General features: G+C 50.2%; 3 protein-coding genes across 4 annotated transcripts; all 3 read left to right on the top strand.

The window, feature by feature from the left end:
• Positions 1–34,060: 34,060 nt before the first annotated feature.
• On the top strand, positions 34,061–35,769 carry HMX3 (H6 family homeobox 3). Its single transcript, XM_039237889.1, has 2 exons — positions 34,061–34,460; positions 35,096–35,769. The coding sequence occupies exons 1-2, from the start codon at positions 34,061–34,063 to the stop codon at positions 35,767–35,769; spliced, it is 1,074 nt and encodes a 357-aa protein (XP_039093820.1).
• A 10,363-nt stretch (positions 35,770–46,132) lies between these two features.
• Positions 46,133–47,922, top strand: HMX2 (H6 family homeobox 2). The gene is made up of 2 exons (XM_039237891.1): positions 46,133–46,400; positions 47,333–47,922. Exons 1-2 carry the CDS (start codon positions 46,133–46,135, stop codon positions 47,884–47,886), a joined length of 822 nt encoding a protein of 273 aa, XP_039093822.1. The 3' UTR covers positions 47,887–47,922.
• Positions 47,923–52,139: 4,217 nt separating this feature from the next.
• Positions 52,140–63,733, top strand: BUB3 (BUB3 mitotic checkpoint protein). Of its 2 annotated transcripts, none has more exons than XM_039237943.1 (8): positions 52,140–52,247; positions 52,711–52,905; positions 53,565–53,634; positions 55,472–55,623; positions 58,749–58,907; positions 60,504–60,681; positions 60,944–61,160; positions 62,147–63,733. In XM_039237943.1, exons 2-8 carry the CDS (start codon positions 52,711–52,713, stop codon positions 62,160–62,162), a joined length of 987 nt encoding a protein of 328 aa, XP_039093874.1. In that variant the 5' UTR covers positions 52,140–52,247; the 3' UTR covers positions 62,163–63,733. The 2 variants fall into 2 exon arrangements, with proteins under 2 accessions (XP_039093874.1, XP_039093875.1); XM_039237944.1 differs by having other exon boundaries at positions 52,141–52,247; positions 63,378–63,733.
• The last annotated feature ends 6,215 nt before the right edge of the window (positions 63,734–69,948 follow it).

Here is a 69,948-nt window from a genome sequence, read left to right as displayed (position 1 = left end):
AATGCGCCAGTGTATGGTACGTCGTTCTGGCAGCCCCTAGGAGGCTTGTACCGCAGGGAGAAGGGCCGAGGGCCTCCCGAGGGTGATGGCATTTGAGATGACCATCGAGGAAATGGTAGTTTTGTGCTAGTGCACGACTTGATAACATTGGCTCTTCATGCTCTGGTGGGGACGGCTGTTCTGGAGTAGGTGGCACTGACATGCAAACGAGTAAGCTTGCCTGTCATGATTAGCTTCCCTCACTCTCGTGACAGAAGGGAACGTGTCTGCTGGCACCCACTTCCTGCCGGGCCGCGTGGCAGGTGCTTGTACATTTCACCTTCCACTTACTTGTCACAACTGTCCCGAGAGAAATTATTACACCCACTTTACTGCTCAGGAAACCGAGGCTCGGAGAATGTGACCAACTGACTGATTAGAATTAGGGTTCTAATTCCAAACCTTCTCCTATGCACAAGCCATTTCCAACAAGTCATTCTGTCCTTAAGGCAAATCATTCATTTTAAATCAGGGAGGAGGTGGCACATTCAGAGTGTGCCCCGGAGTCCCAGGTGCAGAACTTGAAATAGGCCGTGTGCCTTGGAGATGCTCATGACCCCATGCAGTAGCGCTCCCAGCAGCTGGCCAAGGCTGCCTGGGTGATCTGACTGGCTGTCAAATGTCACCGGGTCCTGGGAGGTGGTGATGGTAGCCTTCCTCAGGGAGGCAATACAGGCCCTGGAGGGGGGTGGGGGTGCCTGGGAATGACACCATTTCTCCCTCGTACATCTCTTCTCTGCATGCCATGTCTTCCACACATTTGACTAATTTGATCCTTATAACTTCCCCAGGTGATGTGATTAGCCCCACTGGGGGAAAAAAAAAATCAGTGAGGAAATAGAGAGGTTGAGAGCTTTCTCCAAGGTTGCACAGCTAAGATGTGATACTTCATGCCACTGATACTTACTTCATGCCAAATGATCCCTGTTTGTAGACCACCTTCTCTACCTCAACAAAACTCTGGGTGAGAATAAATCAGGGAACAAGAGAAAACACTGCCGTGTGGCGGCCATTGCTCTTGGCTGTTCCCATTGTGTCCTCCTGGGACCCCTCCAGTGTCTGCATGGCCAGAGGTACGTTCGTGGCTGGCCAATCAGAGGACCCTATCTCCTTGGCCGCCATGACTGGGTCAGCAATGGCCACGTGACAAAGCTGGGCCAATCACAGGTCTTTAATTTTTGGTAGTAGCTGGGGGTAGGTGGGGTTGGCTCTTGTCAACCTAGACAGAAAAGCAGATCCTGGCACAAGAACTGCGGGAAGAATTGGGGGTGGGGGTGCGGTGGAAACCGATCCCTAAGTGCCAGAGGCCCACACTGTCCAAAAACCCCCTTTTCTCGAGAGCTGGCTTGAGTTGAGTTTCTGAAAGAATTGCAGCTAGTGCAGATATTCTCCGCTGGACTGGACCACATACTCCTGGATATTAGTTGAAATAGACTAACAGACCCCACAGTGAATAATGGCCCCAACAAAGGAGTTTGTTTCACATTTGTAACTAGTTCAAGGCAGTTCAAGGCAGGTTGGTGGTGGGGTAACAGTCACAGCTGTGTTTCCTTGCCATCATGGAGGACACAGGGCAGGGTCCAGCCCCACTTTAGTGTTTGGATTCTGAAGTCACCCTGGCTGTGAGCATTAGCCTATGGAAAGAGGATCGCATGTGGGAGACCTTCACGGGCCAGGCCTGGGATTCACAGATATCAAGGGGTGACATGGCCCCAGATGACTGCAAAGGAGTCTGGGAAATGTAGTTTGGCTGGTGCCCAGAAAAAGAAGAGTCCAGGCTTGGTCACCACCTCTCCGCTTCTGCCATACTTGGTAAATATCTTCCAATCTTGTTACCAACCCCCCTCCAGCACCCCCTCACACACACACCCCTGCCCAGACACTCCACTCTTAATTAGTCCTGTTCTTTGCAGCCGGTCTCAGGGTCCCTAGAGAAGAGAGGGCCCACTGGTGGTGGGACCCAAGCAGAGGCACCCTGTTGGGAGCCCCATGAGGGGCAGTAGGAGCGAGGACGCAACCCACAGAGGCTGTGCTGTAGAGACGTGCCAGCTGAGGGACATCGTGTAGGCCTTCCACCGCCAGCCCCATGTCCCCTGAGAGTGGAACCCCCAGGGGAGGTGAGGCCTCTCCACTCCTTGCTGCAGGTGCTCCAAGCAGTCTCTCCCCAGCGCCCTCCCACTCCAGAGCCTTGGCTGAGACAACAGCAGGCTTTGGGGGTCCCCAGGCCACCGGCAGAGAGTCGGGCTTTCCTTGCTCTTTCTGGCTCAGCATACAAAGTGCTAAGGTTGAGCCTCTGGGCCCTCACATGCCCCATCACCTACACCAGCTTCCGGAGCCCCTGGGAGAGTGTCCAGTGCTGGCCCTCCTCCCTCGGGGGACTTTGGGGGCCTCTGACTTTGCAGACACTCAACCTTATGTGCAGAGTCTGCTGTTCCTTCTCTGCCTCGGGGACTCCTTCTCTCCCCACCGTGCCCTTTCTAGCCAAAAGGGGAGACCGCTGCTCACCTTGGCACATGCCCCAGAACCCCACCATCACTGCCACACAAAGCAGATGGTTACAATCCAGACTTGAGCCTGGTGGGAAGCTCACCAGCAGGAAGCTGGCTGGTGGAGTTCTGGCTCAGGTCCACGCCTGGACGCATTCTGTTTTCAGCATCCTCCTGCTTGGTTAAATATCTGCAATATTAATTATTACAATTTATTAAACCTGGAGAAATAAAATCTTACTGAGCTCCCCTGGCCNGTTAAATATCTGCAATATTAATTATTACAATTTATTAAACCTGGAGAAATAAAATCTTACTGAGCTCCCCTGGCCACCGACCACCCCCCCCCCCCACTCCACCAAAATGGACTATCTTATTTTGCTAACTGCTCAAACATAGAACTCCAACTGAAAAAAATTGTCCCCACGGCTCATATTTTTCATCATTTGGTCATTAAATAGTGATGGATATAAACCTATAAAGAACCTAAACTGAACCTTTTAACAATCCATGAGCAATACTATCATTTCTTTAATAGAACCTGCTGACCGTGCCTCGCGCAGACACCATTTGTCATTTTCAGCACGCAATAATCAATAAGTTGGCTTGAAAATAAATAATATAACAGTCACAATATATTATCTTTCAGACTGGCCTTATACTAACCATAAATTGGACCAAAATAGGAGGGAAACTTTTACATAAATGTTAAAAAGTTAGGAACATCACGATTGGGTCCAGTACGTGTATTAGGCCATTGTCCGTCCTAATTCGCTTTCAGTTCTGTTGAGCTGGGCCATTGCTGCTGCCTCCCGCTGAGGCCAGGCAGGGGGGGTTGTGATCAGAATGGTATGTGGGGGCCAGATGTGACAGAGTTCTGTCCTCGAGTTCATGCCAGGGACCCCAGCTCACCTAACTTCAAGGAGAAAATGCTGGATTGGTCACATACCCAATGCCAGGGCTGGAAGGCAGTTTGCTCAGATCTAAAAGGGGGCCAGGGCCCAGATTCAGCCTCAAGGACTTTTGTTCTGTGGGACAGAAATGCCACAAAAAGTCCAGGCCACCAGGTGGCATGGACGGACAGTGGGTTCTAGAAGCAGCAAAGTAGCGGTCCCAATCACGGCGGTCTTCCTGGATTGGGCGACCCTTAGCTGCCCGTCCACAGTTCAGCTTGAGTGTGCTGGCCATCTGGAGCTGTTCTTCAATAGTAATAGAGAACCCATCAGCCCAGGTCCCCGGTTCATTCGTTCATTTAACAAAAAGTCACTCGGAGTCTGTTTTATATGTCCAGGCTGTGCAGCAGTGCAGCACAGACTAAAAACCCCTACTTCCTGGAGCTTATATGCCAGCCATGACTGTTCAACAGATGTGATAGGGGAATCTATGATCAGCCAGGAGGGAGGAGGTCATGGCCAGGAGCCCAGAGCTCAGAGGCGGCGTGTTGCTGTGAGGAGGGTGACGGACTGCCTCCCGGTGACCTGGGACTTTCAGAGCTAAAACCAGGGTGGCCACAGGCAAGGGTTGGAGCCGGAGCTCAAACTCACTTGGATCTAAGGCTTTCTACTCCCCCGCCCCCCAAGGGGTATCTTCTCACCAAAACTGGCTGAGTTACTCCTGGGGCGCTCATGCAGCCATTTGAGACAGCAGCTGTCACTCAAAGTTCCAGTATGACTGGGTTGGCAAAGACAGACTTAGATTATTTTGGCTTTTTTTTTGTTTTGTTCTGTTATTTTTGAAATAGAGACAGATTTTGAGCAGGGAAGGGGCAGAGAGAGAGGATCCCAAGCACTGTCAGTGTGGAGCCCAACCTGGGGCTCCATCTCACCAACCATGAGATCATGACCTGAGCTGAAATTAAGAGTCAGACGCTTAACCGACTGAGCCACCCAGGCGCCCCTGTTTTGGCTTATTTGCACAGAATTTGGACTCCAACAGACTGAGGATCCAGTCCCAGCCCAGTCACTTGACAGCTGGGTGCCCTCAGTCAAACGACTCAACCTTCCCTAAGCTTCAGTTTCCTCGCCTAAAAACGGAGACAAATGTGCGTTTCTCAGCAAGGTCTCGGCGAAGATCATCACGCACATGACATAGTCCATGGTAGGTAACCCATAAGTGGTGGTGTTATTAATACATGAAGTATTTTATCCCAGGAGCTAATGGGAAGAACTGCTCCTAGAGGCGGCGTGGAGGTAAGAGCCAGCGCCGGCACATTTATTATGAATCAGCTGGCTATGTAGAGCCAAAAATACTCTCCGCGGGTAGCGTCCCTGTGACTGATATTAAAAATGACTGATTTAAGAGAAAGTGCTTCACCCCTGTTGCAAACTAAGAAGGTAGGGCTGGAGTATTCTCAGCCTTAAATGCTGCCAGTATTTCATCTTTGGGTAGTCATAAAGTTAAAGGTTAATAGGCTGTGCAAATGACAGAGTTTAAAGGGGAAAATGGAGAGGGGCTGAGGCGCTCTGGGGCGGCCGCGGGCATGTGGGAGACAGGTGGCCGCTCACCTGCAGGGACGAAATATGGAGGTGGGGGCTGGCTGGGCCCTTTCTGGCCCTTCTTGTTCCTGCTCCCACGTGGGGATTCTTACCGCAAGAGCTCTTTCTCCACAGAGGGATTTCTTTCCTGGGTGGACTTGAGGACATGTGGTCTTGGAGAGATGGTGGCTGTGCGGGGGTATGAAAGTCAATGCTTCATTCAGAGCCCTGAGGAAGCGGCTCTCGGTGGCCCAGGGAGAAGACTGAAGGCTTCTGCTGGAAATGCATCGAGGCCCATTTTCACGCAGTTGACCCTGTGCTCAGAGCTCTGGTTCTCAAATTTGGGAGCACAGCACAATCACTGGTGAGCTTGGTGTTCGAATCCAGATTCCCAGGCACCAGCCCCCCACCAGAGGGGGGAGGGGCGGGAATCTGTATGTTAACAAATTCACACCCAGGGGCAGGGCATGGGTTCGCTTCTCTGGTCACCACCGTGGAGCCTTGATATCACCTCTTTCTACACGTGATTTGGGCCAGCTCTGTCCTGGGCTCCCTCTGGGGACTGACAAGAAAGGGTAAATGTGTGGAACTGTTCTGGCTGTAGGTACACACATAGGCCTCCCCACCGTTCAAAGTCTGCCCGCGACCCGAAGTGTTAGATAAAGCAGGAGCCGAGCTACCCGCAGACACAACTGACCTAGGGAGGAAACAAACGTTAAATCCGATTAAGCAGAACCCAGCTGTGGATGTCCCCTCTGGGAGAAGACTTTTTAACGGAGTTTCTTCCCACGCACCAAAAAATGTCTTCTCTCTGTAAGGAATTTAAGTGATTCCAACACACGCTTATTGTTGTATTTCCTTAGATCCTCACAAAAGCACCGTAGGGTACTGGGCACGGGATCCACTTTAGGACAAAGAAACTGAGGCCCAGAAAGGCCAAGTGACTTGTCTAAGGTCCTTGGGTGGGCAGAAGAATGGCCCCGAAGGATGTCCACACCTTTTCCACCAAACCTGGACATACATTACCTTCAGGGCAAATGAGACTTGGCAGTTGTGATGAAGTTAAGGGTTTTGAGGTGGAGAGGGGGCGCCGGCTGATGGGGGTGTGACTCGGGTCCTCACAGGGGAAAGAGGGAGGCAAGAGAGTCAGAGTGGCTCCAGGTGAGGACTCGCCCCTTCATTGCTGGCTTTGAAGAAGGAGGCAGGGACCGAGAGCCTAAGAATATGGCCAGCCTCCAGTAGCTGGAAAATGCAAGGAAACAGATTCTCTCCTAGAGCTTCTGGAAGAAATTCAGCCCCGAAGACACCTTGATTTTATCCTGGTGAAACCCGTCTTGGACTTCTGACCCGCAAAAGTATAAGATAATGAACTTGTGTTGTTTTAAGCCACTAAATTTGTGAGACCTTATAAGAGCAGCCCTGAGAAATGAATACAGTCACATAGAAAGAAAAGAGGGGAATTGAACCCCAAGTCGCTGGCCCTGGGCAGGCTCCCTACACTGCTGAGGTCAGGGGGGCGGTATGCACCTGTAAGGGGAAATACTATGATTCCGGCTACTTTCTTTTTTTCTTTTAATTTTTTCTTAATGTTTATGTTTGAGAGAGAGAGACAGAGACAGAGAGAGAGAGAGAGAGAGAGAGACAGAGCAGGAGTGGGGGAGGGGCAGAGAGAGATGGAGACACAGAATCCCAAGCCGGCTCCAGGCTCTGAGCTGTCAGCGCAGAGCCTGATGCGGGGCTCAAACCCATGAACTGTGAGATCATGACCTGAGCCAAAGTTGGACACTTAGCCAACTGAGCCACCCAGGCTCACCCCTGTGATTGCTGCTATTTTCTTTCTGAGAGGCAGTCTTAATAGCCACTGGATGGTAAACTATCGAACCTCCATTAACATCATCTCCCTTCCTGTCCTCAGCCTGGCCTGAGTTCCCTGCTCGGCAGCCCAGCCTCCTCCCAGCCCCTGCCTAAGGGACTAGACTTGGGACACTCAGCCTTGCCCAAACCCCAGAGACGTGGGCTCTTCCCTCCTCTCCCAAGGTGAGTCTGATGGGGAGCCTCATGGTGCAAGAGTCCAGAGAAGTCTGCTGCTTGTCCAGCTCCTGACCCTGTCCAGGCCGAGGCAGTGAAGGCCCTCTGGCCCTGATAGGGGCCGGGGCCGGGGCAGAGCCTTCCAGGACAGTCCTGGGAAGGAGCTGCTTGTGATCAATCTTGCCCGTCTCCATGAATTTTAAATAATAACGGCTTTGCTCTTTCTCGCTCGCTCTCTGGGTGCGTCAGACTGCAGCTTTTACAAGATCATATTTCTTCACATTTTCATACAATTATTTTAAATGGACAAGATAATGTTGAAATTCTTATTTAAAATGTATGCAGGTAGAGAATGAGCCTTCCTGCTTTTTATATTTAACACCAGACGGAGCAATAGAAGGGAATTTTAACAACAGAATTGAAGTGAAAGTGTCTTATGCATTCGTGATGGACTATGGTTTTAAGCAGCTGGGTTTTTTTGATGAATAAATAATTGCACCCAAAATAGATAGTTTGGCCATTATTAATCTCATTTTAGACTGTGCACAGTGTATTGATTCTTAAGTACAAGAATTTTTGTGAGTTTCACCAAAGGGCGATTTTCTTAATTAAAATGTAAGTTAAAGGGAAAAAAAGTCTCAGGAGTTTTGTCAGAGACAGAGGGGCAGGAGGCCTGATTACTTCTAGAATGAACCCTTTCCAGACTAATGCCCCCAGAGATATTTCATGCTGCCAGCTCACCTCCAGAGCAGCCAGTGAGATTAGCAGAGGCCCAGCCAGAACAGAGCAACGAGAGAGCACGGGGGGGGGGGGGGGGGGGGGGGGGGGGGGGGGGGGGGGGGGGGGGGGGGGGGAAGAGGGTCTGGGTGGCCAGCACCCTCCTGCTTGGTCTCCATCTGCATGACCCCAGAAAGCAGAGGTGTTTGCCCTCCCCCCCCCACTCTCATGAGTACCTCTTGCACAAACGTTGAGGCAATTACCTTTTATTCTCTTCAATGCTTACTAGGATTTTATAAATCGAGAACATTATAAAGAAGAAAATTTAATAATCCTATTGCGTAGATAATACATATTGACCTTTATAAAATCAAGGGGGTAGGAATACTCGTAAAGTGCAAGTAGAAGAGAAAAGTAGCTAATATTTATAGAGCACTCATGTGGTTTTCAATGTACAAAAACTGTGTAGGACAGACGCGGCATTATCCCTGCTTACGGATGAGGACATAGATGCTCAGGGACTGGGAGTGACATGGTCAACGTTGCCCAGGTAAGAAGGGGCAGTACTGGGTTTCAAACCCAGCAACCCGTCTCTCGTGCCGATTAGTATAACCATTTTGTGCCACCGTAGTGTAAGTGAAAGGTTATAAAGAAAAAGCAAAAGCCACTTGTTTTCTGCAGTCTCTCCCACTAAGGAAATCACCGTCAACAGTTTCTGATAATTTCTTCCAGAAAAAAGTAAACGTTTGCAACAGCACCATGTTCTGCTTACAGATGTCAGAAATGTGAAGCTGTGGGCACATTTTCTCATTGGTAAAATGGTAGGTGTGTTTGAAGCCCCGCATCGACCCCCAGCTTCCCTGGGGCTGCTCTTCTCCTGCTTTATCTGCTGCGATTCTGGGTCTACCTTTATGCAGGGGAGACCCATTGCTGTGGGGAGCAGCACAGTGAGACATAGGGGCTCTTCAAGCACCAAAGCACATCACCCCAACACAGAGAAGTCCCTTAGCCTGCAGGGAGGGGCAGGGGTGAGGGTGTCCTGCAGTCACTGGGAAGGCTCCAGAAAAAGACTGGATTTGGACTCTGCCTGGGAATTAATCCTTCTAGACAGAGTAGCAAAAGCATGGGTCAGAAATAAACGTGGTGCTGAGGGACAAAATCATTCTGGAAGGTTCTTTACATCAGCCTTGAGTGTAGTATCCATGCCACATTTACCTGCCACCTGGGAGACTGACGCTGTCACCTCCCAGCAAGCCCAGCTCAGGTGCCAGGGTTTTCCATCATCATGAATTGGTTGGTGGTCATTTAGGGGCTAGCGGTATGACAAAGACAGAGTTTGAAATCCTGGGGTTGGGGTTTCTGGCTGGCTCAGTTGGTAGAGCATGTGACTCTCCATCTTGGGGTCATGAGTTTGAGTCCCACGTTGGGTGTAGAGATTACTTAAAAAGAAAATGAAATCCTGGGGTATCACTCAACCACACTCAGAGAAGGGCACAGAAACGTGGCTTTGGAGGGCAGAGAAGGGTCCATCCTGGATCCGGCATCCCCTGCCCCCTCCTCCCCAGTGAACACACTCAGGTGGGACCCATCACTGGCCGCTAGGGAGAGGGTTGCACATGCATGTGGTACAATTCCTCTGTGACGACAAATGACCACAGGTCCTTTGGGAGGCCAGCCAGGCCTCATTGGGGCCATCTACTCATCACTATCCAACCACTAAAAACTCCATTTACCCTTATGGTAAACCATGACACTCCTTTGGTTATCCTTTCGAATGCCAAGGCGATTTCACCTAACTTATTTGCTATCATGAAAGCCCTTGAAGAAACGGGGCACGTGCTCTGAATCCTACCTGATGTGTCACCTACCTCGAAGGGGTTGGGAGGGTTCCTTAGTACTGTAGCCATTTCTACTAGAGGTGCTGTCTCCAGGATCTGCAATTCTGATAAAAATTTCGGGTGAATTGGAATAGTTACGGCTGTTTTTCTTTGATGGAGAATCAAACACGTGACTTGAGTGAATACTTGCCTTTTATGACCCATCCCTGTCCATAAAGTATCTGGTTTATGTGCCAAGAAAAGTATAAACATATGGCACAGTATTGGTTTTTCAGTAACTTGGCTTAAGCCAAAGGGGGGGGAAAAATCCCATCCTGACACTATTTATGAAACAATTAATGTTGTCAACGGCCTTCCCACCTGCTGACTTACACACGGCCATCCAGACTATGATGACTCCGAAAAGTGTCAACAATTCCAATATGAACTGTTGAAGCAAATCCATTTGAAAGGACTTATTTCTACAACTTATAAAACGTGATGACAGATTGCTTTCCAGAGTTGCTTTACAGAATACAAAAGATGCCTTATTCTCCAGTAAAATTCCCTCACCATAAAGCTCATATCAAGAGAAAGAGCAACCATGAGGTACCAAGCATTTCCACAAATAATATCTCACTGAATCCTAACAACAACCAGATGGGGCGGATATTATTATTGTTATTGGCCAGACTGTAGCTGAAGAAGGTAATTCTCACTGAGGTTAAATAACTTGTTCAAGGTCACGCTGAGAGGCTGCACATGGATTTTTGGCTGAGTCAGCCCAGGCTGCTGAAAGAGAATACCATTAACTGGGTAGGTCAGATAATAGAAACTTATTTCTTAGAGTTCCGGAGACTGGAAATTCCAGATCAAGGTGCCAGTGTGGTTGGGTTCTGGTGAGAGTCCTCTTCCTGGCTCAGCTGTGTTGTCACGTGGCAGAGATCCAGCTCTGGTCTCTTCCTCTCTATACAAGGTGCTAATCCCATCATGGGGGCTTCACCTTCATGACCTCACCAAACCTAATCCCCTCCCAAAGGCCCCATGTTCTAATACCATCATACTGGGGGGTTATAGCTCTGACATGGATTGGGGGGGGGGACACAAACATTCAGTCTATAGCAAATTCAAAATGACCTTCGGGATCTAAAGGACTGTGTGTCCCATAGTGGGTCACTTACAGGGGACTACATTGAACATCACCCCAATAAATTAGATTTTCTTTTTTTTAAATGTTTATTTATTTTTGAGAGAGAGGGAGAGAGAGAGAGACTGAGGTGAGCAGGTGCAAGGGCAGAGAAAGAGGAAGGCACAGAATCCGAAGCAGGCTCCGGGCTCTGAGCTGTCAGCCCAGAGCTCGACACAGGGATCAAACCCATGAACTGTGAGATCATGACCTGAGCTGAAGTTAGACACTTAACTGAGCCACCCAGACTCCATTTTTCAAAAGGCAAAATACCATGGAATGCTTTTGAAATCTGTTTGGCAGTTTCACATAAACATAATATATTAAACAGATTTTAAACATAGCCCTATCGTGTGACCAAGCAATTCCATTCCGATGCATTTACATAACAAAAATGAACACATATGCCCACAAAGACTTGCACAAAAATGTGCATAGCATCCCTAACTGGGAACCACACAAATATGCTTCAACAGGTGAACAGGTAATCAGAGAGTGGTGCATCTATACACCAGTATACTAGTTAGCAACAAAAAGGGACGGATACTGATGCCAGCAACAATTGGGATCAAGCCCCAAAACATTCAGCTGAGCTAAAGAAGCCAGACACAAGAGAGGAAATATTACAGGAGTCCATTTACGTATATGAAATCCTAGTATGGACAAAACTAATCTATACTGACAGAAAGCAGGTCAGTGGTTGCCTGAGGCTCCGGGAGGGAGGGTGATTGCAAAGAAGTGGCTAGGAACTTTCTGGGGAAATGGAAATGCTCTCTCTCTTGATGTGGTGTATGCATACACATGGGTGTATGCATTTGACAAAGTTAATTGAACCATGCACTTTCAATTGCTACATTTTTATGGCATGCAAATTATACTTCAATAATGCCTTTTTTTTTTAAGTTTATGTATTTATTTTGAGAGAGAGCAAGCATGAGTGGGGAAGAGGCAGAGTGAGGGAGACAGAGAATCCCAAAGGTGGAACCTGACGTAGGGCTTGATCTCACAAAACTCGAGATCATGATCTGAGCCAAAATCAAGAGTTGGACGTCTAACTAACTGAGCCACCCAGGCACCCCTCAATAATGTTTTTATTTATTTACTTACTTATTTATTTATATTTATTTATTTTGGGGGAGAGAGAGAGAGACAGAGTGTGAGCAGGGGACAGGCAGAGAGAGAGGGAGACACAGAATCCAAAGCAGGCTCCAGGCTGTCAGCATAAAGCCCGACGCGGGTCTCCAACTCAAGAACCATAAGATCATGACCTGAACTCAAGTCGGACGCTTAACCGACTGAGCCACCCAGGTGCCCCTCACAATGTTTTTAACAAGGCGAGATGGTATGGCATATTGAAGAGATCACGCTCTCGAGGTGAGTGGACTTGACCCCACAATTCTCTGGACTCACCACATGACATAGGAACATGTTGTTTAACCCCTCAGAGCCCGGCTTCTGCATCCCTTAACACAGGTGCTAAGGCTGTGCTGGCGAGGGTTAGTTTAGGCTGCACCAAACAGAAACCTTAAGCAGATTCCCCAGAGAGGTTTACACACTTCTGTCTAGACCTGGCTGGCTAAAATCTCCTAGCATGGTCCTCCTCGCTGCAAGGAAGCCGTTCACTCCAGGCAGCCAAGTGCCCTCCTAAAACCCGGGTCTCTTCCCAGGAGGAGGAGAGGGAATGCTGGAGGAGGCACCCAGCAGCCTCTGCCCCAAGTAACTCTTCTTCCCGAATGTCCTGAGGATCCAAAGACACCCACATACCCGCTCTGTGGAGCTCAGAGCACACGACTACTGATATTAGTTATTATTTAGATATTATTGATTATTCCTTTTCTGAATGGAATGTGTTCTGCGCAAAAGCTGCCATTTTAGAATTTCATTAGATAGCACCCTCGCCGACTGCCTTTGCACAAGAACTTCAGGAGTCAGAGTTCCTGACAGGGTCATCCACTTGTCCAAGTCTAGGCCTCACGTGCCATAATTATTAAAATAATAATAAATAGAATAATGATAACAACAGACATTAATGAACTCATATTGTGTTCCAGGTGCTGTGTGCTAAGTGCTTTCTATTCATTTTCTTACTTGATTCTCTGCACACCACCTTGAACTTGGGCAGCAGACACATGCTGTGTTGGGGGCGCCCAGCGTGGGAACCCATACAGGGAGTCCCGTCACTGCATGGATCTTGGAAGTAGAGGAAGAAGCTCCCTTCTGCTATGGAAGCTGCTGAGAAACTTCCCTGTCATGTGACCTGGGCTTAACCAATCAGATGCTCCTGCTGGGACTTCCATCTTGGGAGGGAGAGGGGACAGTTGGTGGTTGTTCCCAGCAGAGGCGGGTGGCGGCGCTGGGGGAGACCCGTGCAGGCAGCCTCGAGAGCAGCAAAGCTCCCACTAGAAAGTGCTTCTGGCCACACTGTGTGCTCGCAGCGGTCTAGACTCCTTTGTTTCCTGCTTTTTTCTGAGCCAGGTCCCGAGCCTTCCCCTCTCTTCTCAAATTGCCCCATCCCTTCCAAAGAATTTCTCTCTGCCAAATCCACTGCTACCTCCCCTGGAGCCTGCCGTGGGCTGTACCTGATGGCGGTGGATGTCACCTCTGTAAGCAAGTACAAGACAGGCCTCTGACTCCATACCTGAGCCCAGACTCTCAAAGTCGGCGTGGAAAAGGCTCCTTCACTTTCTATTCCCAGTCTCTCTCCCTTTCAGGGCTCCAAACCAGTTCACCTGGCTGGGAAGAAGGGGACAGACACCATGTTATTCCTTGCCTCTTTTCTCATTGCTCTTGCCAGTTAAATAAGATGGAAATAAAACCAAATTCTTGCTCTTCCCCCTGCCCAAAATGGAACACAACCACAACCAAAAAGCCCCAACTTCATCCACGTTAACTTACCAAAAAAAAAAGACCATAAGGTCACCAGGTTTAAAAATGAACCAAATCCTGGGCACCCGGGTGGCTCAGACGGTGAAGCATTCAACTCTTGGTTTTGGCTCAGGTCATGATCTCATGGTTCGTGGGTTCAAGCCCCACGCTGGGCTCTGTGCTGACAGGCTCTCTCTCTCTCTCTCTCTCTCTCTCTCTCTCTCCCTTTCTCTCTGCCCCTCCACCCCGTGTCTCTCTCATTCTCAAAATAGCTAAATTTTTTTTAAAACTTTAAAAAAAAGTATACTTTAAAAATGAGCCAAATCCCAAATACAGTTGGGCGTTTACCGGGAACCACTATGCCTACCAAAATAAAAATAAATATTCTGCACACACGTAACCACTGCTAATATTCGGATAGACCCTGCAGGGGAAGACACACCCCCATTTGAGTGAGCTGGCTGGTTTTGTCCGGGCACGGCCAGCTTAATTTATTCTTTACCATCAGCTCTGCCGCTAGGTGCATTCCCTATGTGCTATTATTTGTTCAGATAAACTTATTTGAATTTCTTTGACAATCGTTTTGTCCTTAGATTTCAAAACAAATAGGAATCCACACCAACTCTATATTTTTTTTTTCTGGAAAACTCACACTGATGCAAATTCCCAATAGAGACACAGAAGTATTTCTCTTCATCCTTGCCAGCATTATCTTTCCCCTTAGGTTTGCTAATTTAACAGGTATTTAAAAGGCATTTCACTGATGTTTTCATTTGCGTTTATTTGACTGATAGAGAATATTATCTTTTTGCTGTGTCTGTGACTTACCGATTACATTGTTGGCCTCTATTTCTGTATCAGTTAAATATTTTTGTGACGATGCATAAATGCTTTTTAAACATTAAGGATATTAACTCTTTATCCTATTAAGGCCAGGAATTTTTCAGGGCTCCTGGGTGGTTCAGTCGGTTAAGTGTCTGACTTCGGCTCAGGTCATGATCTCACTGTTTGTGGGTTTGAGCCCCGCATTGGGCTCTGTGCTGGCAGCTCAGAGCCTGGAGCCTGCTTCAAATTCTGTGTCTCCCTCTCTCTCTGGCCCTCCCCTGCTCACGCTCTGTCTCTCTCTGTCTCAAAAATAAATAAACACTATTAAAAATTTTTATTAAAAAAAAAAAGGCCAGAAAGTTTTCTGATCCTTTTTCTATAGTCATAAGCATGTTGTGGTTGTATATTGACATCATATCTTTTCAGAAGGACTCAACTTCCAATTTGATAATCAAAATAAATGCAAAATTTCTGGGTTTGATATACAGACACTCGGTTTACAGAATCTCTTTCTTTCCTGAAGTAGGTACAGCCTTAATGGACCATGGTTTCTTCTTCATAAACTTAACTTCTGAACTAAAGGCGTTATTTATGAAAGGCACATAACTCAGATATATGTCCACACTGGTTCTCCTTTTTTTCAGAACTTTGTGCTTCTTTGTGGTTCCCATTTCCTCCCTCTCCCCTCCAATGGTCTTTGATCTCACCTAAACTCCTTGCTCCCTCACCTTTGTCTCTGCATTCACAGAATGTTCTCCTCAGGTGTCTGTTAAAAATCTGCTGGCACCAAGGACAGAGGTGACCCTTGGAGGCAGACTGACCTGGGTTCAAATCCTGAATTTGCTGCATATTTGCTGTCTGACCTCAGTCAAGGTGTCTGAGCCTCAGCTTCCTTGTCTGTAAAGAAAATTACTCCGAGCTTTAGGATCAAGGTCAAGTTCAGCACAGGGCCTGGCACACAGGAACTCAGTAGGCAGCTCTCATTATGATTGTGGCTTCCCAAGTTCATGTCCATCTCATTTTCTTTTCTTTATTTAAAAAATTTTTTTTGTTAATTTATTTTTGAAAGAGAGAGAGAGCGCGCATGCGCGAGGGAGTGAAGGGCAGAGAGAGAGGGAGACACAGAATCCGAAGCAGGCTCCAAGCTCTGAGCTGTCAGCACAGAGCCTGATGTGGGGCTCAAACTCGTGAACAGCGAGATCATGACCTGAGCCAAGGGTGGACGCTCAATGGACTGAACCACCCAGGCACCCAACCATCTCATTTTCAAGATCACCTATCCCATTGCTCTGCCCCAGACCTGTTACTCATTAGCTGGGTAACTCAGCAGGGCACCTGCTGGCACAATTCTTATACTATGCTATTAAAAGTGAAATTTTCTTGTATTATTTAATAATGATATTTTTTTTGCTATTTTTAAATAATGGAAAATGTGTGAACTGTGCCTTTCCTTATTGCCAGGTGCTCCATTACTGTAAATTGTAAAATAACATTTTAGTGAGTAATATTCCTTCTTCAGATCATACATCAAATATATGTCATCTTCATTGTTTAATTGATGCTTTATTCCCCCCATTAAGATACAAGCAGAAATAAATTTCACTTCCCCTCCTGTAGATGCAAGTTCATTTCGATCACACGTGTCAGTGGGAGCAATAAAACATCAATTAAGCAATGAAATCGTGACAAATACATGGCATTTGATGTATAATTGCGCCCTCCAAGCTCGTTTTCCCCAAGGCCAAGGCTTCCTGGACCATTTATGCTCCGTGTTTCACCCTCTGAAATCAAGCCTGAGCTTCCTACCCCTCTTCCCCCCAGGATGGGGATCTTGAATACATTCCACCCCAAGGGAGCTGAGCTAGTGGGGATCTTATAGTCACAAAGTCATGGGCTTGTTATTCAGATCAGGAAACTGAGTCTCAGGGAGATGAAAGCCTTGCAAGTCCTGTGTGGGGGTCCCCTCTACCCCCACCTCCCTGGATCAGAGCTGGGGTTGGAATTCAAGCCAGCTCGCTTTCTGCTGCACTGATTCATGACTGCGGGCAGGGTCAGCCCCCTTGGCAGCGGGAGGGAAACGGGATTAGAGAAAGCCCAGAAGCGTGGGCTTGTATCTCAGAGAAGGGAGGCTCCCTGGTAGATAGATGTAGGGGTGATGGGCACTCAGCTGAGTAGGCCCTGTCTCCACCCCAAGCCCCCCTGAGGCCAGCTGACATTCTGCAGCTGCGTGCACGGGTCCCCTAGGTGCTGGGATCCATGCAGGCCCTGAACACCAAAGGTCCCGGTGGGGGGCGGGAGGGGGGGCTGGCTCTCAGGCATCTCCAGGACTGCCGTAAGGCTGTGTGCGGTGGAGAACATGGGGATAGGGGGGATCCTCTCTTGTTTGGGGGAGTAGAGGAGGGGAGGGACACATAATACAAAGTGAGTGCTCAGTAAAGACCGTTCAATGTATTAAAAATATTTGACACGGGATTGCTCCACCCCGAGGAGCCCAGAGCCCACCTAAGGCCTTGGCAGGAAGCAGCATCAAAGTGAATTTGTTCCCTGGCCCGTGGGCTGGGCGTGCAGAGCAGGTCAGCTCTGATGACCCCAAGAACGTTCAGTGTTTGGGCGCAGGGGGCTCTGCCACCTCCTGGACCCGCCCCCTCCCCACGGTGGCCCCTGTGTTCACGAAAGGCGTCCACAATTGGACGGATGGTGGGGACCGGCAGAGGGAACGGAGGGGTGTGAAAAGGGCCGCGCCTGAAGTGCCGTTGAAGGAGATGTTTAACTTCCACTCCCTGTTTCTGAAGAGTAATTTTCTGCAGAGACATGAAGAATAATAGGAGGAACTTGGCTCATTTTGGCAAATAGCTCCAATTTTCCCACATCCTCGGCCCCCTGTATCACCTGCCCCCATCTGTCTATTTGGGCCGCTTAATGCTCTGGATTGGGACCTGATAGAGGCTGTTTGTTTGGCCCTGGCCCGAAGGCTAGACTTGTTTTCAGGACAGAAGTGGGGAGCAAAAAACAATCCGGACATCTAAATCACGGCCAGGACTCATTACATAAATGATATATTTACACAATTGATCCCTTTTCTACTGGGTAATTAATTCGGCATCGGAACTCTTAACGATTTAATTGTCATATGCTTACACGGAAACGGCTGCCACAAATTTGCCGAGGCAAGGCCCGGCACTGAGGAGGTGGCCTTCTTTGGTCATCAGAGTGAGGGGGGTGGTTCCCCACTGTTTCACTACTGCTGCGAAGATGGGGGCGAGCCAGCGGAGACCCCCAAAGGGCAAACACGGGGGGATCGCGTCTGTCTCGGAGTGAGTCCTGCTGGACTGGGGTGTCTACGGGAAGGAGGGGCCCGGCGCAGAGGAAACTTAAATCCAGAAGCCACAGACGGGTCCTGCTTCCACGACAGTACAGGCCGGCGCTGGTGCGCAGCGGATCCCCAGGCGGCCTTAGCTGCTTCCGCTTTCCTCTGCAGCACCCGCGGCCGTTCTGGAGGCCCGCCCTGGGGCTCCCGGAGCCGCTCTGCCCAAGGATAAGGCTGCTGCAAGTGAAGGCCGGCGACTTGTGTCCCCCCCAGCGTGGCCTTACCGAGGCTGCCTCCGGGGAGGCAGGAACGTGACAGACGCAGCATCTCTGACTCTGACACGGGCACTGGGGGGCGTACCTGACCCCCCCGGGCTCCCCCACGGGGTCACAACGAGCCACCCAGGGCAGAACCTGGCCTGAAGCTGCACCTGACTCGGCTGCCTTGTCTTCCCTGCCCTGCCCTCCCCACCCCTACCCAGTCCCCCTTGGGAACGGCCAGAATCAAGCAAAGCCTTACCTCAGGGTCCGCTCTGGGGGACCTCGATCTGGGGCGGTGGCTGTCCAGCTGGGTGACCTCGGCAGGCTTCTTGCCTCTCTGTGCCTCAGAGCCGTCGCCTGTGAAGGAGGCAACACAGTGCCCCGGAGCCTGCCTGCTGGCGCCAGCTGGAGTTTTCGGGGTGCGCCAGGAACCTTCCTCGAGGCACTTTCCACACGTCTCACCCGGCCGGACGCTCACCGGCCGTTCTCTCCACAGGCCCCAGGAAGAGAGGGGAGCCTGTCCAGGTCAGGGCACGGCCGCGTCACTACTGCCTCTGCGCACACCTCACGGTCTTACAGGGAGGGGCGGAAGCGTGCTTTCCCCCTCTCGCCCCCCCCACCCCCCCACTGCCAAATCCGGAAGCTTCTCCTGCCTCAGGAGGCTCCTGCATAGCTCAAAGACCCCCCCAATACACACACACACACACACACACCGCACACACACATAACACATACAACACATGCACAACACACAACACAACATGCGCGCACATAACACGCATGCACAATGCACACACAATATGCACATGCATAACACAACACACACCACGCACATACATAACACAAATATAACACACACAGTGAACACACAACACGCACGCACACATGCATGCACGCACAACACACACACCAGACACGTGCACGTGCACACACACCACACACCACACACATACATAACACACAACGCACATGCACAATGCACACACGCACACACACGACACATACCATGCACACCCACAACTCACACACACCACACACACCACATACACCACACACACACACACACACACACACACACACCACTTCCTGGAGCAGGCATGTGGTCTTGTACCCTTTGTGAAAGGTAAAGCACATGTGCAACTGGGGCGCCTGCTGGGCTCAGTCAGTAGAAGACGTGACCCTTGATCTTGGGGTCGTGAGTTTGAGCCCCACGTTGGGTGTGGAGCCTACTTAAAAAAATAAAAAATAAAAAATTTAAAAACACACACCGGTGCATCATAAGGGAGTAGCAGCTATGTCCTAATGTCACAACCAAGATTTGCTGGCAGAAAACACTCATGAGATGTCTGCAGCACCTGAGACCTCTCGGCTGGGCCAGCCAAGGAGCCTTTGCTGGTTGCATCTGCTGAGACTGTCCCCGACCGTCCAAACCCAGGCTGACTGCTCAGCTCTGACATCCTAAGCTTACAGCTCCATACTTAGTCTCTACCTGCCAGGGTCACAGTGCAGCATAAATTTAAGAGTGTGGGCTCCAAGTCAGATAAGGTACATGAAGCACTTAGCATCACAACTGACTCCTCATCTATAAACACATGCTACAAATATCTGAGGGAGTTTTTTTTTAAGTCATGCACACTTTAGTAAGAATCAGCCAAACTCTTTTTCAAATTGACAGATGAGAATAAATTCTCAAGCTAGCCTAAGCAGAAAAGGGAAATTTAGTGTAAGGATCCACGGAGCCCAAAGATGGAAGTGCAGCCAGGTCTCAGGAAGTGAGTACAACCAGAGACAAGGAAGTCATCAGGGATAAGGCCGGCTTATCTCTGCCGGGCAACTTCTTGCTTCTCTTTCTCCATCCCTACTTCACTTCATCATGCATGTGGCTAGAAAAACGTGTCCAAACACTTCCAATCAGTGGGCATGGCCATGTGTCACCAACATGGCTACTGGGAATGCAGGGCAGGGAGGGATAGGAAGGGGCGCTCTCCAGGCAAGGAGGTATCTCAATAACCTGACATCCATTTCATGCCGGGAGTGAGGGTATAAGGCCGCGGGCACAGGGGAAGGCAGCAGGGCTCTGGGGGGAAAAAAATGCTGTGCTTGGAATTCGTGTGTCATTCCCACCCCTCCCAGCTTTGGGTTCTTGGTCAGGTTGATCAGCTCCTGTTTCCTCAGGTGTAATCTTGCAGATGGAAGAGGATTGAACGTGATAACATTCATTCAGCGTGTGCCTACCCAGCGCCTGCCCCGGAATGGATACCCAGGACATTTTGATGAGAGGGTGACGGAGAAAAATGTCACTCTTGCTAAAGGGTTGAACCCTGATCGCTGGGCTTAATCTCTAGGTTTGACAATCTGGAAATCAAATCTGCAGTTAAAGTCAAATTACGTGGGAGGCTATACACTAGAATTATCAAACAAGAGAATTGTTCTGTACTGGTATTTTTACTGTCGGCCATTAAGAAGAACCGTATCGTTACCCTGCTTATTTTTGTCAAAGTTTCAAATCTTGTTTATTTCGTTGACTAGTTTGTCTCACCCACCAGCACGTGAACCCTGGGTGATCAGATCCCTTTGTCCTATTCATCTCTGATGCCACAGAGCACAGGCTGGCACCTGGCACTGAGAAAGTACTGAAGAAATAGTAGTCTTTTTAAAAATTCTTTTATTTATTTTAATGGATTTTTTCTGTTTTTTGTTTTTTTGAGAGAGTGAGCGAGCAAGCTGGGGAGGGGCAGAGAGAGAGGGAGACACAGAATTTGAAGCAGGTTCCAGGCTCTGAGCTGTCAGCACAGAGCCTGACAAGGGGCTTGAACTCACGGACCATGACATCATGACCTGAGCCGAAGTCAGATGCTTAACCACTGAGCCACCCAGGCACCCCTCAAGAAATAGTAATCTTCCTGGAGTGTGTGCCCCCGACCCTGTGTAACTCCTGGTGGCTTCGGAATATCAGGTATTGATGTCGTAGTGACCCGGTCGGCAAAATAGAAACCAGGTGCAACCGAACACAGGAATATCCCAAATTACTACAGTTTTAGGACATTTACACATTTACATAATATAAAGACATATTATATTTATATAACACAGAACACAGCTGTAGTCAAGTTTTGAAGTTATAATTTATATGCACGTATATAGGAACGTACTATCAGGGCACTTCTGCTCAGCATTGTGTTTGAGACTCCAGAACTATTTTGTTCGTCTGGAATAAGTCAGGCCCAGAGAATTGTGGGTAGACCACTGATCACTCGATCTTGTTTTCTATCATTCTGATTGTGCTTCTCTACTCAACATATCTAAACCTAGATTCATTATCATCATTCTGTATCAATCACTATTTGCTTTTTAAAATTTTTTTAATGTTTATTTTTGAGAGAGAGAGAGACAGACAGTGTGAGTGGGGTAGGGGCAGAGAGAGAGGAAGACACAGAATCCGAAGCAGGCTCCAGTCTCCCAGTGGTCAGCACAGAGCCCGACGCGGGGCTCAAACTCACGAACCGCAAGATCATGATCTGAGCTGAAGTTGGACGCTTAAACTACTGAGCCGGGCGCCCCAATCAATCACTATTTATTATGTAGTTGGCTGATGGAGCTTTGGTTTGGCTGAGAAACTACTTCAAGCTTAGTGTCCAATCGGACTTGGCCCCTCACCAGAGGTTTGGCTCTGGTCTGTTTAGTCTGGGGCCCCCGCTAAAAGAATGGCAGCGGCCCCTGGGGAAATTCTCTTCACCTCTATGGCATAAGATGGGAAGACTCACCGTACAAGTACAAGTACATTTCAAGCCCCTGCTTGCAACATGCCTGAAGCAAGCCAGAATGCCAAGCCTGAACTCAAGGGACCGGCAAGTACTCACATCAGCATGAGGCCAGAATAAATCCGGGGCCCCAGCTTGATCTCAGTGGAGGTGGAAGTGCCATGCTCCCATAGACAGGCCATTTTGAACAGCAATCTCATCTGCCCCCACCTCGAACCAGGTTTTCTTCTATGTTCCCTAGATGATGGCATTTCCTTGATTCTGAAGTAGATATGCTTTTGTATTTAATATTTCTGAAATTGAAATAATGAGCGACAATTACTGTGTATATTTGTTGTAATGATATCATGCTTTTTCTTTTACCTAAAAACCTTGTTACTAAATTGCTGACATACTTTAAGATTGATAGTGTCTAAGAATCCTGGAAATTCAGTAATTTGTGACTGTCCTGCTGGACACTGCAATCTTAAGTGCGTTCAGCTCTTTCTTCTCCCTGACTTTGACTTGTAATTAGTTACCAGGTTCTAGGTCTCTGCCTTCTTGATGAATCTCAAATCGAGCCCTTCCTTCCATCCCCATGGCCATCGCCCTGTTTGGACCCTCAGAATCTCTCTCCTGAACTGTAGGCACAACACTTGCCTGGTCTCCCAGCCACCAAACTCTGTTCCCACCCAGCCTCACTCTGATGAAAGGTTAATCTTCATGAGATACAGCTCTAACCCTGCCATGCTCTTGCTCCAACACCTTCTCTGGCTCCCCACTGCCACAAGAGTATCTCAGCTCCCTAGCTGAGTGGAAGGATTCTCATAACTTGGACCCAGTCTGCCTTTACAGCTAACTCTCACGTCCACAGCTGCCCTGCTCACATGCACCGTGGATGGCTCCACACATCCTCTATCTGCAGGTCTCTGGGTCTGTGTGCATGCTGTCCCCTCTCCCTGGAATGCCCTCTACCCCCTCCCACCCCTGCTTGTTGAAATCCCCACCACCTTTAAAGACCTGGTTTCCATACCACCTTCCTCTTCTTCCTTTAGCCACAAGAATTTCTAAGACAGCTGCCCCCCCAAACCATCGCATTAGAATTCACCTCCAGTTTCTGAGATGTCACCTGCTGATTTCTCTCTGTCTCATGCTGGCCCTCACCCTGTTCTGACTTGACTTTATTGCCAGTTGTGGCTCCTGTATGGTTCCTGCCCTAGATAGTAAGTTCCCAGAGGGCAGAGGGCAGAGACCCCATCCTGATCAACCTTGTGCCCCTTTAAGGGGGTTGGACACACAACAGGGGCTTAATACACGTTTGCCGAGTTGAATTCAAATTTTTCAGCATCCTAGACACCCCATGTGACAGAGAAACAACATACACCCCGGGGAGCGTCAGCGTGCAAATCACACACATCACAGTTTCTTGCATACTTCAGGGGAAACAGTTTATCTTCTCAATCATTACGACCCTCTTGGAGTTTTAGAAAATGCTGACACCATTCAGAGGGGAGTAGCTCCAGGGATAGACTTGCTTTGGGACCTCCGATTTATGGAGAAAATTGAGGCAACTCACGTCCAGGGATGACTTTCTCCTGGCTGGCATTTCGGAGAGAATCAGCTTCGTCAAAGGTCAGTCGCGAACAGTGAGTGTGGGAATGGTCTTATTTTTCAATTGTGTCTAATCTGCAGGAGTTTCTCAGGGAAGTGAGGAAAGTACCCAGCAAAATCATGGCACTTTTGAGCCGGACCTGTGTAGTGCAGCCCTCCACTGTGAGGATGAAGAAACAGGGACACTTGCACATCGGAGAGATGACTCTGCCACACCCCCCAGGTGGTCAGTGACAACCAGGACCGACTAGGTCCAGGCTCTGCAGCTTCCCCCTGTAATGCACTTCCGATTTGTGTCCCCCCACCCCCGCCCAAATCCATCTGTCAAAGCCCTGACCCCCAAGGTGATGGTCTCTGGAGGCAGGGTCTCGGGGAGATGACAAGGTCATCAGGGACCAGAACCAGTGCCCTTAAAAGAGGCACAAAATGAGAGAGAAGATTTCTCTTTCTGCCACGGGGAGATATGACAAGGAAACAGCTGTCTGTAAGCCAGGAAGGGGGTCTCACTAGGACCCGGCCATGCTGACGCGGTGATCTCAAACTTCCAGGCTCCAGGACCATGAGAGATAAATGTTTAAGCCCCGCCCCAGCTGATGGTATTTTGGTTCTAGAAGCCTGCATGGATTCACACACCCTGTCACTTCCCTCCTGCCCTCCGCCCACACTCCCCACATTTGTCAGCTTTCGTGTGCTGAGCAGGGATAGCCAGATGCCATGCGGATACTCCTCACTCACGACCTCATGGCAGCCTCACAGCTGCCCAAGAAGCAGGCACTGCGGTGCCGTCACCCAGATGAGGAGCCCAAAGTGTGGGGGCAGGACACGGTTTGCCCAAATCCATACAGCTCAGAAGTAGCCAGGTTGGGATCAAAAGTAAGGCCTGCCTCGCTCTAGATTCTAAAGCACTCTACTTCCCAAATGAATTCCCAATTCCTGTCAGGCCCGTTAGAACTGCGACAAGAAGACAGAAGTTTTGGGGGTGCCTGGGTGGCTCAGTCGGTGAAGCGTCCAACTTCGGCTCAGGTCATGATCTCGTGGTTTGTGGGTTCGAGCCCCACGTCGGGCTCTGTGCTGACAGCTCAGAGCCTGGAGCCTGCTTCAGATTCTGTGTCTCCCTCTCTCTCTGACTCTCCCCTGCTCACGCTGCCTCTCTCTCTCTCTTTCTCTCTCTCAGAAATAAATAGAACATTAAAAAAAATTTTTTTTAAAGACAGAAGTTTCTTTTGTGACATCAGGGGGAAACTCTGAGCCCTGGGTGAAGACCTTTCGTTCAATCTCAGCAGCTGAGGGCCTGGTGCTGACATCTAATGAATGGTCAGGGAGGGTAAAGGATCAGCAAATTGCATGAGGAAGAGGAAGGCAAGTTGTCAACTTGTCCAAGACTTCATATTTTTGTTTTGTGTCCTGGGAGGGAGTAACAAATACCTCTGGCCACAGAGTCATGAGGAAGATGTGGAAGGTTGGGTGAGAAAGTGCTTTGCTGCTATTTTTTTCCACTTTTTTGAGAGAGAGAGAAAAAGTGGGGGAGAGGGAAAGAGGGAGAGATGATAGAGAGAGAGAAAGAGAGAGAGAGAGAGAGAGAGAGAGAGAATTTTAAGCATGCTCCATGCTCAGAGCACAGCCTGATTCAGGGTTTGCAGGCCCATGACCTTGGGGCCATGACCTGAGGTGAAATCAGGAGTCAGATGCTCAACCGACTGAGCCACCCAGGTGCCCCCAGAAGGGCTTTTTAAAATGCAGCACCCATGAGGCCTGGCCGGGGTGCTCTGGAGAGCTCTGGGTGCACCAGGATCTCTGTGGTACCTCAACTCTGACCCTACCCGGGTCCTTACCTCCTGATTACTGTGGGCTGAACGGTGCCCCCCTCCCCCACCCCAAATTCATATGTTGAAGCCCTAACCCTCAGTGTGATTGTATTTAGAGATGAGGCCTTTGGGAGGTGATTAAAATGGAGCCCTCATAACGGACGTGAGACCTCTCTCTGCCATGTGAGGACACAGCAAGAAGGCAGCCTTCTGCCAACCAGGAAGAGGGCTCTTGACCTTGGCACTTTGACCTTGGCCTTCCCAGCTCTGTCCCTCCCTCCTCTGACAAATCCTTCAACTTATTCCAGCGACCTTTCCGGAACAGAAACTTGGGCACATCCTCTTGCGTCCATTTGAAAAATCATTCCATCGCCCCCCGTGGCCTCCAGCTTCAAGAGGCTGCCCTCGGTTCCCGAAAGCAGGCAAGCAGAGGAGGTGGTAGAGTTAAATCATGAATAAGACAGATGTCCTTGTCTTCTGTAACCTAGCTGTCACCGTTGCTCTATTCTATCGGTTAGAATCAAGTTACTAGGCCCTGCCCACGCTCAGGGGGCGGAGGATCACTGGGGGCTGTGAGTTGAGCTGCGTCCCTAAAAAGATATGTTGGAGTCCTAACTCCACGTACTTGTGAACGTGACCTTATTTGGAAATAAGGTCTTTGCAGATGTTAGATAGAAGTCAAGTTAAACTAGATTATTATGTTGGGTTAGGGTGGGGCCTCAATCCCACGACTGGGGTCCTAATAAGAATGCCCTGGAAAGACCCAGGGACATGCGTAGAGGGAAGAATCGTCATGTAGAGACAGGCAGAAAGGGGAGTGAGAAAGCTACAGGCCAAGTACTCTGGGACTGCCAGATGCCACCGGACGCCAGGAGAGAGGCGTCCTTTCCTGGAACACATTCTTCTCTAGAACCTCACAGCAAGGTCCTGCCCACTCCCTGACTTCAGATGATAGCCTCCGGAACTATGAAAGACTAGATTGCTGTTATTTTAAGATCCTAACTCTGTTGCACTTTGTTCCAGCAAACTAGCTGACGAATACACCGCTAGAAGTCTGCTGATCCCAGCTGACAGAAACGGCCGATTCCGGAGCCCGTGTCTCACCTCCCTCCTCCCTCACCATGTGATTCGGTGGGTTTGGTGGAATCTTGTTGATTTTGATGCAGGAAGTCAAGGGCCACGCAAGGGAAACAGCTTGTCCGACCAGGTCCCAGCTTGCCCCTCGAGCCTTCTGTGCGCCCTCCCCGCCATGCGAAGCCCTTCTCCAACCTTTGTGGCCACATCCTGGCTGTTTCCTCTGCCTCTTTGTCCTTCTGTCTGCTCTACCCGATCACATCTTCATCAAGACTCATCAAGACACCTCCTCCAGGAAGCCTCCACTGACCAGACTGAATTACTTTGTCAAAGCCCATCTAACCATACTCTCAGAATGTGTGCATTTCTTTTGGGCAGTACACCGTCCTCAAAAAAGCTGATCTTTTTTTTTTTCTTAACTTACGGTTCTGTGGAGGTCCTCCATTTTGCTCAGAATAAAGACAAAATTCCTACCAAGGCCTCCAGAGTCCCATGGGCTCCACCCCGGCCTCTCCCACCTCTTCTGCAACGTTCCCTCCTGGCAGCTCCTTGAACACACCGGACACCCTCTGCCTTGAGCCCTAAAGCACTTCCTTCTGCCCAGAACACTCAGCCTAGCACACCTCCTCAGAGCTTTTGCTTAAACCTCCCCTTCTTCTCATGCAGCCTCATCCTGATTGGATGCTACAATCCAAACTCAAACTCAGTGCCCTGTTTCCCTTTAAGTTTTGCCCGTAATATTTATCACCCCCTCACGTACTTTATCATTTACTCGCTCCCTCTGCTGGAATGTAAGCTTCCCAAGGGCAGGGAACTTTGTGTCGTTCACTGAGGCATCTCAAGTGCCCAGACCAGAGTCTGGCACATATGAGGTGGTCAACATTTATTGGATACATTACGGTGATATTCTTGATATCTAGCAAGCCTTACTTCGGAAATCCCAGCCTGTCTCAGCAGGATATGAGAAACCAGACCAGAGTGTCTGGGTCCACAGTAGGGCTTAATGCCCTTCAGGGATAGCGGCCTCCCCCTGAGCAGGGGTACGGAGAGCACAACAGTTCTCGAAGGGCGGGACCCGGGAGTGCCAAAGACCCAGGGGTGGAGTCTAGTAGCTTGTGAAGCCTTTTCTGCAATGAGTATCTCTTTTTATTTTTAATTTTTAAAAATGTTGGGGCGCCTGGGTGGCTTAGTCGGTTGGGCGACTGACTTCGGCGCAGGTCATGATCTCACAGTTTGTGAGTTCGAGCCCCTCATCGGGATCTGTGCTGACAGCTCGGAGCCTGGATCCTGCTTCAGATTCTGTGTTTATCTGCCCCTCCTCAACTCACACTCTGTCTCTCCCTGTCTCTCAAAAATAAATAAACATTTAAAAATATTTTTAAAGAAAAAATGTTTGTTTATTTTTGAGAGAGAGAGTGCAAGCAGGAAAGGGGCAGAGAGAGAAGGAGACACAGAATCTGATATGGGGCTTGAACTCACAAACCACGAGATCATGACCTGAGCTAAAGTCAGACGCTTAACCGACTGAGCCACCCAGGTGCCCACCCCCCCGCCCCAATGAGTAACTTCTTTCAAGACATGATGGTTGCCTTACTTGACTAATAGAGTCCTTTGGGTGCATCCCATTGTATTTCAGATGGAGAGCATGGGACACAGAGAAGTTCAGAGTCTCATCAAAGATCAGAATACATCGGGACACCTGGATGGCTCAGTTGGTTAAATGTCAGACTCCAGATTTTGACTCAGGTGGTAATCTCAGGGTTCATGAATTCGAGCCCTGCATCAGGCTCTGTGCTGACAGTGTGGAGCCTGCTTGGGATTCTCTCTCCCTTTCAATATAAATAATTTTTTTTAAAAAAGCATTTGTTTTTCCCTAATGAGAACATGTGAGAGATTCTTGTTTGAGGAGAAAGGGTTTTTTAAGGAGACAAGGGAACCGGGAAGAAAACAGGGGCCAGGGATGGGAGAGCTGGCTGCTCCTTGAGAGTAGAGTAAGAACTTCTTGGGGCAAAGCAACAATCCCTGCGGCATCTTTCCTTTGGAAGACTGTTAACTTTCTTGGAGAAACCCTGTAAGAACGGATTTCTGGCCCATTCTGGGCTTGTCCTAAAAACTGAATAAAGAATAAGAATAATAAAGGGGCACCTGGGTGACTCAGTCGGTTAAGCATCCGACTTCTGCTTGGGTTATGATCTCACGCTTCGTGGGTTCGAGCCCCGCATCGGGCTCTGTGCTGACAGCTCAGAGCCTGGAGCCTGCTTCGGATTCTGTGTCTCCCTCTCTCTCTGTCCCTGTCCTGCTCGCACTCTATCTCTCTGTCTCTAAATAATAAATAAATGTTAAAATTTTTTAAAAAAGAGAATAAGTACAATAAGAACCACTGCTTACATAGCACTTCTTGTACACCTGTGTGGTCCTTATAACAACGCTCTGAGACCACCTTCTCTTTGTCGCACCCTCTGTGCCTCAGTTTCCTCATCTGTCAATCAGGAATAATAACTGCACCTTTGTCACCAAGCTATAGTGCCTGGCAAGCACCTAGTGGGGACCCAAGGACTGTTAGCAGACATCACCTCCATGTACTTATCACCCTAACTCTCAGGAAAGCGCTAGACCTTCGGCCACTGTGAGGAAATTCTACTTGACTCAGCATGCATCTCAGAGTCCCAATCAGGAGCCAAGGGAGGGGTCTTGGACAGCATTTCTGGCAGGGTTGGAACAGATAAGGGAACTTTCCAGTAAGGAGGGCCAAAGCACATGCCGGCTGGGGCACAGTTCACCCAGTACCATAACTCTAGGCTATTATCCATTCTGCCTACAAATCAAGAATCTGCCGGTCAGAAGAGTTACGTGCTAGTGTGGTCAGCGGGACCCGTGCCCACACCGTGGGGTGAGTCCATGCCTGGGAGCTGTGCAGCCTTGGCTGAAGTTCTGAGCAGTCCCTCCCCACTCCATGGCTAAGCAGGTGGGCCGTCTCAGGAAACTGTTCCAAGGAGGACCCTTGGAGGAAAACAGGTGAAGTTTTGAGGATTAAGGAAATGCTCTCCTTGGGAGCTCACTACTTACTGACTTCTTTGTTTTTTTTCTTTAAAGTTTATTTACGGAATACTATATGGCAATGAGAAAGAATGAAATCTGGCCACGTGTAGCAACATGGATGGACCTTGAGGGTGTTATGCTGAGCGAAATAAGTCAGGCAGAGAAGGACAAATATCATATGTTTGCACGTATAGGAGGATTAGGAGGAACTTGACGGAGGAACAAGGGGGAGAAGAAGGGGGGAAATGGGGGGGAGAGGGAGAGAGGCAAACCATGAGAGACTCTTGAATGCTGAGAACAAACTGAGGACTGATGGATGTGGTGGGGAGGGGGGAGATGGGCGTGGAGGAGGGCACTTGTGGGGATGAGCACTGGGTGTTTTATGGAAACCAACTTGACAATAAACTATTTGTAAAAAAAAAAAAATAAAGTTTATTTACTTATTTATTTTGAGGGAAAGCACGAGCAAGGGAGGGGCAGAGAGAGAGGGAGAGAGAAGACCCCAAAGAGCTTCTGTGCTGTCAGTGCAGACCCCGAGCCCAATGCTCACGAACCATGAGATCACGGTTCAAACTAAGAGTTGGACCTTTAACGGACTGAGCCACCCAGGCACCCCTGCTTACTGACTGCTAAGTGTGCATATGTATAGCTGTGTTTTGTATGGTTGGAGGATGGGGGAGGCAGGTGAGAACACCATCCTAAACACTCCTTTGCCAGGCCTCATTCTTTTTTGTAAAAGTGAGGTGCTAATCACTAGCATTCTCCAGGCCCCCTCTGCCCCTGTCCCACAAAGCTGCAGAGACCTGTTCTAAACAGCCCATCCACCTTTGCTCAGTCTGTGAAAGTCGCCTCTGGTAGTCCCATTGCTGGGGCTCCTTTAGGGGCTGTAAAACGTGTCATCAAGGGGCCCGAGGTTCTCATGAAACTTTTTGAAAAATGTTATTGGATATGATCAGACTACCGGAAGAACTATAATCAACTGGACATATCCTCTGAAATCGGAACTGTGAATTCATTCATTCACTCAGGCATTCAGGTCCTAACACAAGCGCTTACCGGCTCCCAGGAGGTCACATCATGCCTGCAGTCAGGATGGGCACCTCAGCGATCAGTTACTAGTAGGAACAGAAAATGGGCCCTAAAACAGGGGCAGGAAAGGAGGGGAGGAGGGTGGGTGGAAGGTGAGACCTCTGCTTAAGCTGGCCAGGTAAAGATCAGGAGAGATCTGAAGGCGATTACACTGCTTCTTCAGGAATGGGGGGGGGGGGGGGTGTTCTCCAGCCTTGGCCCCGAAGGGTTAGACAGCAATGGCTTTTAAAACGCTTTTCCGGGGCGCCTGGGTGGCTTAGTCGGTTGAGCGTCCGACTTTCGCTTAGGTCATGATCTCGCGGTTCGTGGGTTCGAGCCCCGCGTCGGGCNTTTTATAAAATCCTAATACATATAGCTTTTGAAGTCCTGAAGTAAAAGAAAGTATGACCTATTCTAGTTGAGCAAAATCACACTCAAGAATAAATTTGACTTAAATAATTGTAGGGAAAAAGTTTGTTTTAGAAGATAATTTTGGGGGCGCCTGGGTGGCTTAGTCGGTTGAGCGTCCGACTTTCGCTTAGGTCATGATCTCGCGGTTCGTGGGTTCGAGCCCCGCGTCGGGCTCTGTGCTGACTGCCAGCTCAGGGCCTGGAGCCTATTTCAGAGTCTGTGTCTCCCTCTCTCTCTGACCCTCCCCTGCTCACGCTGTCTCTCTCTCTCTCTCCTAGAAATAAATAAAAATATTAAAACAACAACAACAACAACAACCGCTTTTGCTTTTCGCAGAGGCTGAGGTTTCTCCCGCCCAGCCTGCAGGCTTGGCTCAGAGGATGTCCCATAGAGGGCGCTCTTCGCCTGCCATTGGATGGAGTCCGGGCGCGAACAAGCAGAGGCCACACCCCTCGCCGGAGAGCGAGAGAAGAAGGGCTGCGTCCGCGCCAGCGGCCCCACATCCAAGAGTTTTCTGGAAGCAGAAGGGAAAGAAAGATTTACTCTCTGCAACCGGTTATTCAAGCCCAGCATCCCTGAAATTCAGAGTATGGGCCGAAGGTGCTGATGCCCAAGAAATGTCTCTTTCTGGTGAACACACACACACACACACACACACACACACACACACACACAGCAGCGCACCTGCGCGCCCCCTGGGAGGGAGACACCGGGAGAACTTGGTGTGCTTGGTGGCAAGAGGGAGTGAGGCTCCGGAAGCGGCGCCAGTGGGTGCGGGCCGGCTGTCCAGACTCTTCCTCTGCCAGCCTGGACCCCTTCCCATCCGGGTCTACTCTGCAAGTCGCGATGAGCCGGGAGCCCACTCCCCAGCCAGAACTTTTCAGCGACCGCTTCTTCGGTCCCCCGGGGTGATGAGCAGCTTTTCTTCTCGTCTCGGCTTCCACGCGTCAGAACTTTAGCCAACTTTGCACGCGTTCGCGTCTGATGAGGGAGCTCCCACAACACTCGCGAAGACACCCAGGGGCCCCTCTGTCCCAGCCCCCGCCGCGGGGCGGGGCGGCCCCCGCCCAGTCGTGGCGCGCGAACAGCTTTTTCTGCAGCCGGCGAGAAAAGGTCTTCTGGGCGTCCAGCACCGACTGGGTGACCTTGACCCAGCCTCCTTTCTGGGAGCCCCATTCCATCTGCAAAACCCAAGTGTGAGACCCACCCCGCTTGAGTCTCAGAGCGGGGGGCGGAGGGGGGACTGATTTCAAACTCAGATTTTGGAAGGCACGGCGTTTTGCATTCCATTAACGCTCTGTACAAACTCAAGGGAGTAATAATAATGAGAATAATGATTGTTTATGGAAGTACCATTTACAATGCTTCCAGGTTCCCAAAGCAAAAACTGGGTTCACCGCAGCAGATGAACGTTTGCTGAAAGAAGCATTAAAATGTGCCCATCGAGATTCGGTGGGGGAGGGTCCGAAGCCCCGGATCAGAAAATAATACTACAAACCCAGTTCTCAACGGGTGACCAGAGGGGTTGCATCTGCCAATGCAGGACGGCCTTGACTTAGGCGGGGGATGGATCTAACGAAAAATAAGGCAATGGGGGAGGGAAGGGGCCATGAAAAGGCCTTGGGTGTATGGAAGCTCACAATGGATGGAGGGGAGGGATGCCCACTTTGCCGCCTTTTTCTGACCGGAGAGCTGTCTCTCGGGAAGGGACCGCGCCAGCAATTCTACTTTATTTGATGCTTAAATCTAGAGTCTTAAATGCCTGCCTTACGGGTTTCTTGTGCAACCTGGGGAGTTGCTTTTTAAAGCCGACGCAGTAGAGTGACCTTCCGCCCAGCTGTCCCTCAGAGGCCCGGCAGGGTCTCCAGGGGCTTGGCGGCCCTGGGGACACGCTGCGCTGCCGCGGCCACGGCCAGGGCTGGACACGGTCCGCCGCGGTGCCTTCGGTTCGCATCGCCGCTCTTAAACGCCGGCGGGAGAGACTTCCCGGGAGGAAGTGCTGTCTTCCGGGCCGCGGGCCGGAGAAGGAAAGCGCCCTTCGGAGCGTGGCCGTCGGTGCCCGAGGCTGCTGCCCCAGGAGCCCCAGCGAGTGACGCACGCTGTGCCAGCCCGTTTTGCGCGCACCCGCGGGTGCACAGCGACTCACACCCACTCCTGCTCCAGAGGAAAGGCTCACTCTTCGGTTTCCTAGGGCCAAAGGCCAAGGCCACGCCGGTTCTTGAGCCCGCTGACGCCGTCCGAGGACTTACACCCCGATTCCTTCCCTAACGATTAGACGGGAACCCAAATCCCCCTCTTCGTGGCCGCGCCCTTAGCAGGCTTTGGAGAGTATGCTGAGGCCGTCGGGCCCCAAAGGGTAGGAAAGTCCGGACTTCGCCGCGGGCGGGAGGTCGTGTCCTGCCTCCCGGGTCGGGGCCGCGTGGCTCTTCAGCTGCGCCGGGGCGGTGGGACCCTGTCACAAGCCCCTGGGGCAGGGGGATCCGCAGCTGCGAGCGCGGATAACCCCGAGGTGACCCGGGCGGGCCGGGCCCGCCCCTTCCCCCTCCCGCAGGCCCGGCGGCGGGAAGCGGGTCCCCGAGCTGCAGGGGGTGGAGGCAGGCTCGGGCTCCCGGCGCCTCGGCTGTCAGTGCGCTCGGGCCGGGGGGCGCCGCCGGCTCTGCGTCCCTCGCTCGCCTCCTGCGCTCGCCGGAGCGCTCCGAGTGCCTCTTTAGCGGGAGCCAATATCCTTTTGTGCTAATAGGCTTGTCCTCATTTGCTGCCTAATTGGACTATATAAAGCCAATAACAGGCGGGCTCTTATAGCCCGAAGCCAAAGCGCCAAAATCCGAGCGGAGGCGAGGAGGGGGCGGCGGCGGAGGCGGCTGCGGGGCCCGGGCTCGGCTGCGCCTTCGCCTGCCTAATCCCATTTGCCATTGTACGCGCCCAATCGCCGTATACTCCCCGCATTTAACTTGGATGACATTTTGATTTCATCATTAGCATCCGGCGCCGGATTGACGCAGCCCCGAGCCGGGGACTGCTCCTGCCGCCTCCCCCCGGGCAGCTGCAGCCGCCGCCGAGCCGCCTCGCTCCCTCCGTGCCGCGGCTGGGCCGCTCCCCGCCCCTCAGCACCCCTCCCACATGCGAGCCCGCCCCGGCCGGGTCCTCACCCCGCCCTCCCGCCGCTGGATTTGCGCCCGGGGCGGCCCCCGACTTTGCGCCCCGTAGTTGAGTTCCGTTTATGGTCTGATTTCCGGCCGCCCGCCCGCTCGCCCGGCCGCCCGCCCGTCCCGATCCCTCCCTCCCCGGGACCCGGAGGAGAGGGGACCATGCCGGAGCCCGGGCCGGACGCCCCTGGCACCGCTAGCGCGCAGCCCCCGCCGCCGCCGCCCCCGCCTCCCGCGCCCAAGGAGTCCCCGTTCTCCATCAAGAACCTGCTCAACGGAGACCACCACCGGCCACCCCCTAAGCCGCAGCCGCCCCCACGGACGCTCTTCGCGCCGGCCTCGGCCGCCGCCGCCGCGGCAGCAGCCGCCGCCGCCGCGGCCAAGGGGGCTCTGGAGGGCGCCGCGGGCTTCGCGCTCTCGCAGGTGGGCGACCTGGCTTTCCCCCGCTTTGAGATCCCGGCGCAGAGGTTTGCCCTGCCCGCGCACTACCTGGAGCGCTCCCCGGCCTGGTGGTACCCCTACACCCTGACCCCCGCCGGCGGCCACCTCTCGAGACCTGAAGGTACCGACCTCTCTTTGAACTTTGGTTGTCCTCCCTGTGCGCCCGGACCATCCACCCCCCACCCCCCACCCCGCGGAGCTGCCTCCCGCCTCAGCCCTGGGACCCCTGCACCCTCCACCCCGCTGTTTGGCCAACTTCCTCCGGCCCCTGGCTTGCAGCTACTGCCCGCGCGCTCCGTTGCGCTTCCCGGGAATCCAATCCCACTTGGTGAGAAGGGAGGTGGAACTGGCGCCGGGGGCGCGGCGCCTCCCGGGAAAAGCGGCCTGGGGTGTGAGTGCGGAGGCTTCAGCCGGCTGGGGCTGGGGTCGGGGCCTGGCTGGGGGGAGCGAGCCGGTGGGCCCAAGCCCGAGGAGACTCTCTCCGTGGGCCCCTGGCGGGGGAGCCGAGGGAAAGATAGGAGGTGGCTGCGCTGCCACCGCCCGGGTCTGTCGCCTGCCCTCGGGAGGAAGGGGACCTCAGGACGCGGAGCCCCTGCCCTGGCCCGGCCAGGAAGGAGGCGCACGGGATCGGGGAGGCCTCGAGGCCTGGGGCCCAGAGGCCAGCGCGGACTGAGCCTGCGGCCCCCGGGCGCCAGGCCTCGCTGAACGCCGTTTCGGTGTGCGTGTGCGCGCGTCCGTCTGTCTGTCTCTCCGCAGCTTCGGAGAAGGCCCTCCTGCGAGACTCCTCCCCCGCCTCGGGAACCGACCGCGACTCTCCTGAGCCACTGCTCAAGGCCGATCCCGACCACAAGGAGCTAGACTCCAAGAGCCCGGACGAGATCATTTTGGAGGAGAGCGACTCGGAGGAAGGCAAGAAGGAAGGCGAGGCGGCTGCGGGAGCGGCCGGGGCGAGCGCGGGGGCCGCGGCAGCGACGCCGGGCGCCGAGGACTGGAAGAAGGGCGCCGAGAGCCCCGAGAAGAAGCCCGCGTGCCGCAAAAAGAAGACGCGCACGGTCTTCTCGCGCAGCCAGGTCTTCCAGCTCGAGTCCACCTTCGACATGAAGCGCTACCTGAGCAGCTCGGAGCGCGCCGGCCTGGCCGCGTCGCTGCACCTCACCGAGACGCAGGTCAAGATCTGGTTCCAGAACCGCCGCAACAAGTGGAAGCGGCAGCTGGCGGCCGAGCTGGAGGCGGCCAACCTGAGCCACGCGGCGGCGCAGCGCATCGTGCGGGTGCCCATCCTCTACCACGAGAACTCGGCGGCCGAGGGCGCGGCGGCCGCGGCCGCGGGGGCCCCGGTGCCCGTCAGCCAGCCGCTGCTCACCTTCCCGCACCCCGTATACTACTCGCACCCGGTGGTCTCGTCCGTGCCGCTGCTAAGGCCAGTCTGAGGCCCGACAGGGGAGGGGGAGGGAGCGCCCGGCCGCCTTCCCAGATCCCGGAGGAGACTGGGCCGGGCCGAGGGCGCCGAGACGCCCAGCGGCCTTCGGGAACCGGGGCCCGGGCGCGCTGTCCCGGCCTCCCCTCCCCCAATCGGTAGCGTTTTGTAAGTATTTGCAATGCATTTTCGTGCAATTCACCCCTAATGGATTTGAGGCGCTTCCCCTCTTACTTTTGGTTTTGGTTATATTAAGAGAGAGCAGGAAAAAGACAAAATTCCCGGGTCAAAGATTTCGGCTGAAAGGTTTTGCAAAAGGTGCAACACTTCTCCCCAAGTTTGCATTGCAACTGTGGTGTTTTGGTTTTATTTTTATAGAAGAGAAATAAGCCGCAGAAACCTAACCCCCTCCGTTAATTCATTTTTTTTTTTGAAATAGAACTATTTTCAGAAGTCCAGAGAGGAGAGAGAATGAGGAAGAGAATTCACCTTGCCGTAGTTTTATTCCTGGATTTCTGGGTGCGGTTCTTCCTCTCCATCTCCAGTTAGCCTCCCTAATTTTCAGAATGTGAGCAGCCCCTGTGAGGAACCCCGGCTCAGGCCGCTTTTCCCGCAGGGGTGTGTCACAACTGACCTCTTCTGTCCCGCTTTGTGACTGAACGATTCTCTAAGGGTTTAAAGGGAAAAGATAAGAGAGCCCCAGATCAGACTTCTGATTATTGAAACAGCTCCACATCTGGCCTGGTGTGAGTGGTCCTATTTATTAGTAGCGTTTATTTGGGGGATTTCATTTGTTGGTAAATTATTATTATTACTATTATTGCTTTGTTCCCTGTTTTGAGACAGTCATTTCAATATTAAAAAAAAAATCTGTCTTTTAGCCTCTCCCCCCTACCTTTTTCTTCTGGAGTAACTGTTGTACTTTTGAGCTGTGCAATATTGTACAAAATTTCCTGAGAGCCCTGTCTCTTTCTCCACGGAGAGAAGCAGACGTTTTCACTGTGTAATCTTGGTCATTCGTTTAGGAGAAAATTAAGAAGGGGAAAGGGGAGGGAGGAAAGAAACAAAGACAGGTAGCAATGCTCAAAGGAGTAAGATAGGCATACTGGAGCGCTTTAAGTGAAGGACAATCAATTTAGGAGAATTTTAACTTATTTGATATATGTACAGATTTCTTGTAAAGTTCACCCTCCGTTCCACAGGGCCCCTGGCTCTGACACCCAATCTGTTTTCTTTTTGTCGGCTACACCTGTTGTTCTGCAATAGCTAGTTGTTCCCCACCCCCAGCCCCCCTGTCCCTCGCCACCGCCCGGGTTCAGTCCCTTTTTAAGAAAAAGAGAAAAAAAGCCCACAAAATATTGTTACATTTAATGTTGTCGTGAAATTGAATTAATTAAAAAGAAAAGAAAAGCGAAGCGTTTCGTGTTGCCAGAGTGTGTAAACTTCAGACGATTTTCCGCAGGGCAGGTGTCCCTGACACTGTTTTCGGCCTCGCTCTCTGGCGGCCGCTGCGCCCGCTCGCACAGTCAGACCTGGACGCACATCCCCGTAATCCCGGAGGCGGCGGAGACACAGGCGGCTTTGTTCCTGACCAGGGATGCTCTCTCCCCAGCGGTTTTCGCAGAGCCGCGCGCTCAGGGGGGAACGCGGGGCGGACGGGGTGAGGACCTAGGCTTCTCTAGGTTGAGAAATGGAGCGAAGCGGCAGCCGCGAGCTCAGAGATGGGGGATACATGTCTGAACGCTGCGCTGCAGCCTCGCGTTCCCGTCCCAGGCCACGCTTCTGGGCAGGACGTTCCTAGGCACTGGTCGGCGGGCCTGGACCGCGGTGCGCTCGGGTGCAGCCAGGGGCGGGGGCGGAGGGAGCGAAGAAGGGAGTGGACTTAGAATTTAGCTGTGATCGCCGGCTGGTCGCGAAGTCCAGCTGGGAGAGGCCAGATCGTGGAAGGGCTCTAGAGAAAGCGGCCTCCAGCTCCTGGACAGGGAGGCCTCCGCAAGCCTTGAGGAGCTGTGGCTCTGTGCGCGGCTCGGGTATGGGCGCGGTCCCCGTCCGGGAACGGAGACCACCGAACTGTGGCCGCGGCCGCTGAAAGGACCTTGTCTCCTCCCGCCCCGACCCTTTTCTGTCCACAGGCGCCCGACCCCTCAGGGGCGGCCTCTCTGGTCTGCGGTCCCCCGCCCGGCCCGCGCCGGGAAGCGCAGCGCTGGCGGTTGCCACGCGCTTAGTGGGCGGCCAGCCGGGAGCCCCTGCGCAGCGCGCGCCTGCTCCTCGCGGCGCGCGCGGCTATCTTAGAGCGAGGGGTCGGCGCGCCCAGCTCCAGGCAGGGCAAGTTTGAAGCCGGGGAGCCAGAAGGGGGAGATGAAGAACCTGTAGACGGTGAGGATCCCGAAGAGCACACCGCCCGGCGCGTCCGCTGGGGAGCGCCTGCACGCGCTCGCGTTCCCTCTCCCTGCGCTTTGCTGGGTTCTTCAAACCCAATCCACGCAGTTGAGTCGACTCTGCTGAAATGTTGAGTATCGTTTTCTATTGATGGGAAACTGCCCCCAAATAAACTGGCATGCGTATTTATGGCACAACGTTAGCCTGAACCTCAGTGAAGATAGATCTCCCTTTATTTCCCTGTGGTTTGGAATAAAAACGAGGGCATGTGTCGTAAATGAAAAATAAACAGGAATTCAGGGTCAAAATATGTTGTTCCTTGTGTTACCTGAAAACACAGTGATGCCTTTTACTGTTGGCAATACTAACTGTGGGACAGGCCAATAACAGCTCATTAAAAATAATGTTGCAATAGCAAACACATCCTTAGATTTTTACAGCCAGAACACGATGCTATCAAACTCCAAGAAAATACTTCTTTATTTGTGTTTGGATTCTAGAAAACGGTTCTTGACTGACCCAGTCTTTACAAAGTCGAGAAATAACTGGTTCCCCTTGTGCACCGTTTATCCTTTGTCCTGCTCCCCCGGTCTCCCTCTCCCTCCTACTGGGGGGCTCCCCTGCCCTACACCCACGTGTTTCCCCCCAGGAGCCGTGGCGCCTGCCCGGAGGGAGAAGGGTGGCCCGGAGGCCTCCAGGGACTGGCCGCAGTGTAAGCCTGAAGCTGGCCCAGGCGGGAAACTTCCGCCTCCCTCCTGTCAGGTCAGAGTGGTAGCGTTTCTCACAACGCCAGAGAAAGAATTGTGCCAGAGTGTGGGGGCACCAATCATGCTCTTCACAGGAAACATCCTCAGCTCTCCTGCAGGGCTCTCTGAGGCCTTAAGGTCAGGAGAGGCCAAAAACCCCATAGTGGGACTGTCACAACCCAACAGCTGGTTGGGGTTGTCTTCTTCTACAAAGACCGTCCCCCTCCCCAGCCCCGCCTCCGCAGGGATTGCTGGGAGTTGCTGGAACCCCTCAGCAGAGGGGGCTGTCTGAGGAGCCACGGGTACCTCTGCCCAATTCCTCCAGGACGTTCCATTGTAGGATGCCAGAGCTGCTCCTTTCTGCTACCCTGGGACACTGAACCAACAATCCAGATTTTATCCATTCGCGCCCCCCGCCCCCACCACCATCAACGTAGAATCTAGCTCTCTCTCCACCTACCCTAACTTCAGACCCTTCCCTATCTAACACTCCCTATTAATCCTCAAGTCAGTGAAAATGACACCGTCTTTCTGGCTAAATCCATTCCGCATCACCCAAATAGACACCCCAGCAAACCACACAGAGGGTACACTCGTCCACACACGGACTCGCTAGATAGGCCCTAACACACACCACACCCAGGTGCTTGCAGTACACCCACCACATGTATGCTTAGCATCACAGCTATCGCTAACACACAAAGTGAGGCACACCGTGTTTGAGGTGACCCTGGGCAGCTCTACGCCCCAGGCTAAGTAAGGCAAGCTGGGTAGAATCCTGTGGAAAGGACTGAGCCTGAAACCCTTCCAGAAGGAATGCCTGGTGCATTCCTCCTCTTCCACCTGGGCCAAAGTAGCGGAGCCTGCCGACACCCCACTGCGGACTCCCATACTCCTATGGGCTGGGACCTAACTCGGAGCCCAGGTCCCCACAACGTGGGGCTCTGCCACTCTGAGCGCCCTCGGTCGCCTCGGGGCCCTGGGAGACGGCGCAGCCAGCGCGCGAGCTGTTTCTGTTGGCAACACAGATGTATTTCTTTTATTTGGTAGTAAATAGAGCGGGTGTGTGTACATCAAACAATAGCGGGGCAGATATAAACTGCCCCCCCATCTTCCACTGGGCGCTCATTCTGAGCAGGGACGCCCTCTCGGCAGGCTCCCGGCACGCCAGGGCCGGAGGCCACGCCGCGAGAGCCCCAGAGCGCTCTCCTCTCCTCGCTCTCAGAGCGCGCGTCTGGAGGGTAGAACCCGAAGAAAGGGGAGCAGGCAAGGTCGGTGAGATTTGCTTTCTCTTCTGCGGGCGGCGCACGCTGGGCCAGCTAGGGCCTGGGTGATGGGGGTGGGGTCGGAGGGCTGCGCAGCCTCTGGCCTCTGGGGGCTTTGGAGAGGCCTCGCTTTGTTGGGCTCCCCAGGCCTGCGCCAAGCGCCCTAGTGTGAGCGCCGGGCACCTCCACTTCCCTCGAGGGGCACAGCGGGGTGCAGACTTAACCGCTCGCCTCCGAGACTCCATTTTGCCCCACCTCTCTCGGTTTTCCACGCCCCGCGGCCCAGTGACCCATCCAGAGGGCCTCTCCCCTTAGCAATCTAAAACCAGACTCCGCAAAGCAGCTAGGAAAAGGTCCCTCCACTGGGTCGCCAAGACGGAATCAGGGTGCAAGAACCCTGAGCTCCATAGAAATCCCCTCTTGGGATCCGAAGCGTAGCTGGGCAAGCTCGGGGTACTACTCGGGCGCGGACACGTGGCCCCGAGGAGGAAATCAGCCAGGCTCCTCCTCCAGGCTTCCCGCCCACTCTCTGCCCACCACCTCGCCCAGTCTCTCCCAGGCTTCTGGGTGCGAGCGATCCGTGCGTCCCGGCGTACGCTTCTGGAAGTAGGCGCGCCAGTGTGGGCACGTGCGCGGGTCTAGGTGTGCCCGCGGATGTTGACCCTTTGATCTATAAACAACGGGGGGGGGGGGGTTGGATGGGTGATGAAAGAGAGGGAAAGGTCGCAAAGATAACTAGGCCGGCTGTACTTTGGAGCCCCCGGCTGGTGCTCGGACCCGGATCTGGAGTTGAGATATGCGTGCGCGTGTCCCGGAGCGTGCCCCGCCCCCCCCGCTCCCGTGGAAGTACCCCAAAGGCTGCTCGGGTGGGGAGCGGAAGCTTCTGGGGAATCTGGTTTCTGACGGCAGTGCAGCCCTAGCTCTTACTGGGGTCCGTTTAACCGCCTGGGATTTCTTCCCACCCTTATTATGCCTCTACAGTCCCGTAGACCTGCATTCAGGCTCGGGCACGTTCGGAGACCTGAGGCAAGAGAGAGCTGGAGGCTGCGAGCCTCCTTGGAGTATTCCCAGGAGGCGCACACTGGTTGTACTCGCCCAGACCCTTCCTCGGCTGCGGCTCCAGAGGTGTCTGCGGGTAGAAACTGCCCCAGATCTGGGTCGCTGGGGTTCCCAAAGGTTTCTTCCTGGTTGCGGTGGAAGGAGAGGAAAACAGCTGGGGTAGAGGTGTAGAGCGACCGAGCGAAAGCCCAGGAGAGCGCGTTGCGCCCATCACTTAGTCAGGAGCGGCGAGGTGGAGTCACCTGGTGTGCCTCACCCGAGCGCTAATGTCTTAAAGAAATAGAAAGAATCCCCTCTTCTCCTGAGCTCCTTCGCCGCCCTCGCCCCCCTTGGTGATGGAGTGCACGCATCAGATTTTCATCAAAGTTCTATTAAGTGAAACATAGGTTGCAGGGCACCCTTTGATTGAAACAGTTTAAATTTTAATTGTGTTTTTAATTTGACATATAGTTGCAGAAAGGAATGACACTGCGTCGCCAAGGGGCGGTCGATTTTCTTAATTTCTCCCAGAGGAATTGATGAGTCTATCAGGCCACTAGATTGGAAACCCATTAAAGCTCTCTGGTTAGGCTGTTAATTGGAACTTGATGGATGTGGGGGGGGGTTGGTGTCGGGGCTCGGCTATGCTGATCCAATCTTCATGACTTTCTGTTTTCCAATAAATTACACAATTCATTTTCCAGCCGCAGATTACATAAATTGTACACCTCTGGGGTTCTCTTTTTCAAATAGGGAGCCCTTTTCCCCAAAAGCCTATTGCGAGATGTCATTTGCACCAAAGAACGAACAGCAGAGGTCCTTGAATGAAAATCGAAACATAATCAACGTTTATACTTAGAAAATTTATTGAGATCATTTTCTCTGGTATTTCCTTATTTTAAAGTTTGGACGCGCCATATATCATAATCCACTCCCGTAAAGGTGGGGGAGCAGGCTGTGTTTAATATTTATCGAAGCTTGATTCCAAGATCAAACTTGTTTATGACTTCATCTGTCATTTCGGAGGGAGCCTTCTTCCACTATTACTCGGCTCAGCCAGCCTATTTCCCAACTGCTGCAGAGCAGAGAGGATCAATTTTTATTAGGCTCCTCGGCAAGTTTGCTCTGGGCCGCTTTAATATTGAGCAGTGGCATAATCTCGAGACCTAAACTTTAAGCGTCCTTTCAATCTCAGAAAGTTTATCATTCCTTGGAACCCTGCTGTGTCTAATTCCTAGAGAGGGAGCGATACCCCAAATAAGGAGGGGCCAGAGTCCAGAGTTTCTGCTATTAATCTGAATGGAGGAGGGAGGGGCGGAGCTATCCCAAGACTCGGAAGGGTGGGGTGGGAGATGGTGCACAGTTGAAAGATTGCTACACTTGAGGGTAGAGAGATTGGGTGTCTGTGGGTGGTGGTTCCTGGAGCTGAGGGTTCTTGGGAGTGTGTTTTACAGCTGTGCTGGGCCCAGGAGAGGGCGTCTGGGCCTTTGCACTCTGGGTGATGTCTCAGGGATCCCCAGATGCCCCAAATGGATGGAGGGAAGATCTAGACTTGGCCTTTCAGCCCCTGAGGTGTGACTGCTATCAGTGCCTGGGGGGGGGGGGGCAGGAGACAACGCCGGTGACCAGTTCAGAATAGCAGAGGACAGCCCAGAGGAAAGTCTATTTGCGTAGCAGAGCTGGGAGTCTGCTTTTCTCTGTCATGGCCTCCCAGCCTCCATCCTGCTGCCACCATCACTTCTTTGGCTAACTGTAGAGTGTGAGTGTGCACGTGTGTGTGCGTGTGCACACTAGTCGGAGCTCAGAGAAACTTGGTAAACTCAGTGCGTGTAGATGCATAAGCGTTTATGCAAGCGCATGCATACAGCTCAGCGCGTGTGAGAGAAGATGCACCAGTGTACAGGTGATGGAGGCTATGCAGGAGTCAGTTGTAGTGCAACTCTGTGAAGACCAGAGCGTCAATGAGAGAGGAAGTAGGGTGCAAGTCGAGTCCAAGGCCAGATGGCTCCTTTTGACTTCCCAAATTAGCCTGGGGTGGGGGTAAAGTTGTGGGGTCGCAGGGCTGGGTGGTTTCCTAGTTTTGAGTCCTCAAACCAGGCTGCATGGGTCAGCTGCCCCACCTCACACCCCTCCCCACCCTCCAACCCTCCCTGCTTCTGGCCTTGGAGCTGCTTCCCTGAAGCCTACCCCAGAGCCCTGCAGCCATCACCTCTTAGGGTCCCCACCCTGGCAGAGGCCAACCCCACGGGCCCTTTACCCCACCCATACATCTAACCCCATGGTCGCAAGAAAGCTGAAGTCCTCACGGACTCTATGCCAAGCTCCATACCAAGGTCTGCTCCATGCCTCACCCCCTCCCAAGGGTATTGGCAGTGGAACAATCTTGAGCTTCCATCTTGCTTACTCTGCCTGGGCTGGTCACTCCCCACCCCACCCTCCTCAAGTCTCAGTTTCCGCTCCTGTACAATGGGGTTAAAGATCTGCATCACAGGTTGGCTATGAGGATTAAAGTGAAGCATGATGGGACGCTCCCGATGAGGTCCAGGTTGCTGGCACCAAGTATTTACTAATTTGGAAGGGTCCAAGCAATGCCCCCCCCCCATTTTGCATTCTTCCCCAGAGGGTGGTGGGCTCTGCTCCCAGAGTTGGCCAATTTCCCTTGGGGTAGCCTCGGCTAGGGCAGGAGACAGCGCCCACTCAGAGTGCCTGAGGAGGCAGAAAGGCCGCAGGCGGGTGAGAGTCGGCTATGTCTTTCCAGGAACCTTCCCTCTATCACCCAACCACGCCGGAGCGCACGGGACAGGCTGCGACGTGGCCCTGGAGCCGGTGCCGCGGCCGCGCAGGGGACGCACAAATTGTATTTCAGCGCCGGGTCCTTCCGGGTTAATGAGCTGACACCATGATTAAAGCTGACCATTTGTAATGTGTCTCGACCCCACCGCCGAGCCCTGAAGAGGTTAATGCGGTGACGGAGGCCGGCACCTGCCCCTCGCCGGCCTCCCGGGCCGTGGCTCACAGCCCCTAGCCTCCACCCCCTCGCCTGCCCCTGCTCGGCTGCTCCGCCGACTCCTAATCAATTAGCCCATTAACGAGCCCTTCGAGGAGTTAAGTAGCGAAAGGTTCTGCCACGGGTAGGGCTGCAGTCGGTAACTCACCGAGGCTAATGATATTATAAGCGCTTTACTCAATAACCCTGCGCGGCGCGGGCGAGGAGGGAACTGCACCGTCACGGTGCAGCGTCTGGACATTTGTGGGGACTGATTCCAGAGTCTTCTCTCACCTTGGTTGCATTGGGGGAATATCCTAGGGGCAGGGGCTCCCAAGAACTCTTGGTCGAGGGGTCCTGGAGCTGCAGAGCAAGATAGTGTTGCCTGAGCGCCTTGGGGCCTTACTTCACCTTCCTTTCCCCTAAGCTTGTGTAGACAACGGTGCTATTTAGCCTGCACCTGGCTGCTTCTAGGCCCAATGACAGCTGATATGGGAATTAAACGGGCGAGAACCAGGGCTCAGAGTCTACCAGGAGGAGGGAAGGAACCCCAGTTTATTGAGCACTTAACCCGCGCTGCCTCGGAGTTGGCCATGCAGACCTAACTATAACTTCTCCAAGGTAGGCATTTCTTCCTCCACGTTTAGGAAAGGAGGAAATCGAGGCTCAGAAGGTTTTAGTATCATATCCAAGATCACCCAGATGAGATCTGAATGGACTTTGCCTAATTCTAAAATCATGGCCCGTTCTCACCTCTTTTTCGTCTTCCCAGCGTCAAAGCACTTCTAGATCTGCAGCAATTCTGTGACCTGCAATATATGCCAAACCCCAAGAAACTTGTGAGATGGGCTGTGGGCTATTCAGCAAAAGTTTACAGAGTCCCTGCTATGAGCTCCTAGGTCTCCTGGGCTTTCTGCAGTTTTTCCATCCTGACCTAAGGACATCCTCAAAACAGGCCAAAGTGGGGAGATGCTAATGAGAAGTTCATTTCACCAGGGCGGGCAGTGAGGCTCTGACGCTTCCTAGTTTCCACAGTCTGTAAATGGTGGGGCTCGGACTTGAACCAGGGTCTGTTGCAACAAGATCTAGGTCTCTCTTCCCCAGCCCCAAGGATCTTGCAGCCCTGGTGGGGCTGTGACAGGGGTGAGACCCGTAGGCTGGGACGGTCAGAAGTTGTCTGCCGGGGCCGGCCAGTTAAGGTCCCAGGGAGGGAATCAGTTCAGAAGAGCATGCTCGTAAACCCTCTCCCTCCCGAGCGGGGCGCAGCTGTCTGCAGGGTGCCAGCTCTGCCTGCCGGTCCTGGGCAGAAGGGGTGGGAGGGTAGGCAGGGTCTTGAAGCAGCCTGTACCAGCTCCTCCGACGGTGCTAGGACCGTCGCCCGAGGGAGGCGTCGGGCCACTCCAGCTCGGAAGCCCCGCGCTGTCCCTGCCCCTCAAGAGGGCCGGAGTCTGAGAGGTCGCAGTCGCCACGGCGGCTAGGAGCCTGGGGCTGGAATCTCTGCTGCTTCCCGCCCGGCGGAGTTTGCATGGACACAGCAGACGCCCGCCGGGTTCTCGGCGCGCTCCGGGACGCACCGTCGCTGCGAGCCGGGCCTGGGCTTTTTGAAAATTTCCGGGGCCGCTCGGCGGCGCTGCGATTGGCCGCGTTCGGGTAACCTCTATGCAAATGAGGCCGCGCCACCTCCGCGCCGGCTGAGACCCCGCGAGCCGGCGGGCAAGGAAGGGGCATTCGCGCCGGGGCTGCGCGGGCGCACCCAGAGCCGGGCGGGCAGGGATCCCCGCGCAGCCATCCTGTGCCCGCGTGTCCCCCGCGCAAAGGGGACGCCTCACCAGCTTCGCCGCCCCCTCCCCCTGGCTCCCCTCCCCGCCCCTCCCCCCGCCTGCCTGCCTGCCTGCACCACCTTCCACCCAGATCGTCTCTAAAGGGAGTTCTTGGTTTCCTCCGATTTCTTATGAACCCAGGATGGGCAGCAAGGAAGATGCAGGCAAGGGGTGTCCGGCGGCCGGCGGCGTCTCCAGCTTCACCATTCAGTCCATCCTGGGCGGGGGCACCTCCGAGGTGCCACGGGAGCCCGCCGGCTGGCCGGCCAGGAAGCGCAGCCTGTCCGTGTCCTCGGAGGAGGAGGAGCCGGACGACGGCTGGAAGGCACCTGCCTGCTTCTGCCCAGACCCGCACGGCCCCAAGGAGCCGGGCCCCAAGCATCACCCCCCCATCCCCTTTCCTTGCCTGGGTAAGGATCTCACACCGCCGCCGGGTCGGCCGCGAGCAAGTTCTAGGGGAGGGAAGCCGTGCCGGGGTCCAGGCCCCCTCTGGCCAGAGCCCCGGCCGCCCAGGGTGCAGGGAGGAGGGGAGGGGACGCGCGCGTTGCTGTCTCCTCCTCCCGGAGGGGGCCGGGAGGTGACGGGGAACGCAGACCTCGCGCGGCGCGGTCTTGGAGAAGGTTGGGTGGGAAGGAGAATCAGCCACGGCGGGCTGGGTACCGGGCCGGCCGCACACACGGCTCTGTCCTCAGTATCCCGCTCGTACGTCGGTCGGATACTTTCCGAGCCGGAGGTCTGGAAGTCGGTTGCCAGCGGTCCGTCTGTCTCTACCGCAATCTCTTCCAGCGTCTTTTTTTTTTTTTCTCCTCTCCCTCCCTCCCCGCCCCCCACCCTCGGCCCGATTACCACTCCAAGATGATTGACAATGGCGCCTTTCAGAGACGGTTCCTCTTTACAACCTCTGACGGAGGGGAGCCCTGCGTTAGTCCTTAGCTGATTTCCGAACAAACGGCCTGTGAAATGATGCCGTACTATAAAGCTCGGGGAACCCTTCCAGCTCAGTTATTACAAGGCAAAATCACCTTTTAAAATGATGCTAATGTCTCCCCCCCACCCCCGTCTCCAGACTTCCCCCCCCTCCTGCTGCCACACGTCCTTTCACGAAGCTGGGGGCACAGAGACCCCCTAATCGAAGTCGCTGGATCCCCTCTCCCGTCGCTTTCCAAGGCCAGGGTGCTGGGCTTTCGGGTTCCAGCGAGAGGGAGAAGGGGAAGGGGTTGGGACCACGGCTGCAGCCGCCTGCCACCCGCATCGCCACCCCCGCACCCCGGGGCCTGGCCAGAGCTGGGGCTTCCCGAGGGCCCCCCAGCTCCATGCCTTCCCGTCTGTTCTCACTCCCCAGGTACCCCCAAGGGCAGCGGCGGCGCGGGGCCGGCGAGCTCGGAGCGCACGCCTTTCCTCTCTCCTTCGCACCCGGACTTTAAGGAAGAGAAGGAGAGGCTCCTGCCCGCGGGCTCGCCGTCGCCGGGGCCCGAGCGGCCGCGGGACGGCGGCGCCGAGCGGCAGGCGGGCGCCGCGAAGAAGAAGACGCGCACCGTCTTCTCGCGCAGCCAGGTGTACCAGCTCGAGTCCACCTTCGACATGAAGCGCTACCTGAGCAGCTCGGAGCGCGCCTGCCTCGCCTCCAGCCTGCAGCTCACCGAGACGCAGGTCAAGACTTGGTTCCAGAACCGCCGCAACAAGTGGAAGCGGCAGCTCTCGGCCGAGCTGGAGGCGGCCAACATGGCGCACGCGTCGGCGCAGACTCTGGTGGGAATGCCGCTGGTGTTCCGGGACAGCTCGCTGCTGCGCGTGCCGGTGCCGCGCTCGCTCGCCTTCCCGGCGCCGCTCTACTACCCCGGCGCCAACCTCTCGGCCTTACCGCTCTACAACCTCTACAACAAGCTCGACTACTGAGCGGCCGCCGGCCCCGCGCCGCGCGCCCCGGGCCGCCCGCGGCTGCCCGCCTCCCCCCTCCCCCTCCCGCCCCCCGCCCGGGGGGCTCCGGGAGCCGGGCGGCGTGGGGCCAGAAATATTAAGAAATACACCATGTGTATTCGTTCTCTCTTATTTATGGCCTCTGCCCTACTTTTCCTTTCGATGGTTTCGGGTATTTATCGGCATTCCGCCCGCCGGATCGCCTGCTTTCTTACCCCCTCTCCCCCCACCCCACCCCCAACCAAAACCAGTGCGCCTCGAAGACCATTTTGGAGGGGATGCTCTCGGGCGGTGGTGGGAAAGGGAGTCTCGGCCAGATCGACGGTGATTGGTGGGGGGGGGGGCGATCAGAAAAAACACCAACCAAAACAGGTACACTCCTCACCGCATATGCACACCTGTGGGTAGGTACACGCACGCACATCCGGCCAAGCCAGCGGGGGCTTTGGACACTGAGCTCAACGCCTCTCTTCGTTTCCCTCGTCCCGAGGATGGGTAGGGGCGGAAGGGGGGAGGTTTCAGATCTGTACATATTTTTAAAGAGAAAAAAAAAATAAAACATTTTAAGCATCGTTGCCAAGTTTGGTGAGATTGATTGCCCAGCGTGCTAACGCGCGGCTTTTCTTGGTGTTTGGTGGAAGCGTGCGACAGTAGAGGCCGGCTCGCCCCACGTGGAGGGTGGGTGGCACCAAGGTCAGGGGTTAAAGGTGGGGACCTGGGCGCCGCCGAGACGGCACGTGGAATGGAGCTGCACCCCCGTCCACTCCTTGATGCCCATAGTCCTGGCTCAGGCCGTGGTGCACCCGGACCGGAATCCAGCTCCGGAGCCCGCGCGGAGAGGGACAAAGGCCGGGAGCCTCACTGCTGAAGCGCTGCCTCGCTGGACCCAGCGTCTACTCCGCGCTACGAGCTCCTTGGGCTTGGCCGCAACACGGCGCCCTGCGACGTTGTGCAAATTGTGCCACGCGCCTCCTTCCGAGGGCGAAGGTCAGGTGGGGTGGCGCTGCCTGAACCAGGTAATGAGCCCGCGTTGCGCGTCCCCCACTGGCGCCCCAGGCTTGCAGCCGCGCGGCTGGGAAGCCGGTGCGCGTCCCTCCCAGCGCGCGAACCGGGTGCGGAAAGGAGACGGTTCGGCGGAGGAGGGATCTGAGGCTGGAGACGAGGCAAAGAAAGCGCGGGAGGCGGAGGCGCTTCCCCGCACTTAAAAAACTTGTTGCTGTTTATCGTTTTCATTGTGCGTGGCGCAACGGCGGGGTCGAGGCCAAGCGCTGGGCCAGTCGCGCCGAAAGGGATCGCGGCGCGCCGCCTGCACGCCCACAGGCTTTCGCGCCACCGGATGCCAGGGCGAGGCACCCAGAGAATAGCAGCTCGAGCGGCACGTACTTCGCAGAGTTTTGCAACGTTTGATCGCAGCCGCCGGTTGCGAAAACATCAGAAAAGAGGGCTGGACCGTAGACTTGGAGGATGGTCCGGGGTCACGTGGGGACAGCTCCCCGGTCCTCCTGCATCAGGTTCTGAGGCCCCCTTAGTCGGTGCAAGGGAGCTGGGAGTGCGCAACGCGGAGGTCGGACCTCATCCTCTAGAAGGGAAAAAATTTGCGTGATCGACTTGTCTCTGAGCCGAGAGGCATCGAAATTATCAGTATTTTATGAAAATATAGGATATCTGTAAACCGCCTGTGTGACCCGCAGTATTCTGTCGGAAGTGCTGCGTCTGTTGTCCATTTTGAGGTCATTGTTTTCCTCTCACCTAAGATTTCATGGAAATTACAGTCTCTTTCAAGATGACGTCAGAAGGCTGTTATCCGAGAACGCATCCTCCAATGCTAAGTTTGTTCTAGCCTACTTATTTCATTTCAGCTAAGTTAAATTCAGGAAATATTTACTGAGCCCTAGAACTTGCTGAGAACTCTAAATATTGTATAGGCAGAGAGTGAAAACAAAAATGACACTGGATCCGTTTTCTTCTGATTTATTTGGTCCATGTATTTTATTTCTATGAAGTTTTTCTTTTCCGATGACCCACTTTAAATTCTTTTCCTTTAAAGTGTTATTTGTATATTTTGGAGAAATAGCCCATTTGCTCAAGGAACTACCTGTATAGGAATATCCCATCCATATCATTATTGTCTGCATTTCAGTAGATTATGTTTGTCAAGAGATGATGGCTTTAACAGCGATGGGTCACTATATCCTCCTTACACTGTTACTCTTATAGGGAGTGGTTTTCTCTAGCCAGTCTAGGCTCTTACTGGCAGAGTGATTTTGCCCTTAAGATTTCAAGGATGAAGCTTTTCCAGTTTGTCATATACTGGATATTTCAATCTCTTCACCAATCCAGAAATTAGCAGTCAAAGGTGACCCAACAGTGTAATTAGTTTCTAGGAATTCTTCTATCTTACAGGTAACTGTTAACACACACACACACACACACACACACACACACACACACACACACAACTTTGAATTTGGATTTAAAATGTTCTCAAGACTCCATCGTGGCCAGATCTCCTATCTCAAGACTATCAATTCATTTGAATAATCAGCAAAATCATCAGCCTCCTTTCAGGCTGTAAACTGAATTTAAAAGATTGACGGTTCTTAAAACTCAAATGGAGTCCAGCTGCAACTGCCTGCCCAGAGGGACCTGAATCATACACACACTGTATAATGAAATACACTTAGATTTTATTAGCAGATAATTCATGCTCAGAATCTCGAAACTCTAATAGAATTAAATAAACAACTGGGAGAGGGAACCAAATAGAATTATTTGGAGATAAAATTATTTAGCCAAAGTTAGAATGGGGGCAAGGCACTGCATTTTAAAATTCTCAACCTCACCATTAATTTGTTGAAAGAGAAAAGACGGAGAACCAAGTATGAGGACTGGTGAAGAGGGAGGGCAAGACTTTGTACTTTTAGGAGTCATATCAGCACAGTGGGCAGAAATGTGGTTTCTGTGCGTGTGTTTATTGTGCTGAGAATCATAAAAAGAAATGCACCCGAATAGAGTGTGTGAATGTATAAAGGCCAGCAACATTTTTTCTCTGTTAGTGTATCTTAGAAGTTAAACATTTTCACTCCAACAATGTCCTCCCGCTTCATACAAACTCACATAATAAAATAAGATTTTTTTTCATAAAAGGCAGTGAAAAAGTGGTCGCAGTATGGATTAAAGTAAAATTGTCAGTGAGTTTTTGATATTCAAGAGAAACTGAGTCACAGCATTCTAGTTATAAATTAAGAATTACTTTTCTTTCATGGGGATTATGTCAGTGACAGAGCAACCTTCTTGATTCTCCTATTTCTGAAGGAGTCTAGAACCAGAAACTCTAGGGAGTTTTGGGGGTGGAAATGGATGGGGAGAAGCTGTCATTTTAGGACCCTCCTTAAACATATGTCTAAGGAGCTAATGCGCTCCTTAGAGCTAAGCTAAGCTTTTGGGCTTTAACACACTGGGGAGTAATTGTTTGTTTTCCAGACTATCCACCCTTCTGGACAGAGTCCCCCCAAGAGCAAGGAGTATCTGATTGATACATCTTCCCAGACTCTCTATCACCAGGCCTGCTCAGGAATTGTTTGCAAAAAGATGGAATGGAGGGATAAAGCATAGTATAAATAAGGGTGTTTCTGTGGTATCAATAGATCTTAAGACAATGGTAAATGTGAGACCCTGGTTCACAGGTGGAAACCCCAGGAAAATGAGAACAAATCAGGGCAAAATAATGCAAATGGTTAGTGCAAATCTTTCCTTCTCCACTCCAATAATTGGTTAACTTTATGGGCGTATGCATGTCTAGTGAAAGAAAGAATAATTTATTTCTATAGAAGTATTGACCAAAATGAGATTTTTTAAATCTGAGAGGCTGAGTTGGGGAGGGCCCCAAGGGTCCAACTGGAAAGAGCATCTTTCCCACCTACTGTTCAGAAAACCGGCAGGGCGTTGGCCCCAGGGAAACTACATTTCCCAGCGCGCCGCACACGGTCGGGAGAGAGCGTGAGCGCAGCCTCGGCGCGATGCTCTTCGGGAATTGTAGTTTCCACTCGTTCCTCACGGGCAGGCGTGCTCAGCCTCGGGAGAAAGGGAGACCACGTGATCGGAAAAACCGTGGTTTGCCTTTGAGCCGGAACAAGATGACTGGGTTGACCGGCGCGGGGCCTCGGAGCGGACCAATTGGCGGCCTCGAATGAGTCGTTGGCGTTTGAAATGAGCCAATTGCAGCAAGAGGCTGGAGCTTCCTCTCCGCCTCTTTCGCCCAGCCCGCGAGTGCTCGGAGGGAAGCGAGGAGGTGGCGCGTCCGCGAGCGGCAACCAAGTTGCTTCAGAGGGGAGCCCAAGGTAGCGGGGCGAGGCGGCCGGGCGCAGGGCCGGGCCCTTCGGGGACTCCCCAGGTCCGGAGCTGGCAGAGCCGTCCGCAGGGAGTCCGTTCGCTTCCGTCGCTCTTTATTTTCGGAGCAACCGGGGCGGTAGGCCCGGCGGAAGCGCCGGGGTGCGGGAGCCCGCGGCGGGCAATGCCGGGGGCTGGAGTTAGGGGTGCGCTGGTGGGGGTCGGGCCTGTTGGGGCGCGGAGCTGGGGCGGCGGGGGAGGGGGGGAAGTCTCGAAGGCGGTGGGCGCGCACGCTCCGCGCAGGCGCAGACGCCCAGGAGCCTACGTTCGCTAGGTCCCTCCCGGGAGAGGCAGCCCGGGGCCGACGAGGCACCCCCTCACCGCGACCCCCCAGCCCCCGCCGCGCCTCCCTGCTCGACCAGCCCAGCACCCCGTCCCGGACCTCTGGGGACTGACTGGTAGCTTGTTCCGTAGATGACCGGTTCTAACGAGTTCAAACTGAACCAGCCACCCGAGGACGGCATCTCCTCGGTCAAGTTCAGCCCCAACACGTCGCAGTTCCTGCTGGTCTCCTCCTGGGACACGTCGGTGCGCCTCTACGATGTGCCGGCCAACTCCATGCGGCTCAAGTACCAGCACACGGGCGCCGTGCTGGACTGCGCCTTCTACGTGGGTGTCCTCCGTTCGCGCACCTGCCCCCTTCGTTGTAGGGGGTCCTGTGTTCGTAGCGGCCTTCTGACGGCGTCGGTAGACGTTTCTGTCCCTCGTTATTGAGGGCGCTCTTAAGATTTTCCTCAACACTTGTCTTGAGCCACCAAACACCTTTTTCTTTCTTTTCTTTCTTTCTTTCTTTTTGGGCATTGGGGTTATGCAGAAATAGGTGAAACTCGGTCCCCTTTCAAATCGAAATCGAGTAACCCTGCAAACTTTTTGGATATGTGACAGATGTTTTTGAAATTTGCAACAAGACAGTAGAATTTGGTTGCCTTATAAAAAGGAAGGTTTTTTTTTTTTTTTTTAACTTTTTTTTACTAGGAAATAGAAATGCCTGTTTTCCTCTCAGCCCGTGTGCTGAAACATTTCTCCTTAATTTGCTGATGTAGTTTTTGCTTTATTTTGTGTGCTTGTGGTTGTGTGTGTGTGTGTGTGTGTGTGAGACAGAGAGAGAGAGAACGAGAACCCAGTGTATATCATCCTGAGAGAGAGAACGAGAACCCAGTGTACATTATCCTGAGCGTAAAGTGAACAGATGGCTGTAGAAACCGGAATTTTGAAATACTTTGTAAATGTCTGTAACTTTTAAATGACTTGAAACTTTTATTTTGTAGGATCCAACACATGCATGGAGTGGGGGGTTAGACCATCAGTTGAAAATGCATGATTTGAACACTGATCAAGGTAATATGACCACATTTCTACCAGTTTATTGTTTTCTCAGTTCAGGTACCAAAGTGTAAATATTTATTTAGGAAGAGTGGTTCCTGAATTGCTTTGTTCCCAAGGTGTTTAGGTGCAAGGAAAAGTGGCTTAAATGTAGGACTTTTTTGTTGAAGTGACGTGTAAGTTACTGATCACAAAATACTGTGCATGTATTTTCTCAGTAAATGCAGTTCCATTAGGATCTCCATTCTAAGTATTTACATGAAGTTGCCCTTCGGTATGTGACTTCTACTTGTCCTCAGAAGGGAGCGGATCTTGTAGTAGTCTCCTTTGTACGTTAGGAATTTCCAGGACCGCGGTGATGTTTGAGTGTTCATTTTTCAGAAGATAGTTTGGTTCAGACTGAAGGAAGAGAGAGTTCTAAAAACCTGTTATAAAATAAATAGCCAGTCGTATCCAGCTTCTATATTAATTCCACTTGTGTGATTAGTTAAGACTAGAATATGCCTGAGTTACATTTATTGAATGAATAATAAGATGACCCATTTTCTTTTAATTTAAGAAATTAACTAAATAAATTAAGAAAATAATTAAGGTGCTGATAGGAAATGACTTACTCAATTTTCTATGGTGACTTTGGAGCAGAGCTGAAGTGGAATGGAACTTCAATGCACAGAGCTCTTGGAACATTAAAAAAAATGTCTTTTTTGTATATGCATATATTAGGTAGAGATGTACTTGAAGCAGTTGGCAAGGTACAAAGATATGGCTAGAGGAAGGTGAGTTGGACAATGGAAGGGCACAATATTGAGTCAAAAAAACCCACAATATTGAGTCAAAAAAACCCAAACTTAGGAAAGGCTATTTCATGAAAGTCCCCTTGTCACGTAACTTAGAACTGCAGATGTTTGGTTTTGTTTGTTAGCAGCTTATTCTGCATAGGAAGTTAGCTTGCAGGTTTGAGTCCTCTTTGTTGGGAAATTTAGGAGGAAAAAAACTACTGAAATACAAAGATTTTTGATACGGACACTATAATTAGGGGAATTAGCTGTTTATTCTCAGGAGATTGTTGCTGAACTTCATGAAGGTTTTTTTTTCTTGTTTCAGTGATATGTTTTTTACATAGGTAGCTTTTCTGTTTGAGGATCAGGACCACTTATTCTTTGTTGTGTCCTTAGCACGTGGTATAGATTTTGGCACATCCTAGACATTTAGTAGATGTTAGTTGAATGAATGAATGAGATTGTGTGAAGAGTTGACATTGAAAGGAAGGAAATTGTGTATTGGAAATTTGACCCACCATTTGAAAGCTAACTGGACTCACCCTGAGACTCCCTGCTTTCCTTATCCCCTAGCTTTCAGATAATAACTGGTACATAAATAAGTTTCTTATAAATATTGATTTAAGGCAGGAAGTTTTATCCAGTTCCAAAAGATGAGAGTTCTCTGCTCATTTATTCATTCAGCAGATATTTCAGTACCTACCATGTACCAGGACCTGCAGTAGATAAAGTCAGAACTGTAGAGTTTGACAGGGTTTCTGATTTTAAGGAATCTAGAATCAAGTGAGGAAAATAACAGCTATGCCACCAATTTAATGCAATGTGAAATCCAAGTCAGCCTTTGGTATGTGTCATGTCAGTGAATCAAACTATGCATTGTAAGATGATCAGAGAGGAATGGATGACTATTTGTAGTCATGGAGAAATTTTTCTGTATGCGGACATTTTCATCGAGTTGGTGGAAGCGGATTCATTACAGTTTAATGAATGTTTCCTTCTATTCACTTGAGGAATCTTTGTGTGGGAGAGGTAGTAAAGGTGGGTGATTTATTCTTTTTTTTTCCCCTCTGTAGAAAATCTTGTTGGAACCCATGACGCCCCTATCAGATGTGTTGAATACTGTCCAGAAGTGAATGTGATGGTTACAGGGAGCTGGGATCAGACAGTTAAATTGTGGGATCCCAGAACTCCTTGTAATGCAGGGACCTTCTCTCAGCCTGAAAAGGTAGGCTCTTTCCATTCATAACAGGAATTTTAGGCTTACGGGGGATTTGACTTGGTACACGTTTGATGAAGATGGTGTTGAGTTTGAAGGTTAATTACGAGTTGATGAGGAGCACCAGGCAGGCTCAGTAAGTAGAGCATGCAGCTCTTGATCTCAGGGTCATGAGTTCAGGCCCCATGTTGGGCGAATGGAATACTTAAAAAAAACCTGATGAGTCTGTTTTACAACATAGATATTTTGAAGCAGAAGGAAATGAATTTTGGTGTTGTGGGTCAACTTTTTTTCTCTTGTCCTATTTGTGCTGGATAGCACCAGTTAATAAACCCATGGCTATATATTATTAATGCTTTAAATCCCAGGACTGAGAGGCAACTCAGAGCCTTTTCAGAGAAGTCATTTAGCAAAGACTGTTGGATTGCCTTAAATTGGGTTTGACCTGCCCAAACCAGGAAGTGGGACGGAACATCACTCATTTTCACTTACGACCTGAGGTTTCATTTGAGTGGATTGTTAAGAGGGTGAAATGGGTTATCACTTGAGGTGGGAAAGGTGTCCTGTATTCCTTGGCTCTTGCCACTGATGTATTTATTTTATTTATTTATTTATTTTTTTAATGTTTTATTTATTTCTAGGAGAGAGAGAGAGAGACAGTGTGAGCAGGGGAGGGTCAGAGAGAGAGGGAGTCACAGACTGAAACAGGCTCCAGGCTCTGAGCTGGCAGTCAGCACAGAGCCCGACGTGGGGCTCGAACCCACGAACCGTGAGATCATGACCTAAGTGAAAGTCGAAAGTCGGACGCTTAACCGACTAAGCCACCCAGGCGCCCCTGATGTATTTATTTTTAATATCGGTAGATGTAGGTTGGTTTTTTCATTAAAAAAATTTTTTTTTTAGTGTTTCATTTATTTCTGAGAGAGAGACAGCATGAGCAGGGGAGGGTCAGAGATGAGGGAGACACAGAATCTGAAACAGGCTCCAGGCTCTGAGCTGGCTGTCAGCACAGAGCCCGACATGGGGCTCGAACCCACGAACCGTGAGATCATGACCTGAGCTGAAGTCGGACGCTTAACCGACTGAGCCACCCAGGCGCCCCTCTATCAGTAAATGTAGTTTGAAGGCTCTAGTGAGGGAAGCTTTTTTAAAACCAGAACTTTGTGTATTATTCTAACCTTTTCATCTGGACAATGAAAGTAATTGAGCATTCTTGGCTGTAGCCTCATCAGGCTTTATCAGGTGGTAGTTAATTTTAAAGATTGATTGTTTTAGCAGTTTAAAGGTATCCTTCACTTGAGTCTATTTCCTTAGTGTAAATATACTATTCAGTTCCTGTTAGCCATCATTATATACTGTAGCGCATCCAAAGAGCCATTATTTTTGTCACATCACAGTCGAATCTACTCCTGGCAAGACCTTTGTTCAGAATAAAATAATTGCATTGTTTCTAGTTTTGATTTATGGTTGTATGTAACATGTTAAGAGCGGTGATAAATTGCAGACAGAATATCGTATAATGGACAGCCACACTGAATCAAGCTGCTTATTGGTTCAGTAAGGTTCATTATGTCACTTTTTTTAATACTTTCTTTGATAAATGTATAGACCTAGTCAGTAGCCTGACCGTGGTTTCACTTGATTTACGATCAGTGGGGATAGAAAGCACTATTAGAAGCTTGTGTGTCACCTGTATAGTAAAGATTTAAGATAAAATTCCCAGTCTGATCGTACTAGTATAAATCGATCTCTTTTTGGATTCTGTGTTTTTTAAGTTTGGCGTTTCACATGTCTTAGGTTAATTTCTATTTTTCTGCAAACGTGTTTTTTGAAGACACTGGTAAAGATTTACATTTTTCTTATTTAAATGAGATTAATTAAATCTCCTGTTTTGAATCTTTCTAATTACTAATCTTTCCCTTAGTCAAATTAGTTGTTGAATTTTAAGGCCAGATTGTGGAGATGATTGGGTTCTTAAGTGTTAAACCTAACTTGGTACTTTAGGTTGGTGTATGTAGTTAACACACTGGTGATTACTATTCTTGTGTTTTAACTACTTGAATGTTACAGAAATGTCTTACCCTCTCAAAGGTCTTCTTCATTTTTTTAAGAGTGATTCTTTCAGTTTTAAAGTATTAAATAATCACATTCAATTAGAGTCGTTTATTAGTTGAAAGTAATAACCAGAGTACAATTATATATCTAAAGTCTTGATTTAAAAAAATTCTTTAACATGATCGGGAAAATATGTTTTGCCACCATTTTCATCAATTTGCTATCTGATTGGTCCCCAAATAACATTTGAAAATAAACCCCTTGCAATGCTTGCTTGCAGGAAATTCTCTGATTTATTATAAAGGAATTTTTTGTGAAAGTTGTTTTAATATTAAAAAGGACATGAGGGGGAGGAATAGAGGCTTCTTGGGGGGGAATGCTTTTTAAATTTTCACTAACGATGAATTTTGTCTTGAGTGTTTAGTATGACATCAGGGCACAAGAATGTGCTTGGTCACATGCCAGTCCACTCTCCTCGTCTTTTGAGTTCATGTGGCACAAAAAGCAGCTAAGCAGCTAACTAATGTTGGTTTCTTCGTTCTTCTGAGAGAGCCCGATTTGTTCAGTGTGACAGCTGAGAAAATCAGGATTCTTAGAGTCACAACATGAAATCTTTTTTCAAAAGGTGGTCGTAGAAAAATAACTTTTGAAAATGATGATTTCATGAAAAGTTAGATGCCCGTGGAGAGGTATCATGAATTGTTCTATGGCTTTATTGTGTCCTTTTTGAGTAGATTTTACACTTTCACACTGTCACTAAATGAAACAGGCCTGGAAAAACTGGTAAGTAATTTAGTTTGTTTTAGTCACCAAGAGAATTAAGTCTTCCAAAGTGTTTTTGCAGAATTAGAATGTGTGTAATGCAGGACTTGGCTAAGTGTTAAGAATATATTGGGTTGATTATTTTGTGTAGATTACTTGGTTTGTAAAGCGTTAATATTTAGAATTTAATACCTTTGTTTGAGAACCTGATCAGCTAACTTCTTTATGGTTTTAGCGTTAGTGGACTTTTTTGGGGGACCAAATACCATTTTCTGGCAAATAGGTGGATTTGAGTGAGTTTTGGTTTTTCTTGAAAGGTGTACACGCTCTCGGTGTCCGGGGACCGGCTGATTGTGGGCACTGCGGGCCGCAGGGTGTTGGTGTGGGACTTACGGAACATGGGCTACGTGCAGCAGCGCCGGGAGTCCAGCCTGAAGTACCAGACCCGCTGCATACGGGCTTTTCCCAACAAGCAGGTGCGTACCTGTGCCCGCCCCCCCACCCCCTTCTCCAGCTTGAAAATAAGGGGATCTCATTGGTCACTCCTTTTAAAGCTTCGCTTCTCTTTTGTTTTTAATGAGTAGCGGTTTAGAATTTGCTGTCAGATCCATTTTCAGCAGCCTTGTGTTACAGACTAGTGTGTTAACCCGGTTTCAGAGAAGACCTTGACATTCAGAGAAGTGACATCATCTACTGTGGTTTGCACAGAGGTCTTCTGACTCCTTGGTCCCGGATGCTTCACAGGTACACGGTAATCCAGGAGGACTTTGCAGACATTTCCAGTCACCAAACCCATGAATTCAGACTTAAATCTGGAAATTTAGGATTAAGGATTTGCTGGTGTGTTTTTTTTTTTTCTTTTGCCCCTTTGTAACACTAACACTAATAGAGTTCTTTAGCAGGTCTGACAGCAAGCAGCACTTGGATTAAAAAAAAGAAAAAAGCCACTGAAGTTCTAGAGGCCATGCTCCTTACTAATGACTTACTCTTGGTTTCCGGGTTCCCCTCCCTCGTCATCACTGCGAAACAAGACTGCCCTGTTTATTAGTGAGTCCCCTCTCCCCTCAGAGCTTTAAAGTTCGAAGGAGAGTTGGTGGTATGGTCCGCTGCTGTAAGAATTTTACCAGAGGAAAAGTCCTTAAAAGCGGCAGTTGTCTTTGGAATCTTCTGTCCTTTTGTGGTTGAGGAGCTGGATGCAGTTATGCTAGTTATTCTCTTGGCCCTTTATCTCAAAAGGCTAGTGCCTCAACTGGTGATTACAGTTCTTTTTCTCAGGAAATTGTAAATTTCCATTGAAGATAAGGAATTGGTTTCTAGATTTAACCACGTGATTAAAATATCCTTGCATTTATTAATCTCCTTTTTAGGTCACATCTGAAACTTTGTTAGACTATCTCTAGTTGAGAATGGAAGTTTAAGATTTCACTGCTTTTTTTTTTCTTCTGCCTGTGTCACCTTCAGGAATAATTCTTTTTTGTACTTTGAAAAATTTTAAAAAATCAAATACAGGCTTCATCTTTATCTTACATCTTAATTTTTTTGACATCTTGTCATTTCAAGGAAAGGTGAGAAAAGGTTTGAAATGGTAAACTGTTTTTGAAGAGCGTTGCAAATTTGTGTCGACTGTTTGTGAGCTCAGCTTGCTGTAGTTAAATGCAAGGGGCAGGATGACTGAGACGGAAGGGTGGTGTTCTAGCTGGTTTGGATCGTTGATCCCCCCACTGGAGGAATCCCCGTTCTCACAGTTGTTGGAGGTGGGGGTCCCAGAGCAAAGCACATTTGAGCCTCCTCTGGACAGGACAAATAAATGAGGATTCTTGTCTGTATTTGACAGAATTACTAGACACGATAACCTTATTTTTCTTTTTTTCATAGAATAAATATTCGTGTTCTGTAACTTCTGGAATGGTCATAGCTTTCTTAGTACAGCTTACAACCTGGACCTGGTTAAAACCTGGCCGTACTTACTTTCCATTTCTGAAACAGTCCTCTTTAGGAAATTTGGGAATCCGCGCCTTGTTTTGGGATGCTGGAGTCACCATTTTTGTCTTTATTTGCTTCCCTCTTGGCAGGGTTATGTATTAAGTTCCATTGAAGGCCGAGTTGCAGTTGAGTACTTGGACCCGAGTCCCGAGGTGCAGAAGAAGAAGTATGCCTTCAAGTGTCACAGACTAAAGGAGAATAACATTGAGCAGATTTACCCGGTCAATGCCATTTCCTTTCACAACATCCATAATACGTTTGCTACAGGTACCGTATGGTGGGTGAACCTGCATCACGTCACTAAGGTGACACGTTTTGCCTTCATTGAACATGAGGCATTTATACTTAGGCAGAGTTTTAAAAAAATTGTGCTTGCTCTTTCTGATATTTAGGGAGCAAACATTTTTATACTATCCTCTGTGGGGAAAATGTAACTTCGGTGACCTTAAAAATTAACCGTTAAGTTAATAATGGTATTTTTCTGTATCTGCTTTAAGAACCCTTTTCCCTCTTTTGAAATGACTTCTAGGCGGCTCTGATGGATTTGTAAACATCTGGGATCCGTTTAACAAAAAGCGGCTATGCCAGTTCCATCGGTACCCCACCAGCATCGCATCACTTGCCTTCAGTAATGATGGGACCACGCTTGCAATAGCATCATCGTATATGTATGAAATGGATGACACTGAACATCCTGAAGATGGTATCTTTATTCGCCAAGTGACAGATGCAGAAACAAAACCCAAGTGAGTATGCTTCACCTGTATTTGAGCCTTTTCTTGCATTCAACCCAGGATTTATTAATTTTTCTAAATTCATGAATAGCATTGTTGATGCCTGCTCGATATTACAGCTGACTGTAGGGTTGGAGTTGATTTTATCTTGTTCTCCCAAGCTTTCAATATCCGTAGGTTGATAGACGTCTGATGGATAAAATTGTGCCCAGTTGTTTGGTAGAGAAGAATGTCAAACTCTCATTCTTCTTGAATAGGCACTATTATTTGAATCTCTGGAGTTATTACTAGCTCATTGCTTCAAAATTAAGTTGAGGAATTCAAGAATAATTTATTGTAGCAAATTCTGTTTAAGATATTTAAGAATTTGAACTGCCAAAAATCTTTCCTCTCCACCGAGGTTGTTTCTTTAACATTTACACAAAGTGAATGACCTTCAGGTCTTACTGGGAACCCAGAATAATATGGCCTTGCCTGGAAAAGCAAATTTCCGTAGTTTTGAAATTTTCATAGCTGTCTTTGGCTCTTGGTCGTAACTGTTGACAGAGGAACGGAACAATTTACATTTTTTTTTTTTTTTTTTTTTGGTACCAGTAGGGCAAAGCTTCATTACCTGCACCAGGCCTAAGGGAAAACTGATAGTTAGGCTCTTGTTAAATCATAAAATACCTACCCTATGGGTCTTTGTCCCTGTTCCTCTCTACCCAGGCCTCAATAAATATGGAATAACTGAATGTTTTCAGGATTCTTGTACTTTTCTGAGTTAAAATGATTTAGTTAACACCCTTGCTAAATTGGTTGAGTCCCTGAGAGGGGGCAGAGTATTCAGTTTTGAATTGTCATGCATACTTTCGCAGGTTTGACTTTAGAACAGACATAGCATGTGAAGCCTGTTGGATAAAGGGCTGTGTTTGCATTTAATCTCTCACTTTTTGTGTTTCTTGTCCTGGCCGGCCATTTTGATCTCATGCTGTTCTTTTTTTCTTTTGAACTTGTAGGTCACCATGTACTTGACAAGATTTCATTTACTTAAGTGCCATGTTGATGATAATAAAACAATTCGTACTCCCTAATGGTGGATTTATTACTAATAACAAAGAAGCCAGGGACATATATTAATTTTAATATTATAAGAACCTGAAAATAACGGAAAAGTGGTTTTGATTGATTTTTTTTTTAAACCGAACACTCTTAAGTGCATGAGACGGTTGATGGTTTGCTGCATTAAAGGTATTCGGGCAAACAGAACTGGAGGGCAGTGATTGCACTTTTGAGAATCAGTTTTGACCTTGACGATTTTTGTTTCCACTGTGGAAATAATATGTTTGTAAATAAACATAGGTAACAAAAATCCCTTTGCATTCTTTCTGGACCTTAAATGGTGGAGGAAAAGGCTCTTAAGCCATTTGTTTCTTTTGCTGCTTGTAGTTGCTAATTCTAAAGCTGCTTCAGACTGCCTCATGAGGAGGTTAATCTACAATTAAACAGTATTTCCTCTTGGCCGTCCATTATTTTCCGAAGCAGATGGTTCATCGTTTCCTGGGCTGTTCAACAAAGCGAGGTTAAGGTTAGACTCCTGGGAATCAGCTAGTTTTCAATCTTATTAGGGTGCAGAAGGAAAACTAATAAGAAAACCTCCTAACTTCATTTTGTGACTGTAAACAATTATTTATTAGCAAACAATTGATCCCAGAAGGGCAAATTGTTTGAGTCAGTAATGAGCTGAGAAAAGACAGAGCATATCTGTGTATTTGGAAAAATAATTGTAACGTAATTGCAGTACATTTAGACAGGCATCTATTTGGACCTGTTTCTATCTCTAAATGAATTTTTGGAAACATTAATGAGGTTTACATATTTCTCTGACATTTATATAGTTCTCCTGTCCATTTCAGTTGCCCAGCCACTGGTGATTAAGGTTAAAAAGAAAAAAATTATAGTGAGAATGAGATTCACTTTAATGTAATGCCCTGAAGCAGAACACGAACTTAGCTTGGCCTGTTCTAGCTGCTTCCAGATAGTATTTGTGTTGTCAGACTTTCGGTGTTTCATATGTATTATTTGCAAATGTGCATTTTTGAACGGGACTTGGACATTTGCTGAAATTTATCCATGACGTGTTTTTAAAAAACGCTTTTGGTACAGAGAAGGATCTCATTTTTAAGTGTTTCAGTGAAAACTTGGTGCAAGTCTGAACCCGTCTTTTGAAATGTATTTTCTTCATTGCAGGTCCACCTAATCATCTCGTGAAAGTGGTTTCTCTATGGAAAGCTTTGTTTTGCTTCCTACAAATGCATACTTGTCCCCTAAGGGATGCGTGATAGTCATTGTGGACACCTTATTTAGTATGTGGATTTCTTTGTTTTCTGTCTTGAAACAACTTGTCTGTGTGCCTTCTCATGCCGACTTTGTGTAGGACGGGGAGTCTTTGTGTCCTCGTGTGGTGGTCTGAAGAGTTGTCCCCCCACCCCCCACCCCCAGCAAGCCCCATCGCTGTTGATGAGCAGCTTGAGCTCTTTTTGTAAAATAATTTAAACCTGTTATTTCTGTGCTGTCTAATAAATCAGAGATTCAGAACCCTTAAATGTTGGATGTTTTTAAATGTTGGTAATTAATGTAATTTACCTCCTAAAAAGGCTTCTGTAAAGCAAAACTCCCTTCATCAAGGGCCTGGTGGGGATGACATTTTACCTTTAAGTCCACACTGCCTCGTGTAATTATGCCTATTCTGGTGCACGTTGGGGATGCAGTCCTGGCTAAAGTGATCTGTTGGAGCTCTGCCATTTCCCTCATGCCCCCTTGCTGGATCAGCGGGGCCCTTGAGCCAACCGTGCCGCCTCACGGGGTGAGCACGGGCCACGTGGCGCGCTCCTGGTGCTGCTGCGGTAGGGCTCCTGTGGCTCCCACGTCCCCGGGCTGGCGCGGTCACCGTACGCACGCGCGCAGCCGGATGACGGATCCGGCTGTACCTATCCATCAAATGCTAAATCGAAGTGAAGCCCTTGGGATGGTAAATAATGTAATAGCCGGAGACTTAACTGATGGTATTGGTTCTTTCGTGTGATTATGTGCTTTTTGGAGTCACAACCACTTGGTTGAGGACAAAGCTTAAATTTAAACCATTGTTTAACTGAAAGAGAATATGGTGTTGTAAGAGGTGACTGAAATTAAAGCGATGTTTGGGACCTGTTTTGAGTTCGTGCTGTGGGAGAGCTTTTTTGGTACTTCTGCATGGCTGTCCTCTCCCCTCTCCCGAAACTCGTCTCGCCGTGCATGTGGCCTTGCCTCCCCTGGGGACCGTGAGCCCGCTCTCCCTCACAGCCTGCCTGCTTGTGATGATGGCCGCTTTCCCCCCAGAGGACCCAGCGTAATACCTTAGTGCTCTCAGTGATTTCCCTTCTCCCCGGTCCCTTCGTGGTTTTTAAATTTCTCTTCTGATTTCTTTTTTAAGTTTCTTTATTTATCTTGAAAGAGGGAGAGTGCGAGAGTGTGTGGGCACGAGCTGGGGAGGTGCAGAGAGAGAGGGAGCGAGAGAATCCCAAGCAGGCTCCGCACAGAGCTTGACACTGGGCTTGATCCCATGAACCAGGAGATCATGACCTGAGCTGCAATCAAGCGTCAGGCGCTCAACTGCCTGAGCCACCCAGGCGCCCCCTCTTTGGATTATTCTTTCTGCTGCTACGTTCCCACTGACTTAAAGGGTCTTCCATTCATCTGGGGGAGGGCAGCAGCCTCCGGCCCCTGTCCTAAGTTCTCCCGTCTACTGGAGCAGTGACTTTCAGACCTTTTAGCTATGATCTGAGTAGGAAATCTATGTGAACTGCAGTCCGGAACACAGAGTTCAATACAGTATGTAACTCGGGGCGCCTGGGTGGCTCAATCAGCTAAGCATCCGACTTCGGTTCACGCTCATGGTTCGTGGGTTCGAGCCCCGTGTCGGGCTCTGCTGACAGCTAGCTCAGAGCCTGGAGCCTGCTTCAGCTTCTCTGTCTCCCTCTCTCTGACCCTCCCCTGCTCAACGCTGCCTCTCTATCTCAGAAATAAATAAAACATTAAAAAAAATACAGTATGTGTAACAGACAAGTTTCATCAAGTATTATTTGCTCTTTGTACATGCGACACATCTATTTGTCTTTTTTTCTTTTTCTTTTCTTTTTTTAATAAAGAAATGCTGGTTATAACCCCCTGAACTGAGTTTATAACAAATGCCTTGCCACCTCTAGTTTGAAAGAGCTGTTCTATACCACTCAAGACTTTAAAGACACTTGCCCTTTTTCTCATGCTGTGCTTGGGATCGTCCCGTGCCCCCCGTTGCTCCTGGAAGTCCCTGCATCACTTTATGAGAAGGTGTGTGTCCGAGGCCTGCAGGTCACCCGGAAGTCACTGCTGACTGACAAGGTGCTCTCAGAAGAACAGGGGAGGGGCTGCCCGCCGGGGATTCTGACAAGTGGATGGAGATGTGGCAGCAGCAATACCTGGTTCTGAGTTCTGTGCAGACACTCACGGTACATCAGTGCCTCCTTTGTTCTGGGGAAAATCCAGGCCCTATTGGAAGGCCCAAGGCCAGACTACACACTTTGCCTTTGACATTCAACCTCTTTATTGTTTTGCTTTTGTTATTTGTTAAACGTGTTTCCGAAGGTGTTTTGCTATCCATTGATCTCTTCAGTGAAAAAGGATTGTGTGGTCAAAAAGACTAGATTTCTTCCTCAGGGGAGGAGGTTCAATGCACTTTATCCTTCTAAGAGCTTAGAGAACTCCAGCAATAAAGACATGCCCGTTAACTTTGTTAAACCCGGTTTTCCCAAATTTCCCAAATTTCTTTGCCCCTGAGCCTCTGTTCTTTCCCCTATTCCCTTGTTCCCGCACCGCCGCCCCAGCCCCCCAACACTGTACATTTTACCATTCCCTAGAAAAAAGATTCGGATTCTGTACTCCGTTACAATCAGATGCACATGCTGACTGCCAGATATCAGTGTGCTCAGACTTTTCCTTTTCTGAATTGCTCTTTTGAGTTTGCGTTTGAATCCTTCTGAAAGGTCCTGTTTAAGATTCCCTTTTCCATGAAGCCCTCCATCCAGCTCACAAGAGTACATGCTTCCTCAGAACTTGTGGGAAGCCCTCCTGTTTATATGCCTTTAGCATATACTGCCTGGCGTTGTAACAGTTTTGTATGTATACACCTTGCCTCGCCTATCACTTTCCATCAAAAGCAGGGACCACGTGTTTTTGTGTATTGTGGCACGTGAGCACTGGGCCACTTCGGTTTTGTTGAATGACAGAGGTGATCTCTTTTTCAGAATAATTTTCAGTATAATTTTGGAGTAGCCCTTCGGTGTCCAGTGCCCTGGATAGGTGATCTTTAGCTTTGTTAATCCAGTAAGTGTTTGACAGCTGTTACAGAATTAACGTTCCCTGTAGAAAAACTTCTGCAGCATGCAAAGAATGAATTGCACGATCATACAATCCTGCATTAGGAGAGGACATTTAGGTTATTCAGAATGTCCATCCTTCAGAATTTTCTGTGCATATTTTTCTGTAAATAAGCGTTTTTGTTGACTATATCAAATGAAAATGCATTGGTGAACATGCTGGGAGATTTTACTTGAGATGGTTTGATTTATGGTACGTGCCATGCGTCTTTGTGACATTTACTTTGAGGGGGTGTCCTGGGTGTGCTTCGACGTCCTGGGAGGCTGGTTGGCCCCTAGAGCATTTGAAGCCTGGATGCAAGCGATCTTACGGTGGTGGCTGAAAGGAGTCTGGCCCTGGCGAACTCCTGACCTGGATTCCAGATTGGCACCCCCAAGTGACCTGTTGGGCAGGGACTCCAAATGGCTGGTGACAGTTTGTAAGCGAGCTGCTTCTCACATGGCTTTTCCAGAGAGGCTGCAGTTACCTACTTACCTACATCTAAGATGCTCCTGGGCGATACAGCGGGGTGGGGTGGGCTGGGCTTTAGTGTATATAATTTGATAAGAGTTGAGTCATAGAGAAGAATCCTGCTTTACACACTTAAATGTGGGAAGTTCTCTCCTAATTTGTTTCTTGCCTTATTTTTAATTGCCACCTAGTAGGAGCATTGAACAAATACTTAAGGGCTGCTGTATGCCAGGCACTGCTACGTGCCGAGGCTCCGGTGGGAAGTAGGATAAAGCACCTGCTCTCGCTGGGTTCCCAGTCTGGGGCAGGGATTGTGGCAGGTAGTGACGAGTGTGCAGGCAGTTCCAGCTGACAGGTGCTAGGATGGCATGGTGTGACCAAGTTTTGCCTTCAAGCACCTTTGGTCCTCACATCTGCTATCCTGTTAGTGAAGGGGGCAGTTAAGTTTAGTGATTGCTCTTAAACCTGAACTCGTTGATAATGCAGATACTATAGCAACCTGGCCACCAGGAAGAGCGGTGTGGACAAAAAGCCCCTGTTGAAGAACTTTCTGGTTAGTACTATAAAGAGGAAAGAATGCTGTGAGATACTGTAGTTTTAGAGCCCTCTTACCTGTTCGGCCCAATTACTCCTCCAGAATTGCATCTGCTTGTTTTTTTGGGTCGGGCAGCGTGATGAGACAGCTTGAGTCTTGAGTCCAGCCTTTGGACCAGACTCTGAATCCTAACTTTTCTGCTTGACCCATTGTGTCACTGGTCAGGTTAGTTTCTGAGCCAGCTTCAGCATCTGTAAAATGGAGAAAATATGTAATTCATGGAGTTACAAGTGAGCATCTAACAGAGAGTTTGCCTGACAGTGTCTATGAGTAGCAAATCCTTGCTCTCCATGGGTAAAAAATCCTCAATTCATGGCTCTCACTTCTTAATAGCTGACTTTATCTTAGGCTTTTTTCATTTTAATAGATTAATGTAGTTCTCATGTTATCTGTAAGATTCCTAGTTCTTTGTGTGTGTATGTGTGTAGTAAGGGTTTTATATTGGTTTTGTTTTTTTAGTTTTTAGTTTTTTATCTTTTAAAATATAATTTATTGTCAAATTGGCTCACATACAGTGTGTACAGTGCGCTCTTGGTTTTGGGGTAGATTCCTGTGGTTCATCGCTTCCGGACAACACCCAGTGCTCACCCCAACAAGTGCCCTCCTCAGTGCCCATCACCCATTTTCCCCTCTCCCCCACACCCCCACCCCCCTCAGTTCTCTGTATTTGAGTCTCTTATGGTTTGCCTCCCTCTCTCTGTTTGTAACTATTTTTTCCCCTTCCCTTCCACCATGGTCTTCTGTTAACTTTCTCAAGTTCCACATATGAGTGAAAACATATGATATTTGTCTTTCTCTGACTGACTTATTTCACTTAACGTAATACCTTCTAGTTCCATCCATGTTGCTGCAAATGGCAGGATTTCATTCTTTCTCATTGCCAAGTAGTATTCCATTGTATATATGAACCACATCTTCTTTATCCATTCATCAGTTGATGGACATTTAGGCTCTTTCCATAACTTGGTTATTGTTGATAGCACTGCTGTAAACATTGGGGTGCCTGTGCCCTTATGCATCAGCATTCTTGTATCCTGTGGATAAATTCCCGGTAGTGCTGTTGCTGGGTTGTAGGGTAATTCTAATTTTAATTTTTTGGGGAACCTCCAGACTGTTTTCCAGAGTGGCTGCACCAGTTTGCATTCCCACCAGCAGTGCAAGAGGGATCCTGTTCCTCCACATCCTCGCCAGCATCTGGAGTTTCCTGAGTTGTTCATTTTAGCCACTCTGAGGGTGGTATCCCTGTGGTTTTGATTTGTATTTTCATGATGAGTGATGTAGAGCAAGAGTCCTAGTTCTTAAATTTGCCAGTATATGTATCTTTTTAAAAACATTGATAAGATTTTTCAAGCATTCAGAAAAACTCAGAATCACACTTAAAAGTCTATCATCCAGATTTTGCCGTGTTAATTTTGCCATATTTACTTAATTGCTGATTTTTAAAATAAAGCTTTGCACTTGAGGCCTTGTCTGTAGCCCTCACTCACCCCGTTCCCATTTTCCGTTCTCCTGAAGTGTTGTACTCATTTGTGCCTTCATGCTCATGTGGTATGCTCATGTTTTTATTTTTTAATTAAAATTTTAAATAGTTTATTGTCAAGTTGGTTTCCATGTAACACCCAGTGCTCATCCCCTCAAGTGCCCTCCTCCATGCCCATCACCCCCCTTCCCCCACCCCCATCAGTCCTCAGTTTGTTCTCAGCATTCAAGAGTCTCTCATGGTTTGCCTCCCTCCCCACAACTACTTTCCCCCTTCTTCTTCCCCATGGTCCTCCGTTAAGTTCCTCCTAATCCTCCTATATGTGCAAACATACGGTATCTGTCCTCTGCCTGACTTATTTCGCTCAGCATAACACCCTTAAGGTCCATCCATGTTGCTACACATGGCCAGATTTCATTCTTTCTCATTGCCATGTAGTATTCCATCGTATAGATAAACCACATCTTCTTGATCCATTTGTCCATTGATGGACACCGGCTCTTTCCATGACTTGGCTATTGTTGAGAGTGCTGTGATGAACACTGGGGTACATGTGCCCCTATGCATCAGGTATGCTCATGTTTTTAAAAGCTGCAGAGATGGTAGACTGTTTCTCTTCTGGAATGGGCCTACCCCTATACTACATCAAGTGCGGTGACTAAGATGGAGGAAGAGAGGGTCAAAGACAGGATCATTTGTAGGGAAACAGCTGAGCGAGGTTATACAGTCCAGTGCCTGAGCAGAGTGCCCCTTTCTCCTACAAGTGAGATCAGCCACCATCTTTCACTTGGGAAGGAACTTATTTAAGCTGTTGGGCCTACTTCTAGCAGTTTCATCAAAAA

Source organism: Hyaena hyaena, unplaced genomic scaffold (genome assembly GCF_003009895.1).
Source record: "Hyaena hyaena isolate Hyena2069 unplaced genomic scaffold, ASM300989v1 scaffold_129, whole genome shotgun sequence".
In the NCBI taxonomy this organism is placed as follows: domain Eukaryota; kingdom Metazoa; phylum Chordata; class Mammalia; order Carnivora; family Hyaenidae; genus Hyaena; species Hyaena hyaena.
The sequence above is the reverse complement of the archived record's forward strand: the minus strand, read 5'-3'. Positions and strand labels throughout refer to the sequence as shown.

Bases quoted from the DNA above. Each gene is read 5' to 3' on its own strand.
- HMX3 (XM_039237889.1), top strand. From the start codon at position 34,061: ATGCCGGAGCCCGGGCCGGACGCCCCTGGCACCGCTAGCGCGCAGCCC. The intron at 34,461-35,095 runs GTACCGACCTCT...GTCTCTCCGCAG, and splicing joins CCACCTCTCGAGACCTGAAG to CTTCGGAGAAGGCCCTCCTG.
- HMX2 (XM_039237891.1), top strand. From the start codon at position 46,133: ATGGGCAGCAAGGAAGATGCAGGCAAGGGGTGTCCGGCGGCCGGCGGC. The intron at 46,401-47,332 runs GTAAGGATCTCA...CTCACTCCCCAG, and splicing joins CATCCCCTTTCCTTGCCTGG to GTACCCCCAAGGGCAGCGGC.
- BUB3 (XM_039237943.1), top strand. From the start codon at position 52,711: ATGACCGGTTCTAACGAGTTCAAACTGAACCAGCCACCCGAGGACGGC. The intron at 55,624-58,748 runs GTAGGCTCTTTC...TTTTCTTGAAAG, and splicing joins CCTTCTCTCAGCCTGAAAAG to GTGTACACGCTCTCGGTGTC. The intron at 60,682-60,943 runs GTACCGTATGGT...AATGACTTCTAG, and splicing joins CCATAATACGTTTGCTACAG to GCGGCTCTGATGGATTTGTA.